This window comes from Gasterosteus aculeatus, chromosome 6, assembly GCF_964276395.1.
Source record: "Gasterosteus aculeatus chromosome 6, fGasAcu3.hap1.1, whole genome shotgun sequence".
Lineage (NCBI taxonomy): Eukaryota > Metazoa > Chordata > Actinopteri > Perciformes > Gasterosteidae > Gasterosteus > Gasterosteus aculeatus.
In genome coordinates, this window is record NC_135693.1 from 4,297,296 (window position 1) to 4,369,384 (window position 72,089).

The 72,089-nt window shown below is 45.7% G+C and overlaps 1 protein-coding gene across 1 annotated transcript; it reads left to right on the plus strand.

Annotated features, from left to right (window-relative positions):
• Nucleotides 1-20,046: 20,046 nt before the first annotated feature.
• wdr11 (WD repeat domain 11) lies at nt 20,047-55,671 on the plus strand. The gene is made up of 29 exons (XM_040178763.2): nt 20,047-20,296; nt 21,253-21,364; nt 22,781-22,934; nt 23,111-23,284; nt 23,416-23,617; nt 25,610-25,775; nt 27,323-27,425; nt 29,623-29,818; nt 30,777-30,877; nt 32,514-32,690; nt 36,798-36,882; nt 39,457-39,563; nt 40,910-40,985; nt 41,735-41,843; nt 42,494-42,615; nt 43,197-43,344; nt 45,161-45,267; nt 45,381-45,495; nt 46,882-47,053; nt 47,173-47,281; nt 48,093-48,155; nt 48,463-48,528; nt 49,168-49,357; nt 51,046-51,141; nt 51,720-51,885; nt 52,153-52,250; nt 52,554-52,699; nt 53,083-53,162; nt 54,036-55,671. Exons 1-29 carry the CDS (start codon nt 20,211-20,213, stop codon nt 54,236-54,238), a joined length of 3,729 nt encoding a protein of 1,242 aa, XP_040034697.1. The 5' UTR covers nt 20,047-20,210; the 3' UTR covers nt 54,239-55,671.
• The last annotated feature ends 16,418 nt before the right edge of the window (nt 55,672-72,089 follow it).

A 72,089-nucleotide genomic window follows, 5' to 3' on the forward strand; every position in this document is an offset into this window, starting at 1 on the left:
AGAAGCTGATTGGAAGACACCGGCTTCAGTGTGTTGTAATCTGGCAAGGACACAGCCCTTCAACCACATCCCCATTTGAGTATTCATCAGAAAAGGGCAAAACATCAAAATGTACATTGCTACAAAATACCCCTCAAATAAATGCATCATTTTAAAATACTAAATACTGGTGCCAGATGCAATAAATGTATTTCTCATTTAAAATGTGGAAATTCTCAGGTTTTGCTATTCCCATTGAAGCCAGGTGGCTTATGGTCTTGATTGAGAATCTTATCCAGGCCAGCTGTCGTCCTTCTCCTCATGAGAGCGCCTCATGGGTTTGCCGGGATAGCGGTGCAAATGCCCAGTTCCTGGATTTTCTGTTTTCTTACTTATTTGACATCAGAGTATTCAGGTGGGTTATACAGCTTGACTTTTTCCATATTTTGTTATGTTACAGCCTTATTCCAAAATGGATTGAATTCATTATTTTCCTCAACATTCTACACACAACAACCCATAATGACAAAGTGAAAACTGTTTTTTGCAAATCTGTTAAAAATAAAGAACGAAAACATAACATGTACATAAGTATTCACAGCCTTTGCTCAATACTTTGTTGAAGCACGTTTGGCAGCAATTACAGCCTCAAGTCTTCTTGGGTATGATTCCACAGCGTGGCACACCTATTTCTGGGCATTTTCTCCCATTCTTCTTTGCAGAACCTCTCAAGTTCCATCAGTTTGGATGGGGAGCGACGGTGCACAGCCATTTTCAGATCTCTCCAGAGATGTTCAATCGGGTTCAAGTCAGGGCTCTGGCTGGGCCACTCAAGGACATTCACAGAGTTGTCCCGAAGCCACTCCTTTGTTATCTTGGCTGTGTGCTTCGGGTTGTTGTCCTGTTGGAAGATGAACCGTCGCCCCAGTCTGAGGTCCAGAGCGCTTTGGAGCATTTTTCCATCGAGGACGTCTCTGTACATTGCTGCATTCATCTTTCCCTCAATCCTGACTAGTCTCCCAGTTCCTCCCGCTGAAAAACACTCCCACAGCATGATGCTGCCACCACCATGCTTCACTGTAGGGATGGTATTGGCCAGGTGATGAGCAGCGCCTGCTTTCCTCCAGACATGACGCTTGGCATTCAGGCCAAAGAGTTCAATCTTTGTTTCATCAGACGAGAGAATTTTGTTTCTCATGGTCTGAGAGTCCTTCAGGCGGGCTGTCATGTGCTTTTTACTGAGGAGGGGCTTCCGTCTGGCCACTCTACCAAACAGGCCTGATTTGTGGAGTGCTGCAGAGATGGTTGTCCTTCTGGAAGGTTCTCCGCTCTTCATAGAACAACGCTGGAGCTCTGTCAGAGTGACCATGGGGTTCCTGGTCACCTCCCTGACTAAGGCCCTTCTCCCCCGATCGCTCAGTCTGGCTGGGCAGCCAACTCTAGGAAGAGTCCTGGTGGTTCCAAACTTCTTTCATTTCCGGATGATGGAGGCCACTGTGCTCATTGGGACTTTCAATGCTGCAGAAATCTTTCTGTACCCTTCGCCAGATCTGTGCCTCGATACAATTCTGTCTCAGAGGTCTACAGACAATTCCTTGGACTTCATGGCTTGGTTTATGCTCTGATATGCACTGGCAACTGTGATACCTTATATAGACAGGTGCGTGCCTTTCTCAATCATGTCCAATCAACTGAATTTAGCACAGGTGGACTCCAATCAAGTTGTAGAAACATGTCAAGGATGATCAGTGGAAACAGGATGCGCTAAATTATGAGTGTCATGGCAAAGGCTGTGAATACTTATGTACATGTTATGTTTTCGCTCTTTATTTTTAACATATTTGCAAAAAAACATTTTCACTTTGTCATTATGGGTTGTTGTGTGTAGAATGTTAAGGAAAATAATGAATTTAATCCATTTTGGAATAAGGCCGTAAAATAAAAAAAATTGGAAAAAGTGAAGCACTGTGAATACTTTCCGGATGCACTGTATAATATACACAAAGCTCTGGTGAACTGCACAAAAAAAAACAGTCACAGAATGTCAAAGCTATTAAAAGACAACAACTTCACATCACAGATTAGTCCCATGTATACTAAAAAAGCAAATTAAACTAATGCTTTCATAATATGCCTTTCATAAATTGGAAATATGTTTTTTTTTTTTTTAAGATTTACTGTCATGGCCTGGCTAACTGCTAGCCTCATTAGCATGTTAGCATTGATTGTTAGCTTGATATTATAATCATATTCATATATATACGTTATATAACACAATAGATTATGTAGCTAATTGACATCTGTCACATTCAAACTAAATATTTACTGAGTATTTTAAACAGAAAATTACTCCACTCTTAAATATTTTGTTACAAATTAAGGTACTTTAGTTAGTCAGTTACTATTTTTTCTAATACAAATGACAAAATACACAAAAGTAATTGAAATATGTATTTCAAACAAGTAATAGAAATACTGCCCATCTCTGGCATCCGCTTACGCACAACACAACAAACACGCTGGAATGGTTCTTTCCTCTCCTTCTGGGTCCAGCATCAGGCCTGAAAATACATTCAAACGGCAATGACATGTTTTGTTGTTCATTTTATTAGTTCTGCTCTAGTTTGTCGCCTTGGTTAAATTGCTGCTCATTAGAAGATATGCTTCCAAGTCCATCCTGTTCCCTCCATATATACGGGCAACGACTCCTCTATTAAGAGGAGAAGCTTTAGCAGTGGTCATTGGGGAGTGTACAGTGAACACATAAAAAGCTAAATAGCACCACGCTTTTTAGCAGAAAGCATTTCAGAATTGCATTATTTTCTCAAGCATCTGGAAGGCAAAATGAACTTTTTTTTCCTATGAGGGAGTCAAGCTTTATCGGACTCAAGGTAATGGAACCAGTACTCAAACATAAGGACTTTCTGTTTAGCTGCACTTGCTCAAAACAGACATATTATTCTATATGGAATTACTGATATGAAATTACTGATTGCTGATGATGACAAAAGGCCATATTTGGTCAGACACTAAAAAGTACAGCAGAGGTTGCAGGTAATGTTATTAAATAAATAAATCAGAGCATCACCAAGTAATAACAATTCTCTTTGAGGTGAGCTATATCGCTAATGACGTTAGCATTGAAGTATGAGTATTTTACGGTGGCCCTGAAGTGCAAAACACAACGGCAAATAGGAAAACACAACGGCAAATAGGAACGCACAACGGCAAATTGGAACGCACAACGGCAAATAGGAACGCACAACGGCAAATAGGAAAACACAACGACATTAACTTCTTACAGAAAGGGTAGGGCCTTATAGCAGATAGCAGAGGACGGACCCTTCTGATTGGACAGACGGACTGTCTGTCTTTTAACCCTCTTAATCTGAAGCCTTACGGCCGGTGGACGTCGCGGACGCTGTGGCCGACACGGCTCGGGGACCAGAGTCCAATTCCTTGGCGCGAGGAATTGGATGTGTGGCGGGAGTGCGTCAAGTGCACTTGACGCACTTGACGCAAAGACAGACAGTCCGTCCGTCCAATCAGAAGGGTCCATCCTCTGCTATAAGGCCCTACCCTTTCCGTAAGAAGTTAATTTCGTTGTGTTTTCCTATTTGCCGTTGTGTTTTGCACAGGGCCACCGTAGTACTCATCCTTTCAACACAAGCAAAGAACAGCAGAGAAATGTTGTTTTCAATGGCTTCTTAGATGGTTAATCATGGCGCCAGGTTATGCTGATGGAGCATCTGTAAAAGAATCCTTTTCTGCCTGTTTCCCTACTGCCTTTCCTGTCTCTGAAAAATAATGAGGACTACAGGAAAATCTTTGATGATTATGGTCGTCCATGGAAAATGTAACAACATTTCCGAAGTACCAGTTATTGCTGCTGTGAAACCTTTTTCCTACTGCAACATGGCTCTGCTCTGCTGAGTTCCAAAATCAACACTTTTTGATTTATGTATTTGCTGGTGTACACAGTACAGGCAGAAAGATGAAACATTTTTTATGCTCTGGACGCGCTACTTTACATTTGTCCATCTGAATGTTTAATTTACATACATCACCACAACAGCTTTTTCAAATTGCAATCCTTACTTGAATTACACTGTCAGTCAGCATCCTGTCTTTATGTGCTCTCACACAGTCAACGTCTAAGTTATTCACCCCTGCTTGTTAATCCATTCCCTTCAGAATAATATGGAAAGACATTAAGGCTGATACATATTCTAAATGTATTAGAGTGTACGCAGCACACAAAATCTTTCACTGTATTGACTCATTATTTCCTCCAGTTATATTTAGTCAACAGTCTGGTTCTGAAAGTAGTGGTGAATTCTTGGTCGTCCTCCAATCAGAGGATTCGCGTTTCGATCGCAGGTCCTGCTAACCCACTTGTCGATGTGTCCTTGAGCAAGACACTTGACCCCAACATTGCTCTTGTAGTTGGGACTACTGTGTGACAATGCGTGAATGCTAGTTACTGATGGGCAGGTGGCACTGTGAATGGTAGCTCGGGTCTTCAGTGTGCGAATGGGTGAAAGATGACATGAGGTGTTAAAGTGCTTTTAGTGGTCAGAAGACTAGAAAAGTTCTATACGAGTACAGTCCATTCACCATTTGAGGTGCACACTACAGACAAAAATACAGGAAGTACATCAGCAACACATTTGAGTTGGGGGGGTCATCTTTTATTCAACACTCCTGAAAAGAAAAGACCTTGAAGGGAAAGCAGGGGGGAAAGGGGGAAGGGAGTCAATACGAATCTGCTTATTTCTGAAAGCAGTCGAATAGTAAAATGCAGACACTGTACTCCTTTGTTGTTAAATATCCTTCTTAGTTTGGGTTGAATTGAAAAATCCATTAAATGTATTAAGATCAGTTGGGAATGCTAGAACCAAACCAGTACTAACAATGTGTCATTTAACCATGTTGTGAATGTCACAGACAGACACATGGATGTATGCATGCAATCTGCCTTGCTAACAATGTTGTGAGCTTAAATAAATACATGTATCCATTAAGCTTTTACAGTATTTATTGCATATCTCTCTTCTTCCAGTGGAACAACTCCTCTTGATATATGGTTTTGTGTCACAGTATGTCCCTAGGGCAGGCGAGGCGGCACTGTAAAAAGAAATCCTATTTTACGGAAAATAACAGTATTTTTTCTGTGTGGTGCTGTCAAAAGCCTGACGGGAAGGCATCAAAAACGTTATTTATCCCCAAGAAGTAGTTTAGCTGTTGAAAAAACACTTTTTTAACAAAGGCAAACAAACAAAGTTTGATATTGCCCTATACATCTAGGCTTGTATTGTCGATTGAATTAAATTGTGTCATGGCATTACATATGGATGTTATTCTGAGTTCGGTACACAATATACCTTGGTTTTGGTGTCAACGTACTGACTGCTTGTCTAATTGTCTAATGGTCTGAATTGTATCAGTAAAAAAGGCAAATGTATTGCATGGCCAGGTAGATTGGAGCTCAGGAGCCACTGACAGTGCAAGAGACATGAAAAACCGGCACAATCAGAAGGTTTTTTAAAAAAAAGGAGAAAATGTATTATTCTATCCCACAGGCAACGCAGGTAGTCCCTTTTCTATCCAAAATCAAAAGTCCAGCAATAAACATAAAGTGTCCTGAAGGTTCCTTTCAACAAACAAAACTCAACGTCCGAGTTACAAGGTCTTCCTCTTCATTTTACATTTCTTTCCGTTCCTCCATGGGAAGCTGTCCGTTCCCAAATTGTTTGCCGAGTTCCTTCGTGTCATGTGCGCTCCCCCATCTGCCCTTTTTAAAGCTTCCCAGCTTTGCTTCAATTCGGTGCCTTAGTCACCTGCAGCTGGTGAGTGATGAGGCAGTCTGGGAGATATAGTGTCGGCCACGGTGGCGGTCTGGCCGCCGATCATGACTGGATGTAGCGCCCCTCTCCTACCTTTCCCCTTGAGATGCCACAATACAGCTAAAGGCATTTCATATTTATGCCCCAGAATTATTTAACTATTTTGTATGTAATTTTAACCAAAGTCATAAAACGCTTGAAACGATGACTGCAGGTGATAAATAGCTGCAGGCAAAAAAATGGCTTCCTGAATGGTGAAAATACACATGTGCTCTGATAAACCAAAATAAATTCATCACTCGGTAATACAGAATAACACACATAGTTTCTTTCAAATTTGAGGAAAAGCAGCTTGGTTTAGCATATCTTACAAAGCGGTCCAGGGTTTTAATAACCAAGTGTCTCCTGCAACATATTTTGGGATCCACACAACTCTTAAACTTTGCACGTTTTTTATACAAACAATTGAGACTGTGTTGAGGATTTGGGTTTAAGGTTGAAGTGCGAACTAGTTGTTGCCCGCTCAGGTCTCGGTTCCCTGCCTGTGAGGAAAGTGATCGCTCTGGTGCACTTTATCTCACTAACCTCCTCTCTCTTGAAGCCCCGGTGTCTCCCTGCCTCTTCTCCCTCTTCACCCTCTGCTCCCTGCTCGTCACTGCCTCAGGATCACTGCTGTGGAACCTGCTCTCATCTCAGCAGCTAGGATGATTGATTACCCATCAGCACCCAGACTTCTCTAATCTCACCATCAACTGCATTTTGTTCAGCGCTAACATTTGATGGTTGCCAGAACCAAAAACAAAATTATGAAAGGCTTCAAAAGTGTTCTAATTTTGGCCGTTACTTGAAGTCTCTGAAAGAGTTGAGTGACGTTCCCACTCAAGTAAGGAAGAATCACTTCTCAGCCTACAGAACAAGCAGTTAAAACATTTGGTCACGACTGCACTGGTGTTGTCTATTGGGATTTCAACCTGGTTCTGACTCTTTTGACTTGCTGTAAAAACAACTATCAAGTATTGTTCTTCTTTTTTACACTAAATTGTGATTAATTTAAATGCAGGTGCAATAATGACGTGATTTTGTTGTGATTATTGTGCTACTGGTGAGTGCTTGACAAAGGCATCCATTTTGTTCAATAATGAAGATGCTGTTTTGGAGCTTAATACAAAGTTTGATGAATGATTTATTCAACAGTACTCACTCTGTGGGTCCCAGTTGAGTTGGAGGAGAAAGAGAGACTGGTTGGCCATCCTGAAATCTTGACTCCTGTTTGTTCAGCATCCCTCTACTGTCATTCAGAGAATGGAAGTTAAACCCGAGGTCACATACTGTATGAATAATCTTGGGGATCATTTAAGTCGGACCAAGAATTTCAAATGTCCTCCATGCCTTCATAACCTCCAGTCTTCAAAATCCTCAACAAACTCCAATATGTTCAGAACTCTGCCGCTCGACTGCTCACGTCACCCCGGTCCTATGCAACCTCCGCTGGCTCCCGGTAAAATACAGGATAGACTTCAAAATGTTACTCATCACCTACAAAGCCCTAAACAACTGGCTCCTACCTACATCTCACATCTCCTCCCCCTCCACGCCCGACCTGTTGCCTCAGTCCGGTGCCTGAGGCACCGGACTGAGGCAACAGGGGCTTCTCAGCTGCTGCATCCCCCTTCTGGAACGCCCCCCCCCCCCCATCCAAATCCTCCCACCGAAGCATCATTCAAACAAGCCATCAAAACCCACCTCTCCAAACTCGCTTTCAAGTGCTAACCCCTACGTGACTCATTCTCCAGTTTCTCCAGTTGTATTTTTTTATTTTATTTTAGTTTCTGTCTAATTATCTCATCTGTACGTTTCCCTTACTTAGATTTACATTGTAAAGCATCTTCGGTTACCCGGAACTAATGAAAGTATTATTATTAAATGTGAATCCAGACCAGAATCCTTAGAAAACATCCTGTGGACTCGCTCGAAACTAAAGGTCTGCTTTTTAACACGAGAGGCCATGACAGTGGAGACACTGACAATCACAGGGGAAGATTTACTTTCACTTTAGGGGCCGTAAACAAACCTTTTGCCGTCTATTTCTGGTGGCCTTTGGCCGTCCTTGACACACATTTTGTTATTTCTTCTCATTCACTTGCAGAGGCTTGCAGGGACACACACACAATCACGCTTAGGTATTGATTGGTCCATTAATATTGAGCTGCCATGCACCCTTGATTGTGGAAATGATCTGGCTTAATTGAAACTGGGATAATTAGTCAATGACGACGTGCCTCTAATTCAAACCCATACCAGTGAACACGTGCACGTAATGTGTGTATGTTGTATGCTCACACAGATTTACACTCAGTAAAGACGTGCACAGGTGAGTCATTTTTCCGGGCTGGGTACATTTCCTTTGGAGGTGTGGAGTGGAGGGCAGCACAGTCTCACTGTGCAGCTAGAATATGCTAACAAGCGTCCCAGTTTACTGCAGATTCTTACAATTTCTTTGCAGGCTTCGCCCTTGAGCTGACTTCGTTCTCTGTCTGCCTTCCATCTCACTCCAATGTATTCAGTTGTGATTCAATATAGCACCAAAATCGATACTGTTTGTCATTATAAAGCCTGCACAATCAACGCTTCCACAGCGTCGGAATGCAATGTCACTGAGAAAGGTCTCTCTCACATCCCTTCCATGTCTTTGTTGTGCCGCCATATCTGACTATGATTTAAGTGTATCCTTGGCAACTGGGTTAGTTGCCATTACCAACAAGGCTGCCAGAGATGTGCTTATTCACTTTCTCTTCTCCGTAAAAGGGAAAGCTCGCTGTAGAAAGTTTTCATCAGAGAGCCGAATAGCAATGTGGACGGTCAGATAAAGTCCCATTAGTGGGAGTACAATGATAGTACGAGAATGTGTGTGAGCCCAAACCTTTACTCTCTACCTTTAGGAACAACGTATGGATGATTTGAACTGTATAGGCAAATGTAAAAAAAAAAAGATTAGATGTGGTGGTATAAAGTTTATCATGTTGTTGGAGATTTATAAGCTTCATTAATAGACTTCATTAAGCTGGTGAAATACTTTCAAAACTGGTCCCAAAGAAAGCCCTAATGTATTCATGCTGGACTCTACCTTGGTGCAACAAACAGGCCGTGAGGCCTTGTCAATCATGCATATTGAATGTGTTCTACTGTTTTATTGACACATCACACCCCTAAAGTTTAATTCATTTTGTTTATACTCCTCTTGGGAAGGCTTGTCTTCTTTAACAGCATCCTGTGCCTGACTATTTCGTCACCTTGTCATTTATTAGACCCCGAGAACACATTCAGAGAGCGGCCACAGCAAGAACGGTTCCTTTATGCTGACGGTCACATCAGCATAATGTGGTTTGTTTTCCACCCGGCCCGAAGGCGCCACTTATGGTTGTCTTCAACAAGCACTGGAAATCGTTTAAGTGCATTAAATGGTCATTTATGTCTCCGTTTTACTTGGTGAGTAATTCAGATGAAAGGATGGCTGGACAGATAGAAAGAATATATTAGAATAATATATAAATATACATTTACATACATATATAAGTCACTACAACTAGAACATAAGCTATAGACAAAGGATAACATCCTGTATTCATTAGAAAAGTGCAAATCGGTTGCAGTCGTTTTTTCAATTGCAGTGAGGTAGAGAGAAGATTTGCATATTTACACTGGACGAATGGGTCACAAGGTTAAAGTGAATCATTAACTCCCTCCTACTAATATTCAAGTGGTTTCAATCTTTATGTTCGAGAAAGGGTTTAATGATCAGTGTAATGCATAGTTTAACTTATAGGAAAGAATGTGTATGCCCAAGGAGAAACAGATATCTGATGATCCCAAGTTGCTTCATGCGTGTTCACAAACACGTATGTAGGAGTAATAGATACAGCTGGGTGAAAAGATAAAGCAATAAAACAAGCAATTGCCCATAAAGTGTGTTTCCTGCACATAGGAAAATTGGCAGGGATGAAAATATATTCTTCCAAAAGACAATCGCTCGTTTGTTGTTTTCAACAGCACTACAAGAGACAATCCCTCAAATTGGGTTGAGATCTGGTGATTGACCCCCTCCACAGCATATTATAATATAACATTTTCATACTGGCAGAGCCATGCAAGAATCTTCATGTTTAGAGTTTCTCCTCCTGGTGATTCAGCTTTTTTGTCTGTATGCCAACATGAGTTTTCACATGCAAAGGGTTATTTTGTCATCTTCCACAGGCCCAAGGTGATGTGTGTTATAATCCTCATACTTATATCATGTAAACTCAGTTTCACTCCAGATTCTAGTGCATTCATAATTCATAGAATATATTCCTCATGCATCATTTTCCCAATCTGAAGAAATCATGCAGCCTGATGATATAATTACTCATTTTGGTCACAATTTAGAATTTACCAATTACACACAATGCTTTCACTACTCTACTCATTCACTCTTAATTATTCATGTGGCAGATGTTCAATTGGCTGGACGATAAAAATAAATCAGGGACATCTTGTGGGGATCTCTGGTCTCAAAGTGGGACATCGTAACTCATTTTGACACTGTAACCGTCAAATGAGACTGTTTGAAATATGGAGGCGCAGTGTTAAGTCATTCTCTCCGCTTGGATCTGATATGCTTCATGGGCACCAGAAAGCCTAATCTGTTGACGACAACATCGGAATAAAACAATTTAGGCTGTTTTTGGCTGCCTTGACCGTGATGTGACATAGCGAAACGATAACTTTAATCTCCCTTATGGATTGATACGGTGGTGGAGAGATCAATGAGACTTTATGGCCCTGTTGATTCCGTTTTATCTTCCCCGTGGCCCCTGTGCTCGCAGGAGGAAGTCTGCTGATGGGAAGTCATGGAAGATGGCAGGCAGGCTGGCAGGAATGGGAGCATGCAGACTCTGGGGGGGAAGAGCTTCAGCGTCTCATTAAATCCAACATGAAAACAAACTGTCTGTGTTGAATTTGTTGTGTTAAAAGTTTGGAGAGTTGATGATGATGATGATGAGAGGCACTGACAGCACATCAGTATGAAACTGTTGTGCTTTGGGTTATTGCTATTTTGTTGTTGCTTTAAGGTTTTGGTTTTCTCTTTTTTCAATATAGTGCCAAATATATTACATACTTACAGTCTAAAAATCCCAATTCACAGTATTCCTTTCGCCGTGAAAATGAGTAATAAAAGAAATGAGCATAAAGTCTGTTACTTTCCAGTAAAATAACATTTTCTCCTTGGGTAGAAAATTACTGTGTTTTCAACAATGTTTGTCCGCTACATCTCATAGTTGACCAATACATTCTAATATGTCTATGTTCAACATTACACATGGTGCCTTACTAATGACCAGGCATTTCATGTAATGACTTGATATCAGATCAAGTAAGCCTACCGCAGCACAGCCACTGGATGCTTTGAAGTGCAGACTGGCAATGTTTTCTTACTTATAAATGCTGCACAATTTCCCTTTAAAGTTTATTCTCTATCACAGTGCAGACTGTGATAGAGAATAAACTGATGTTAAGGGCACTTGACATGGTATTCCATCTTGTTTTATCCAGGGGCATCCAAGAGGACGTGCCTCAAGCATTTCTTTCTAACAAAGGCCACTATTAGTGTTTTTACTCAAACTTCTGTGTATCCCCAGAATTTGCAGCATTATTTTTATCATCCACACATTATTTGCAGGAAACCAAGTATGCAATAAATGTTGTATATCAATAAAATATCACAGCACGGTGGGTGTGGGTGGGACCGATGGGGAGTAGAAATAAAGTGGATTTCACACAGCTGACGATCTGGGGTCAAATGCGGTCAGAGCACTCAGGCACTAATTGGGTTTTTAAGTGACCCAAAGTGGGATTATTACTGCTCTCCATTTTCATTACAGAACCTTCATTACACACTGCTGCTACACAGCCACAGAAAGGTATAGGCTTTAGGAAGAAAAACAAGCAAGAGAAATAGAGCAGTGATTTATTGCCTTTCACTATTTCAAATAAGACCCGTCCTGTGAGGCTAGAATGACTAGAACTTTTCTTTCCAATCACAACACAGGGGAGAGCTGAGGTCGAGTGACTGATTGAGGAAGCAGTGAGGCGCTGATGGCTATAAATCAGACCTGAAAACAGGCATTCATTATTTTATTTTTAAAATGCCCCAGACGTTAAAAAAACACCTCAGTCGTGTTGCCCCAAACTGTTTTATCCTTTTTATGTCTTTTTCAGATTAAATAAAAATGAATCTGATGTATTACTTAATAAGCTTTAGAGGCAGTTATTTGCAGCTAATGGGCTGCCTGAGGTAGCTTCATGTTAAGCATATATTCCCAAAATTTCAAACTACTGCTTTAGCCAAAGAGTTACACTTTATTAACTCACAACTGATCTGCACTTTATTTGTTAGGATTTCACTTACTGTTACTGTACTGTTAATTTATATTGCACACATTTCATTTAATTTAAGTTTTTCTTTTACAACCTGCTCAGTTTTGCACTTTTCCCCTTACCTCATTTCTGCCTTATCCTTACCTCATTTTTATTTTTATTTCATGTACATTTATGTAAATATTGTATATTTTATTTTAATTTCAAAATTGGTCGGCTTTCCAGAAAAGGTAAGCACAAGAATTTCAATACACAGGGTGTGTTATGGATTGTCTCTGACCCCAAGTGCACGACACCAGACACAGCTTAGGTTTAGCCGGAAAACGGCGTAGTTTATTTCACAAAATAACCAAAAAAAGGCAACTCCAAAAACTTCTCCAGTCCGTGGGCGCTCTTAGTCCAATCAAAAAATGAAAACTCACACGATACTCACAGGGAAAACAAAAACTCTGCGTAGGGAATTCCGGAAGGGTTTCCAAGAGGAGCACAGGGGAAGAACAATCAACCCTCTCTGGGGAAAACACAGAGCACGAACTCACAGCGAGCCACTGGCAGATCTGCTTCTTAACCTCCCTGTGGGATGAGCTGACGAGCTGCAGCTGTGGCGATGAGCAGAGCGGCGTCAGGTGTGCGACTCTCTGGCTGGTCGAGCCCTAACACTACCCCCCCCTCCAAGGGAGCCACCCGGCGACTTGCCAGGCTTCTCGGGATGGGCTCGATAAAAGGCGGTCAGAAGCCCCGGGTCCATGATGAGCCGGCGAGATACCCAGCTACGGTCCTCCGGGCCATAGCCCTTCCAGTCCACCAGGAACTGGTACCCTCGCCCCCGACGCCGAACGTCCAACAGTCGGCGAACCCTCCACTGAGGGTGCCCATCCACGATTGTGGGTGGAGGTGGGTCCGGGGCAGGAGGCATCAGAGGACTGCAGGCGACGGGCTTAATCCTTGATACGTGGAACACAGGATGGATCCGCATAGAAGCCGGTAGTCTCAGCTTCACTGCGGCAGGACTGAGCACCTTCGTGACCTCAAAGGGGCCCACGAAACGGGGGTCCAGCTTCCTGGCGGTTGACTGCAGGGGAAGATCCTTGGCGGACAGCCAAACTCTCTGCCCGGGGTGGTATGTTGGCGCTGGGTTCCGGCGACGGTTGGCCCCCCGGCTACTACGTTCAGCCGCTTGGAGTAGAGCGGCTCTGGCGACTCCCCAGATGCGACGACATCTGTCCAGATGAGTCTGTACCGACGGAACTGCCACCTCAGGTTGTTGTGCCGAAAACAGCGGTGGCTGGTACCCCAGCGACACCTCGAAAGGGGAGAGACCTGTGGCAGAGCTAACAAGGGAGTTAATCGAGTACTCAACCCATGGGAGGAACCGACTCCAGGAGGACGGGTTCCTGGCAGCCACACAGCGGAGTGCCGTCTCCACACACTGGTTCATCCTCTCCGTCTGCCCGTTAGTCTGTGGGTGATAACCAGAAGAGAGACTGACAGAGGCGCCCAACCCCTTGAAGAATGCCCGCCATACCTGGGATATGAACTGAGGTCCTCTGTCCGAGAGCACATCCTGGGGGAGGCCATGGAGCCGGAACACATGGCTCATCAGGAGGTCCGCCGTCTCTGACGCCGAAGGGAGTTTGGGGAGGGCCACCAGGTGCACCCCCTTACTGAACCGATCTACTATTGTTAATATCACCGTCCTACCCTGGGAGGCCGGTAATCCAGACACAAAGTCCAAGGCCACGTGGGACCAGGGACGGCTAGGAACAGGGAGGGGTTGCAGCAGCCCGGCAGGTGCCTGGTGAGAGGCCTTGCTGCGGGCACAAACGGGGCAGGCCAACACAAAGTCCCTCACCTCGTTCCTCATTGTGGGCCACCAGAAACGTCGAGCTAGGAAGGTGAAGGTGCGGTGGACCCCGGGATGACAGGCAAACTGGCTGGCGTGGCCCCACTGAAGTACCCGGGGCCTGACAGATTCCGGGACGAAAAGCCTACGTGGGGGTACGCCACTCGGTGCAGGGTGGGAGCGCAGCGCCCCCCTCACGACAGTCTCGATGCCCCAGGCCACCATGCCGATCACCCGGGTCTCGGGAACGATGGGTGCCGACTCCTCGGTGGCCAGTCCCCCCCCCTGATGTAGTCGGGACAGGGCATCCGCTTTGATGTTGCGGGAACCGGGACGATAGGTCAGGGAGAAATTGAACCGACTGAGGAAACCGGCCCAACGAGCCTGTCGCCCATTGAGACGCCTGGCCGCCCGGATGAATGTCAGGTTCTTGTGGTCTGTCCAAATGGTAAATGGCTGCTCTGCCCCCTCCAGCCAATGGCGCCACTCCCCCAGAGCAGCTACTACTGCCAGCAACTCCCGATTACCGATGTCGTAGTTCATCTCCGCGGGAAGAAAACGCCGGGAGAAGAACGCGCAGGGGTGCACCTTCTGATCTCCCACCGCCCGTTGGGAAAGGACTGCCATTGGAGGTGTCAGGGGTGGCAGTGGGTCACCTCTGGTGCGTGCTGAAATGACAACTGACAGCAAAAGAGAGGTGTACAGTTTGTAACGTTTGCCCGCCCCAATGCAATTGGTAGGTAAAGCTGGCCGCGCGCCCCCAGGGAGACGAGGCCACCAGGCAACGGCACAGTTTCTTTGGTGATGGTATCCTCCAGATGTTGATAGGAGTTTTTTTTTTTTTTTTAGAAGGAGGGAAGGAACCCACAGATGACCGGGGGGGGCAGATGTTCAAGCGGGTGGAAGGGGAGCGGGGGTAGATGGAGGAGGTAGGATGGAGTGGGAGATGAAGGAAGGTGTTCTTACAGGTGTCCAGTCTCAGGCACGTTGATGTTGACGTCCTGGATGGTCTCCTTTTTCTTCTCTTCTGTCTCCTATTTCTTTGTCTCCTTGTCCTGCATCTTGCGCCTCATTTTGTCCATCTCCGTCTGCCGGTCTTGCATCCGTCTCCCAAAAAGGCCTCTTTTCTTTTTTTTTAAGTCGAGGCAGATGTTCTCAAGGATTGTTTTGTCATCCTCTAAATCCTGGATCCTGGTGATTAGGATCTGATTTTCCTGTCGGATCTTAGAGATCAAGAAACCACTGCTTGTGACCATCTCGTGGTGGGTCTCCGCTTGGCTCTTTTTAAAAGCAGCCAGAGAATCCCTCTGGTTCTTCAGCAGTTTATGTTCTGCTTCCAACTGCTGCCAGGTCTGGTTGTTGACAGAAAGTTGTTCTGTGGTCTCGGTGAGCTTCAGAGATAAACCCTCGTTCTCCCTGATAGTCTCATCCAGAGCCTCTGTCTTGATGTTTAGCAGTTTGTGTTCTGCTTCCAACTGGTGGTTGTTGGCCTGCTGCTTGTGCAGCTCCTCTTGAAGAGAAATGTTGGTGGAGAGTAACCCTGTTACTTTAGACTCCAATGACTGTTGTTGGTTATTCAGTTCCTTGAATGTCTTTTCCTCCAGATGTTTATGTTTCTGCTGCCAGGTCTCATTGTTGACCGTGAGTTCAGCACTTTTGACAGAAAGTTGTTCTGTGGTCTCGGTGAGCTTCAAAGATAAACCCTCAATCTCCCTGATGGTCTCAGCCAGAGCCTCTGTCTTGATCTTCAGCAGTTTGTGTTCTGCTTCCAACTGTTGGTGTTTGGCCTGCTGCTTGTGCAGCTGCTCTTGAAGAGAAACGTTGGTGGAAAGTAACCCTGTTACTTTAGACTCCATGGACTGTTGTTGTTGATCCATTTCCTTGAATGTCTTTTCCTCCAGTTCTTCATATTTCTGCTGCCAGGTCTGGTTGTTGACCGTGAGATCAGCAGTTTTGACAGTGAGTTGTTCTTCTGTCTCTCTGAGCTTCAGAACTGAATGGTTGTTCTGCCCAATAAGATTCTGGACCTGGATCTGGTGGTCTGAAAGCATTGTTTTGTGCTTGCAAACCATCTGATCAAAGGCCAGATCTTTGCCTTCTAACTGGCGGCACAAATTGGCCTTCTCAGTTTCAATGTAGGCATTGAGGTCGCTCACTTGCCTTTTCAGGCAGTGCACTTCATTGTTGGCTCGAGAAAGTGCAATACTCACATTGTATACAGTCGGAGGACGTCCAGGGAATGAAGCGCCAGCTCCAGCTCTCTGGGTGTTTCCGCGGTACATGGTGAATACTTGTGTAGTCTTGAAAAAGACTGTTGGACAGCCCTGAAAAGGGGTGTAGTCTTGAAAAAGACTGGTGTTTTATTTGTCGCTAAATGACTCGATGTAACCTTTGAAAAATGGGTGAATCTTCCAAAAAACTACTTAAGTCTGTAAAGGACAAATATCGCAGATACTTTCGAGTGAAAATATCCAACTGCACTCTTCTGGAACCAGAAACGCAATGATCTAGTGTTACATCCAAACCTAATTTGTGTAATTGTATATATATATATATATTTATGAAAGACCTCCACCAGAATACATTCAACAAGGTTTAAATCACATCAACAGAAATAGAAGTATTACAAATTACGATCATGGTTATAGCAAAGCAGACTGGAGATGAAGTATATATAAAAAATGTTAAGCAACCATGTCTGTATCAGACATTTTTCACAAGTGTTTCTAACAACATGGAGGCTGACTCTTATTCTCAGTCTGTCTATTGGGATGGCCTCACAGTCTTCTGTTTTTAATGATAAAAGAATACAATTTACCACTAAAGTCAATAGCAGGCCAAAATAGTTACAGATAACACGAGGAGGTAAGGAAGTTCCAATGATGCAAACCAAGGTTTTGTGTTAGTTTCTTATGTGTGTGAAGTGTGTCTCACTATGGAGAAACACAGATGTTATGGATCATCTTCTCTAAATACAGTTTCTGATTCAGATCCATGAACGCAGCTCCCATAATCTAACTTTGATCTTAATGCAGCTACATAACACATCTGACCCTACGAGGATCATTTTACACACTTTTAAAGGGTTCTCTTCATGAATATAAATATTGTATATTGCATTCAATTAGAATATTAATATATTACTTTGGTAATGACAAAACAGTTTTTCATTGCACCTTTAATGTGTTGCTGTCCTCAACCTGCGTTTCCTCTTGGCAGGAACAGACAGCTAGCTTATACTTTCCTTTACGAATAAAGATGAACTACCAGCCTTGATTTTCATATGTGTAATGTTTTCATCCTCTGCAGTTATCGGATTGATCATTGTCAAACTGGAACAGACAAAACAAAGGGTACATCAATACCATGTAAACTAACGTGGCATCAGGATAACATGACGCATATACACGTATACAGTATATTATATATACACATACACACATATAAATTGAAGAATTTACATTTGCCTGAGCACCTCTTTCCCCCATTTAAAAACAACTAATATTATAAATATATTAGAAAAATGATCGGTGGTTTATGTTTCCCCTTAGAATTTTCTGGAAAACAGCTATTATGGAAGAGGCTGTTTTGGGCCCAACTACCAAAGTAGTCAGAGCAAGGACCTGTTGTTTTTCTAACATATACAATAAATATTAGCCAGTTTTAAATGGGAAAGAGAAGTGCTCAGGCAAATGTAAATTCTTCAAAATGTATAATTATATATATATAGTCCTATATTAGTTCTACTATATTATGCCATATCAGTGTTTCCCGCAGGTTCACAACTATGGGGGGGCGGACATACCGGAGGGTGCTGATGACACCGCAGTGATAGGACGCATCACTGGGGGGAATGAAGAGGCATACAGGAGGGAGGTGGCCAGTTTGGTGTCATGGTGCGAGGATAACAACCTCACCCTCAACATTGACAAGAGCAAGGAGCTGATAGTGGACATGAGGAAGGAGAGGAGACCTCATCAACCACTTTTCATCCAGGAGCTTGAAGTTAAGCGGGTGAAGTCGGGGTCCAAGTCGGGGTCCACTTCAGCGAGGACCTCACCTGGACACTCAATACAACGCAGCTGGTCAAGAAGGCTCAACAGCGGCTGTACTTCCTGAGGAGGCTGAGGAAGTTTGGGATGTCTCCCAAGATCCTCAGCAACTTCTACAGCTGCATCATCGAGAGCATATTGACCAGCTGCATCACCGTGTGGTACGGCGGCACATCCACAATGGACCGCAAACGCCTGCAGAGAGTGGTGAGGACAGCGGGAAAAGATCATCAAGACCCCACTGCCCTCCCTGCAGAGCATCTACCACCGCAGGGTTCACAGGAGAGCTGCCTCCATTCTCAAAGATCCCACCCACCCCAAACATGGTCTGTTCACGCTTCTACCCTCAGGCGGGAGGTAAAGAAGTGCCAAATGCAGGACCACCAGACTGAAAAACTCAACAGCTGAGAGGACTCTAAACTTTTTTCTCTGGGGGCCACATTATCGTTCCTGACTGTGATGGGGGGCCGGGGCCGGGTCAGCTATATAACAAAGAATTGTATGACCCAGATCAAAATGACCACTAGCAGGCATAATTGTGTAGTAGAGATTACTAGCCTGGCACAGCCATCCCCACTACTATATCCACACTACTATATCAACACTTGATTCCTGGCACATATTTTTATCTTTACTAGTGGTTTGCAAAAGTAGTATTCGAGTCTTCACACAGATATTCCATTTATTTATTTTCAAATAAAAATAACATCAAAGCTGTCAAGGTGAGAAACATCTGCCTAGTTGAGGTGATTGACACTGGCAAAGGTGAGTGAAAAATTCTAAATTATAGGTAGGCCTGTTGATATTAATAATAATTGTGTGCAGCACTTAATAAAGGTCAAATAAATAGGCCTATCAAATAAATAAAACATTGAAATTATAATAACATGAATAATAGAACAACTAGCCAGCTCTTATGCCTATCCAGGTGAGCATGTTCAGTAAACATTTTTTAGGTCAGGGTGAAAATGAAATGAGCAGTAGGCTCAAAACTAAAGCACAACCATAATACAGAATATTCAGGGTTCATACACATGTTAACCAATACTTTTCCATGACTTTTTGGCACATTTCCATGACTATTTTGATTAATATGTGCGAGGGAAACAGAGCAAGACAGCGCTTAGTTTGGAGACGGTGAAGGCTCCGAAGAGAGAGAGTGACCGCCTGCTAGAGGAGCAGATCACTTTAACGTTACATGCCGGTCACATCGTCTCTAAACAGTCACAGTGAAGTCCTGCGCGGAAGTTTTTTTTTTTTTAAAGAATCCACCAACACCGCAAAACATTTTGGCACAGAGGGAAAAAAAGTCTGCGAGTGACAGTACAATTACAATTTGGAAGTAACTTGCCAACACTGTCAGCATCGACTTCGCCTCAGGCAACATCGCAACAAGTGAGTGAATCGGAAGTGAACTGAACGTTATGCCATGACGACTTTTGGGGATTGCCTCATTGGGCCGGTTCAAGTAGTGGGGGGCAGAGGGGTTGGGGGGCCAGTCAAAGGGGGGTGGCGGGCCTGAGTTGGCCCGCGGGCCTTAGTTTGGTGACCAATGCTCTAGTATTTAAGACTAATACACTCAGTGTGCATGCAATCATCTGTGTCTGATAAATCATGCCAAGGGCAGATTGTAATGGTTGATGCTAAAATTGTTGGGACAATTGGTCATAATTAGACATTGTTAACACTTATCAAGCTATTATACATTGTGAAATAGTGGGATGAACCACACTATTGACAGTGATGGAAAAACGTGCTTTTTAAGTTTATATTTCTTAAGGGATCAAACTGTACTGATAAAGAGAGTGAGAAGAGAATCACGTAAAAATGACATTTGATAGTCAATTTTACTTGTTTTCTTAATAGCACCATCAGTCATTTTACGTTTTCAATTCGATAATATTTTGTTTCCGGTCAGACAAATTGGTTCCGCTATGGTTTGTTTCCTCACGGTGATCCTTTAGCAAACACCGTTCTACTTCCTGTTAGAATTCACACACAAACCACAGAAGCTAAACAGTTGTTTCAGCTTTCGGACCACAACTATTAATGTAGCAAAAACGCTATTGGAGAACAATGATTCCGTACACGGTCAACATCAAACTCGCGGCTCGGACGTTGACTGGCACTCTCAATTTGCAGAACAAAGCGGCTGTAGACTGGTGAGTAGTGCCCGTCTTCCGTTAGCATCACGTAGCAGCTTCACGTCCCCGGGACGCGCTGAGTGATGACAGACGCGCCGTCAGCGGACTGTTGGTTCCGTGGCATGCGTTTCATCGCGCTGTCCCCCTGCGTGCTGCCTGCGATGACCGCAGTGCTAACCGACGGCCACAGCGTAGCTTCCTCTCAGCGTCGGGGAGGCTGCTGTCACGTGATGTGCGGTGACAGTCCGTGGGGCCTGGTGGGTTTCCTTCAACCCTCACCTCTCCAAAGGAATCCAGTGGGGTGTTCCTTTAGGTCGTGGCATTGTTTGTAAAACAAAAACTAGGTTTAGCCAGACCTTAATTATTACTAATTCATCAAGTGTTACTCCTGATGCACCTCACTGCATTCCTCTTCTTTATTAGAAACGTTCAGTGTAGCTCTTCTGATCCATATTCTGTGTCTGCAACAGCCGCTGTAGAATAAGGTCCAGCCACATTGCAGATATAAAGATATCCTATGTGCACAGATTGGATTGAGGATCATTGATGTCGGCTTGTAGAATATAATGTTTGATTTCACGTCGGAATTTAGCTTCGTGGGGTGTTGAGCTCCTTCTAGAGCATTAGTATTTCAGTCCGGTCTGAATGATCAAAGGACGGGTCTAACAGGCTGAACATTTCATCAAAGCTCACCAAACAGGGAAATGCTCACGATGATTAGTTTTCCATTACTGGCCACTGATGATGATGGTTTAAGGGACGGCCTACTTTAGATTTCCTTTGATCACTTAATGTGTCCTTGTATTTTATTATGTGTATTTGTGTACCTGAGGCTGTGCGTGTGTGTGAGACTGGTTTTATGCCTCGGTTGGCAAATTTCCCCTCAGCAACAATGAACTTCTCTTGGAGACTCACAGCGGCCGAGTGACTCACCTGCTCTTCCTGTCATTCTGTCTGACTTTCAACTACTAAAGGGGTTGGCAGGGGCTGATTGCTCAGGGATGTCACTCCAGCATTCTCATCATCGATCCAAAGACGTCTCAGACCATCCAGGTGTTGGAGAAGCACAAGGCTAATGTGGTCAAGGTGAGTGTCCTCAGTGGGTCTTTCATCGTCACAAGATTTACATTCTTTGAATATGCTCTTGGTTTTTTTCTATTTTCAAATATAAAACATTGTCTATAAAGTATCAGAAACCTGCCCAAAACCGCACAATCCAAAGGTCAAAGGGAGAAAAAAGAAAGAGCAAACCTTCCTATTTGAGAAGCTGTAAATAGCAAATTCTGAACACTTGGATGTTAGTTATTAATTGATAAGTAGTTATAATCATAATAATAAAGTTGATTTATATATTACTTTTCAAAGCTTACAAAGTGCTATTAGAGATATAAATGACAGAGAAAAAACAACAATGTTTAAAATAGTTTAGAAATGTGAAAAATATGTAAAAAAGTAAAAGTAATTTAAATAAAAGTCAAGAAAATTCTTCAGTAATCATTTTACTTAATTATTCTGCTTAACGTATTATACATCTTTTTTAAGTTTTTCATTCTCTTCTGTCATCCTAAATAGAATTTTGTAAAGATTCACGCTACAATTCTCAAGCTAGTAAAGCTGCAGCTTAAACCGGTTCCACCCGAGGGGGGGGGGGGCCTAAAGGCCGCCAGACTGATGAAATCCAGATATCAACGGGGATATCATGTTCTCATCACGAGTATATGAATGCTTCACACCGTTCCAAACATTAGAGTCTCTAGAGGCTACAATATGCACTTACCAGTTTAAAAATAATCCAGAAACACAACTCCCAACAGGTTTCTGGGCCGTGAGGCCTTCACAAAAGCCTCCTCTAACAACGTGGAACTTCATATGTGTACTGCACACACACTGGGCTATCACGCAGATGTGCTTTTAGCCTGGTATCGCCACGTTTTCTGGGACTTGGAGGGCTGTTAGTGGTTTTATTTCAGGGGATTGACAAAATCTGAAGGGTTTTTGTTTGTGTGTTGTATTGATTTATTTATTCTCCGGTATGTTACTGGAGAAGAAATTAAACAGATTTTTGCACGTCAGAACACGCACAGGGTTCCTCTTTATCCCCACTGAAGAAAAAATGTCCCGATAGAAAATTAAGGTAGAGTTATTCAAGTTGTTTCATGGGTATGACATTTCCAGAGCGCCCTGCGTGTACTGAGGCAGGGAGAGGTTGAGAAGGCCACAAACAAATAGGTTGACAAACATTGCAAACACACACCTGCTGAGGGTGTCGTATTTCATCACCCTGTCAACACTTGTGTAACCTTGAGCTAAGTTGTCGCCCCCCCACGTTCAGCTCTTCTTCCCATTGTGAAGGTTGCTCCTGTGTTGGGTGTGTGTGTATGTTTAATTCCTCTCGGTTTGGTAGAAAGTAATGGGCAATAAATTCCATGGTGGTTATCGGTGGAGGGCCAATCCTCTGCTGCAGATGGCAAGACGTGGATGTAACGTTTCTGCGTCTGATAGGTGAGATGGTCGAGGGAAAACTACTACCACAACTTGAGCTCTCCCTACTGTCTGCGGCTGGCTTCGGGCGACGCCTCGGGGAAGATCATCGTGTGGGATGTGGTCAGCGGCACCCCCCATTGTGAGATCCAAGAGCACTCCAAACCCATCCAAGGTAAGAGACCATTGTGGGCCTGGATTGAGTCCTTATCCATGAGTACTGTGGATGTAACCCTGTCGTTGGTGGATTTGTTTTCATGATGGGACTCTATCCATCGTCCCTCATTACGCCCGTGTGGTCTTCATTCGCTCACCCTCTTCCTCTTCTCCGTCTTGCCCTTCCGCCACCAGACCTGGAGTGGCTGTGGAATCAGGATGCGTCTCGTGATCTGCTGTTAGCCATTCACCCCCCCAACTACATCGTCCTGTGGAACGGAGACACGGGCACCAAGCTGTGGAAGAAGAGCTACGCGGAGAACATCCTCTCCTTTTCCTTTGACCCCTTTGACTCCTCCAACATGGCGTGTAGGTGAACCACACTGACCGTGTGTCCTTTTTCCCCTCCCACATAGATGCATCGTGCCTCTACATAGTACAGTACTGACAGCTGTTACAAGCATAGGCTTCTTCATCATTTTGTTAACTCTCCTTGGCAGTGCTGACCAGCGAAGGAATAGTCTTCATCACCGATTTTTCCCACTCCAAACCACCGAGCAGCGCCGGCAAAAAGGTCTACATCGCCAGCCCCCACGCTAGCCCCGCCCACAACAAGCCCGCCCCCACCGCCGCGCCGGTCCCCACCGGCGCCAAAAAGGCCCTCAACAAGGTCAAAGTGCTCATCACCAACGAGAAACCCACGTAAGTCCTGACGTGCGATCACATTGACTGCACTTTGAAAAGTCGTCCATAGATCCGTCAGCCCACCTGCGCGTTGGTTTGTCGGGTTGCCAAATATACACTTCTTTTATTCTCTCTGCAACTCGTGCTGCTCCTCCTCTGTTCTCCGTTAACTGACGTGCTGAAAGTGAACCCTGACACCTTGTCTGTTTGGGGGGGATGATGTGTATGTCTGTCACGCCTGAGGCACCTGACAGGGGGATCCATCAGACGCTTCCTGAAGAGAATGATGACATGACAGCCTTGTGGAAATAACAATGGGCCTTGGTTGAGCCGGAGAATGTTTCCTTTCGCTAAAGGAGGGTTGAAGCTATTATTGTGATTGAGCCTATTTATTCGGTGATAACTCAAAGCGATGTGACGGATGTTTTACGGCTCTGCATCTTTTTCACTACCGCGACTCATAAGAAGCAGTGACTAACCTCATTTTTAAGCCATTAAGTCTCAAACTTGCGAAATCGCATAAGTCGTGCTTTTCAAAAAGTTTCAGTGGGAACCTCAGCCAGCTCTGTGTGTCTGAGACACCTTCTGCCTGCTGCTTTTTCGCAATGTGTGTATTTGACCCCAGAGAATGCTGTATTCCATCAGTCTGCCTTTGTGTGTGTCTGCGGTGTTCATCATGTTGCAGCATCTCTCTTTAGCCCTTTGTTCTTGCGCTTGATGGTTTGACACAAGATAAAAGAATATGGAAAATAATTAATATTTAAAATGTGACGCTAATAAGAGAACCTTTTCAAACTCTGAAATGTACCCAGCTATTATATGGGTTTGTTTGTGCTTTTTTTGTGCGTTATGAGAGTTTGAAGTTTTGTTTTATCTTTTTTGTGCCGACTGGCACCTTTCTTAGCCGGGGCAGGGAGGAGGGGGGGCATGAGCCGCTCAAGCTGAAGTGACTAAATAATGTACAGTATCTGGGCTGAGGGAATAACTGAGTCGGGGTCTGAGCTGAGGTCATTTAGGTTCATTGAACATTGTCAATGAACACGCTGCTCCGGTCTGTGGTGGCGTGCACTCACGTGTGTCTCCGTGTAGCGGTCGGCACATCTCCACGGCTTGTTCAGAGCAGCGACAGAGTGATACGTGAGTGATTTTTTTTTTTTTGGTAATTGCACAGCTTAATAGCTTGAGTTTGGGGTCAAGCGACTTTCTCCTTTCTTTCGTCGTTTCTGACCCTTTTGCCGCTTTGCCTGACTTCAGTGAGCTGGTGTGATGAACAGTGTGATTTACCTCAGCGGGTCCTGAAGCCCCTCCCCCCTCTCTAAGCGGATAATGTTCTCGGTCATGTTGTAAAGTTCGTCTCTCCTCGTTTCCTCTCGCCGTGACTCCGGAGGAATGAAGCTGTTATTTCCCGGGCCACTGCTCATGAACCCCTGTTCCGTCCCTCCTGAATGGAGGGTTGACACCTGGCTGCTGGCATGCATGGCAGGCTCTGCAATTAGTTCTCAATCGCAACAGACGGAGCTTAACGTGTTTACAAAATAACAGAAGGGATTTCTGATGTCTGACGCTTAAATCATCTATTCGTCAAGAGACCGGACTCACTTCTCAGTTCCTCCTCATTTCCCTGAGACTCCCAGTAATAACACACTCAGTCTGCACGAGACGCCGTGATTAAAGATCATTTCATCCTCTAAACAAGACACTTCTTTCATCATTCATCCCATTGGTGTATTTGTATATCTCATATGCGCGTGTTTGTACGCCAGAGTCCCATTAAATCCTTGTGTTTGCTAAATGAGACTTATTTGTTTCTAGTCATTACAGTGTACTTTGTTTTGCCTCTTCAAACAGGCACTGTGTGCAGTATATTTAGTCCAAAACATTGCATTGCATTGCATTGTAACAAAACTAAAAACAGGCAAATTCAGGAATACATACGTTTATTGGTACACGGATAAATGTGCTCCGGGCTTTTGTCTGCGCTGACTGAAATGACCGTGACCCTGTGTGCAGAGCGGAGGCGGTGACGCTCAACGACTGCCTGCAGCTGTCCTACCTGCCGTCCAAGAGGAACCACATGCTGCTGCTCTACCCCAGAGAGATCCTCATCCTGGACCTGGAGCTCAGCCAGACGGTGGGGGTGGTGGCCATCGAGCGCTCCGGGGTGCCCTTCCTTCAGGTGAGACACCTGCACGCATGTAGAGGCCGAATCCGTGTATGCGGGACCTCAGCGAAGCTTCAATTTTGTGGAAATCACTCACAGAGAAAGGACCGACCCTAAACCCCAAAGGAGGGGCCTCAGTCATCATCCTTTTCTTGCTGCAGGGAAGGCGGTCCAATGCGCTTCCTACACGACCAACTTTCCCTCCCCTCAAATGAACCCAGGGCACAGTTTTGACTTTTATTACATTGCTCGAGGACTTTACCTTAACCTGTTTTTTTAGTTTTTTTTAGTATGGATGAATCTTCCGCGATGCAATCCCGCCTGCCATGATTGATAAAGTTCTCCACTTTTCATCCACCCTCAGTGCTTCTCATCAAGGTCTGACGACCGCACAGTGCAGTCCACAGCCTCCAGATTGTCTGAATTAGTTTCTATTGTCACATTCAGCAGCCCCTGGTGACCTTTAGGTGCCCGCCCCCTTCTTTTGGAGCCTGGGTTTCTAATGTGAAATTGATGAATGCTGTGGGGGTATTAGATGGAGGATTTGTTACGGCTGCAGAGGCAGTAATGGAACACAGACTATCTCTTAATGTCACCCTGTTAAGTCCCAATAAAGACCATTGCGGTGGCTTGTCGGGGCGCCGGGAGGTGTCACGGTGTTCACGGTGGGGGTCCTACTCTATTTGAGCAATAATATGCACTTGGAAATGTATACACCTCCAAGTTATGCCTGCATGCAAATGCATGGAAGAGGTTACTGCTCCTCAAGTTCATCACATCCGACAGTTTGTGTTTTGTTCTGTATTTTTATTGGCATAAATCTTACTTATTGGGGGTTGTCAGTGATCTTGTTTTGATAAATGTATCTGCGGTACGACGGTACAGAGGTGGAGAGCAAACCTTTTTGTAGTTGAGTAAGTCCTAAAGTCACAGAGCCGCAGTAGAGGGGCATTACTCAGCCGGCCCCCCTCCACTAAGTGTTACAAAGGACTTGTCACACAGCAATTTGCATAACTGATGACCCGGCTGCGGGGAAAGTCCAGGCCGGAGTGTTGAAGATCCAGGGAAGGACGGGGAAGCAGAGACACATCCATTCGCCACGCTGTCCCCTTTGGCCCGTACACAATGTTCACAGAGCTGTTGATGCTAAAAGAAAATGGAAAATGGCACGTAATTGCCACAACCCAAACTATGTCCTTCCATCTGAAATGTAATTATACACTGAGAATGATGCTTTTAAGTTAATGGCGTTGCTTCGTGCTGTTGGTCTTATGCACACAAACATCTCAAAGATGGATGACTCCTGCTTGCTTGATCCTTTTAGAGTGCAATGAGCTGGAATACTTTCATTATCACGTGTGATCTCAAGGTGAAGTGTTTAATCAACTCGTCGATAAACTATTTTCACAAGTGATTCAATAATGTCACAAAAATAGTAACATGAAGACGTTTTCTTGAGCTTAACATTTTTCACCATTGTCTAATGTTTGTTTTTTACCCGTATGTGATGCAGTGCTGAGAACCAAACCTTCAATCCTGCCTCCCCGCCTCTCTGTGTTCAGGTGATCCCGTGCGCCCAGCGGGACGCCCTCTACTGTCTCCATGAGAACGGGTGCATCACCCTGCGAGTGTGTCGCTCCACCATCACTCCAGACGAGGCAGCGGGTATGAGACGTGCGCGCACACACACACACACACACACACACACACACACACACACACACACACACACACACACACACACACACACACACACACACACACACACACACACCACTCACTCTCCTGGGATTTTACCCCAGTTTTCCTCTATCTTTCCAAGCTGCACTGCAGTCATCATCCTTCTTTCACGTTGCTGTTTATCTTTGGCTGAGTGGGATCGGCCAATGGGAGTCCATTGTTACCAAACCGCTCTTTTTCCATCCCTACTCTTTTCTCTCTACCCCTCATTTTCTTTCTTCCTATCGTTTCATTTTTAAGAATCATCGTTCCGTTTATGGGTACACCTGTTCTATTGCTTGTTAACACAAATTGATAATCAGCCAATGGCAGCAATTCAATGCATTGAGGCATGTAGACGTTGTCAAGACGACTTGCTGAAGTTCCAACCGAGCATCGGAATGGGGAAGAAAGGGGATCTAGTGACTTTGAACGTGGTTGTTGGTGCCAGACGGGCTGGTCTTACTGGGTCACAAACTGCTGATCTACTGGGAAACCATCTCTATGGTTTACAAAAAAGGAAAAGAAGGACTATTCAGACAGGCTCAGAAAAACTGAACAATAGAAGATTGGAAAAACGTTGCCTGCTCTGATGAGTCTTGATTTCAGCTGAACAATCAGATGGTTCAGAATGTCGGGTCAGAATGTGGCGTAAATGACATGAAAGCATGGATCCATCCTGCCTTGTATTGACGGTTCAGGCTGCTGGTGTGATGGTGTAACGAAAATGTGAAGAGGTCCAGTTAGAGAAAATTTCAAGAAGCAAAGGTCCGGAAGGTCATAATGTACTTAGTGTGATTAAATAGAGAAATAGAGTTGTAACAAAATTTGCATTTAATCAATACACGACTAACAAATCAAATGAATTCAGTAGGATTTAGAAAAATTAAAATAACTGGAAGAAAAGCTTGAATTTCCCCTTTTCTGCTTCACATTTGACCTCGACAATCTTAGCAAATTATAAATAATAAATCTTTTTTTACAATGTTTTTACCAATTGAACAACTTAATAGTGTGTTTATAACAGTGGTTTATTCCACTTAAGTGGAAAGTGGGAGAATTGAGCTCTACTTTTTTTTACTTTTTCCTGCCAGGATGTTAAACCTGGTCTTAATGCATCAGGGCCGTTCTCCTCATTGCGCCTCACAATGGCGTTTCATTGGGTTCTGGGCACATGACACACTGGTTTAGTGCTTCAGTGGTAAATATGAACAGAAACGAGTCTGTCCATTGAGGATTAAATGCTCTACTTTCGCTGTTCACTTTTCTCTTTTTGGAGAGCGCCATTTGTTCCTCATTTTTCTCAGCCGTCCCTTTCTCCCACTTTCTCCGTCTCACTTGTCTTTTTCTCAAATTTCGCTATCTTTCTTTTCTTTTTTATAGCGTCTTTTTATTTGTCATTTGTAGTGATGTGTCGTTCGTGAACGATTCGTTCATTTTGAACGAATCCTTACAAGGACTTACGAGGAGTAACGAGTCCTCTCAAAGAGATATTTGTTAATTTTCTCGTGGCCGGGCATCGGGACTGTTGTATAGGCTCTGTCAAGGAAACCGAAATTATTCGTTCATTTCCCAACTGGGTCTTTGGGTACGAGTCTTTGGATCCTTTTCCACATGACCTGCATTGGTTTAGTAGAGGAAGCAGTTACCTCATTACCTTTCGCGTAGCCGCCGTTTTATATATCATTTTCAACTACGTGATGCTATCAAGTCAATATGGATTAACACCTTGTTGAAAGTATGTCACATATATTAAGGCAGTTCTGAAGGTGAAATGGGGTCCAAACGTTCACTAGGTGCACCTAATAAAGTGGCCGTTAAGTGTAAATATGCACTCTGTTCCTCTCATTTTCTCAACATGATGTTCGCCGCTCTTTCAATCCCACTCTTTGCTACTTGCCCTCTTCCTCCTGCTTATATTCCCTTTATTATAATCATGTACTCGATGGCTTCCTCCGTATTTCTCTTTCTGTCCCCTTCCATTTACCAATTTACTGATTCCTTTTTTCACTGCTGCGTCGCCTCCCTTAGCATATGTATGTGGAATTCGCTCCGGCAAGGTTGCAAACCCAGGGGAAACATTGTATATATTTGAATGTCTCGGTTTTCTCTCTCTGCCCCTCCCCCTCCCCCTCTCCTCCAGACCCCGAGCAGAGCGTGTACGAGCTGATGTACGACCTGCGTTCCCAGTGCGACGCCATCCGAGTCACAAAGACAGTCCGGCCGTACCGCATGGTGATCTGTCCCGTCAACGAGAACAACGCTGCACTGATGGTCAGCGACGGCAGAGCCATGCTGTGGGAGCTCAAAGCCCACACCGGCAAAGCTGTCAATCCTAGGTACACACACACACACACACACACAGATATCATTACATTTTTGTGGCATAACTAGCAGTGAGAGGTGACTCAAAGTTTGAATACTTTGAAAACTGACTTTAAACATAATCCCCTGACCTAAATTACATCTTTTAGGGAGGGGGGGGGGGGTGCAGAGATTTTCAGCTATCGTTGATGAGCCCTGCTTCCCTTTGATGGAGCGCTCCCTGGCAGTCGAGGGAGACAGTTGTGTGTCTTGTCTGTGTAGCTGGCTTCCTGTGCGAGGCAGGGAGAGGTGTGTCTGCCGGCGCGCACCCACAGTGTATTTTGGGCAAACGAGCGAGCTCTCAGGATGAGGGACGGCACGCTTTGGCCGTTTGCCACTTTATGATGAATTATCTTGTTAAAGCCTTGTTTGAATGCATTGGCTCTGCAGGCTTTCTATTTCAGGACCACTGGAAAGATGTCCGTTGTCTTTCGTCCTTGCACTAAATCAATAAGCTGCTGCTTACGTGTGGTGGTTTTAACATTTTTGTCCCCTGACAAATCCTATGAAGGTGGCTGGGCCCAGGTTTGATACACTGACATGAATTTTAATTTCTCCGTCACATTCTGTCTTTGATGTTTGCGTAGTCGCGGTGTCGAGATAAATGTAATTGAAGTCTTGTACAGTGGAAAATGTTGCGCTGTTCTACCTGCTCAGTCTTAAGCTGTATAAGCTCCAACACAGCAGGCATGGAAATAAAAAAACATTCAAGCAATCATTGCTGTTTGAAAAACAAATCTGCCTTTTTAATCAATAACAAGAATCAGCAGACATGTCGTCCCTCGTGAATGCTGCTGCCTCCCTCTAGTTTAGTAATTATTAAAAGGTAGAACACATTCGTCATTGGCACAAGCAATATTAATTTGTTACTCTCCGGGCACAGAGCTCTCAAAATGTTTGTGATTAATAATCTCTCTCCCCCTCTTGTGTCAGCTCCGGTCTGTCGCCGCTCTTCACCCCGGTGTCATTTTGTGGGGCGCCGTTGGGTCTGAACCAGAAGACGATTCAGGATCTCTCCCTCAACAGCATGATCGGTGAGTTCCCTCATCACTGTCTGCCTTTTGGGATGCTCCCACTTTGGAGTCTCCGAGGCAAAATGGCCCACACCGGGGTTATTTTTGGGGGGATTCCTGGATCTATAAGGAGATATAGAGGAGTGTGAGTGTACGTGGCCCTCTCGTATCATCTAGATACTTCCTCTGCGCGCTACACAGGGCGGTCTCATTCCCCCGTCCGGGTCCGAGGGCCTCCTCCCTCTCCCTTGTTTTTCACCCATCTCGCTCTTTTGGTTATGATGTGTTTCCATCTCTCTCGCTCCTCCCTGTTGGTTTGGAACAGAGCTGCATGTCTAAAGAGGAAATTAGTTATAAATTAGTAATGAAATGCAGGAATCCGTTATTTTATAGGCCTTGGGGAGGTGCAGCACCAGTGGTTATGCTGGCCTGAGGGGAGAGCTGTCACACACACACACACACACACACACACACACACACACACACACACACACACACACACACACAGATTGCAGCTACTGCCCAGAGGCCGGGCTTTGTCTGACAGTTGGTGACTTAGGCTCCTGGTATGAGCAAACGTCATCGGCCTGCGGTTTCCAACATTTTTCTAAATGTGAGCTGAATGTTAAAATCTGATGCTGACCGGTTCACACGAGAAGGGAAGCCAGACGGATAACGGCGAGCTGATCATCGCCACGGGCAAGAGTTGCCTACGAGAAAACCGTGTTTTCCTTCGCTGCACATATTAATTGGTGGCAATTCATTGGAGTTATGATCTCATCTCATTATGTCCTAAAGCTGCAATGGACGCTCATGTAGAGGGACATTAAATGCCCAACGTAAAGAGGTCTATAATGGCCCAAGAAGCAAAAACTAAATGGATTTCTTCACCCAGTACCAATTCTAACTCTGAGGCATTTGTTTCACTAATAAAGGTGCAAATCCTTTTTCTCTGCAGAAAACAAACAACGCTCATTTAGTCTTTGCTATAAAATCCAACCCTCAGTAAAAATAGGCTGTGTTCATGTTTTGGGGAATATTAGGTTTGTATTTATGGTTCAAACAGATGTTACATTTTATGACTCTCCGATATTAGAATTCATGTTATATTATATTATATATAATATTATACGATATTGTGATGAAGTCTGCAAAGTGGATTTAATTAGCGAACTCCTCTGAAATACTGCCTTTGTGGCTTAATTGTCTCAGTTAACCATGCGTTCCTTTAGATCATTAAAGCAGCCTTCAATGAAATAAACAGGGTAGACTGTTTTCTGCTCGCTTCAGCCAGTCAAATAACGTGAGCTTCAGCAGGGTTCAGGTGACACTGTGTCACGCGATGACTCACCCCTGCACTAAATCAGGGCTCAGCGCCTGTCCCTCGTGTCCCACGTGTCTCCCTCCCTCTGGAGCTGTAGCACGGAGCGACATGTCAGGAGTTAATGCTGTCGGTACGTCGGATAGGACGTTTTGCTTCATGTGCTGCTGTTAGATTATCCTGACATGTTTTTGTAAGCCAGCTCTAAAAGAAGAAAAAGAGCTCTGCTGAAATGGTGCAGTCTCTTCCCAATGCACATTTTTGCAAATGTGTGACCCACTTCCCGCCACAGACAAATAGGGTTGCCACATCCTGTCGCCCTCTCTTGACTTCCAGGTCAGACGCTGATCGCCGGCGAGGCTCTCACTCCCACGTCCAACCAGCAGGAGGTCCAGCTGAAGTTCCTGCTGACGGGGCTGCTGTCCGGTCTGCCACTGCCGCCCTTTGCCCTTCGCATGTGTCCACCTCTTACCACCAAAAACATCAACCACTATCAACCCCTGCTGGCTATAGGTGGGTACCATCGCACACGCTACAAGACTCACTGAACAGAGGGGCACCTCCGCAAACGGATGGGGGTTCTCAGGGTCTAAGCCTCCAAAATCTGGATCTCAGATTTCAGACGAGCCATCGAATAGTTATACAGAACAATATTAAATGTTTCCTGATTGCCACGTAATGCCCATTCATATTAAAAGCTGTTGCATCTAAAACACTAAACAGATTTTTACAACTATCGAAGAATATGAAACTGTTTCCACATACACTGCATGAGGGGGGCGTGCCACTGCATTGCATTTACTGGGGACATTGATAAAAGTCTTTGGTCGACAGAAAGCCTCTGCAATCCGTAGGCTCAAGTATGTTGCTAACATTACCATGTCAGCCCATGAAGGCAGCCCCATCTAAAGTGTCACATACCTGCAAACTTGCTTTTTCGGAAAAATTCATCCCTGGGATTCGTGTAGATCCAAAGAGTTGCAATTATTTGATCAAATCAAACATGTATATTACATTACATTACATTACATGTCATTTAGCTGACGCTTTTATCCAAAGCGACGTACAATAAGTGCATTCAACCATAGGGTACAAACTCAGGAGAACAAGAAAGTGCAATTTCCTCAAATAAGCCAATTTACAATTTGCTATAGATGAGTGACGTTACAAGTACAATTTAAGTGCTACAATTTGTTAGTCTTTAGTCGAGGTAGAGTCTGAAGAGGTGTGTCTTTAGTTTGCGGCGGAAGATGTGAAGGCTCTCTGCGGTCCTGATGTCTTCAGAGAGCTCGTTCCACCATTTTGGCGCAAGGACAGCAAAGAGTCGAGACCTAGTCGAGTGTTTTGCTCTCAGTGAGGGAGGGACGAGTAGTTTTGCAGATGCAGAGCGGAGAGTGCGGGTTGGGATGTAGGGTTTGACCATGTCCTGGATGTAAGCTGGACCCGATCCATTCACAGCATGGTAGGTGAGCACCAATGTTTTGAACTGGATGCGGGCGGCCACCGGTAGCCAGTGAAGAGAGCGGAGGAGTGGAGTAGTGCGGGAGAATTTCGGAAGGTTGAAGACCAGTCGAGCTGCTGCATTCTGAATGAGCTGCAGAGGTCGAATGGCGGTGGCAGGGAGACCTGCCAGGAGGGAGTTGCAGTAGTCCAGGCGGGAGATGACAAGAGCCTGAATCAGTACCTGCGCTGCCTTCTATATGTATATGTTTGCCCTAACCTGCAGCGCTATTCGTTCATGCAGATGTTGTTGTTGTGGGATATTCTCTGTGGCGATGAAGATGCCTTCTCTCCATTTATTTAGCTTCTGGGTCTCAAACCTCCCAAAGGCACACATGTGACACACTCAACAGCAAAGCGTGTTTTAAGAAATCATGACACGCATACTCAGTCCTGCTCGTTTGGGTTTCTTCTGTCACGTGTCTCAGTGGTTGTCATTCATCGTGCCGTCTCTGCACAGATGGTTTGATTACTGACATGTTGCTGCACAGAGCATCCAGAGTGAAGAGTGCTTTTAATGGCACAGTGTGGGATGATTGTGCTGCTGCACTGGAAAGAGTAAACAGAGCAGAGCGAGCCCCGAATTTTTGGTTCATCACAGGAGACAAAATACTGCTACATACATAAGCTACTGATGTGAAGGCAAGCATCGAGGCGAGCAGGCCATTACCTCGGAGCAACGCCGGCATTATTAAATATATCATTCACGCACTCTGTCACGGTGAACAAACGATGTGCCCATATGAACCCAATGTAGGTTTTAATTAAAATGTCTTTTTAAAGTTTTATTATTCTCTTCGACGTCCCATTCATGTAAGCTGTTGAGGTCGCGGAAAAACATTTTTGCAGTTGCAAATAATTGTTAAACTTACCCACTCCTCCGTTGATTCGTTGCAAATTCTCAACTTTGAGTTTGAAAAACGTTTTGATAAAAGTATGCCAACATAAGAATGTGACAATTTTCTTTTAGTTTGGCTCTTTAGGGCCGAGTCTGTAAGTAACCGTCCATCCAATCTGACTTTTAGATTAACAAAGCCATTCCCTTCAGAAGCTCTCCTGTCCTCTCCACAGTAGTCATGCATGGAATTATGAAATTTTCAATTTGAATGACAAACTAATAGCTAGATTCAGTCGTGTGTGTGTGTGTGTGTGTGTGTGTCTCTCTATATCTCTCTATCTGTGTGTGCATTCTTGTGACGGCTGCGGCGTGCTGCTGTTCTGTTCCCAGCAAACCTTCAGGTTAGTTGTCAAGCTGAAGAATGGGCCACGTTCCATCTCCCTGACAGCCCCACAGATATAAATCGAATAAAGATCCGCCGCCACCCGCAGATGAGCAGATGAATAATAACACCTTGTCCCGTTTGTACTGGTTCTGCTTCTCACTTTGATACAACAGTGGGACGCGGAGACCGCTTAAGTTAAGTTCACAAAAATGATTACTAAATGACTGTAAGAGACCTCCAAGGCCATCTGTTATTTAAATGATCCGTCTCAGACATGTTTTGTTTTAAGTAAAACCTACAAGTGGCGCTACTTAAAAAATGAAATAACTCAACAAATACAAAAAACAACAACCGCCCTTCTCTCGAAGCAGCCATTTCAAAAACACTTTTCAGTGGCAGAGCTTTTTTTCCCCCTCAATCCCTTTGTGGATTGTGGATGCGGAGGGCAGTAGGAGCCCACTCTGCTACAGATGGTGTGTCCCAGCTGGCTCCCAATGATGTCCCGAAACTAGAACGAGGCAATTTACTTTGCACATCATTTTCAGGTCCCCGTAGTCAGTTTGCAAAGTCAAACCCTCTCCTTCGGAATTATCCAATTGTGCTTTTTGTTCCACTTTATGTGAGCCATGCTGTGAATAGTAAAATTGGGGGAATGGAAAAATTATATTTGTGTATTAAGAGGATGGCAGATACCTGCTGCAAGGTATGCTTAAAATGGCATCTTCGACTACTAGATTTAATTTCCAGCTCACGTCTCCTCTCTTGTTTACCAGAGAAGACACCTGATCATTGACTGCTGAGCTGGCAGCCGGGCCTCTTGGTGGCTTTTGTTTAGGTCTGCGTTGGGTTTGAGATGAACTCTACCTGCTGATGGTGTGAACGCGTCCTGTATGCCTGACATTTACCAGCTGCACGCAGTGACACGCACGCACAGACGTCCATGTGTCCCTGCCCGTCCCCACCTCCAGATGTTGTCAGCAGGTGGTTCAGAATGAGCTTGTCCTTTTCACATCAACCGGGCGCCCTCCCACCCTTAGAAGCTTTGGCTACCCGTTGAAGGCAATGAGCTCCTGTACCTGCGCGTGTCGAGCGTGAACGTGAAAAACAAGAATGCCGACCCTTGTTAAACACGATCAAAGCATCATGGCGATGGGCTTTTTATTCGCTTTTCTGGCTGCTGCAGAGTTGTTGTTTTATTTTGCAAAGCTTCTAGAATTGAGTAATTATTTTAATTACTGCACCTTTCAGCTTCCCTGCATAGGCTATAACCTCAATTTTGTTGTGCTTTTTTACAACTGCTTGTTTTCTCCAGTAAAATAAGCAAATGGAATCCAGAATCATGAAAACGCTGTTATAAACAGGACGTCAGCTTGTTAAGGTTTGAAAGTGCAGATAAGGGCTCTTTATTACTTGCTTGATGGAAACATAAGTGTCCATATTTCAAATAATCACCGCTATATAGAAGTGCACCCACAGTTCCCTTTACCCTGCAGGAGTAAAGAGGGGTTTTCTAAAAGGAATCTAATCAACATTTTCATACAAGTCGTTGTTGAATCTTGTCATACTTTTACGCTTTACCCCAGTTGGCAAACCTCAACAATAACTCGTTGATATCGGATTTTATTTAGTCATAGTCATCAATCACTGTCACTGGCGGTATTTTGTTTGTGGAAGCACGGAGCTGCTGTGCTACGATGAGGAAACGGCTCAGTGACACGCGGTGCGAATGCGGCACCTTAACCCACACCCACCGCAGTGACGGGGCCCACCTAAGCGTTCTCCTGTCAGGCCGTCTCTGCTGAAGGGAGCGAGGAGGCGCTGCTGGGTTAAGGGGCTGTGCACCATGCGACCTTCTGTGATGCTCACACACTGCTCTTCCCTTGTGTCTTCTTCTCAGGCACCAGCAATGGGTCTGTACTGGTCTACAACCTGACCAGTGGTCTTCTCCACAAAGAGCTCAGTGTGCACTCTTGTGAAGTGAGGTAAGGTTTTGGTTCCTGTGTAGTTAAGTGTACAACCAGGCAGATTGCGATCGTCGATTGGCAGTCACATACTTAGTGTACCTTCTGTGCTCCCGTGTGCCTCAGCTTACTTTATGGCTTTAGCCTCTTTCACATCCAAATGTGCCAAAATAGCAGTTGCGGTGCTATTATAAGCTAATTAAATCGTGTCAAAAATGCTTAATCTTTTCTCTGTGACAATGTGGCGACCTGTGATGTATAGTGGTGAAGGTAACAGAAGAACTCTGCCACCACAAACTATGTAATCAAGCCTCGCAGAGCTGAAACACTGCACAGTGGCTGCATGTAACTGAAGAAGCTTGATGCAATTTTAAAAAGGGACCAGCTTTTGCCAAACATACAAGTCAATTCATCATGACGACTCTGTGTGTTAAATTTGGCTTGTCCAATGTTGCATATCTGATGATATCGAGGATAATCATTTAAATATTGCCTAATTCAGGTGATCATCTCAAAAAGAATTATCCGCTGAGATGCAGACGTCTCTTTCCCAATGTAAGGCATAAGCACTTCCACATGAATCTGGTCTTGGTGGATCAGACTCATCTGTGGAAATCTGAGTGGAATCACATTTGAAACCGCTTGTAAATTAAGTCTTATGACGTCTTTTTTTTACTGTCCAGACGAAAATCAATCTCACTGGGCCAAAATGTCTGCAGTGAAAAGGGCCACTTGATTTCTGGGTGAAATTCATGCTGCGTGCAGATATGCTAGTAGATTGTTGATGAATTTTCCTTTAACGCCTGTTCACAAAATCATTCCCTCATTCCGTTCCAGTCTAAGCCTCTAATTAATGAGGCTGTCAATAAAACATCAAAGGGCCGTTATGGGAAAGCAGAAGTCCTAATTAGGAAGCTGTATTTTTCTGTTCATAACCAGGCTTTTTAAAAAGTAAAACCGAAGTAGTAATGAGCGGTTGTCGAGCTGAGGACATAACGACACATTTACAAGCGGTTGAGTTGTGAAACTCTCCTATACATTTGTATCAGATACATATTGAAGCTGTTAAAAAGAAACCTTGCAGGTATTCTGTTACAAAGGTTTTAAATTGAAACAGTCGATTGCTATTTAAGTTTCTGTTTCCCTGTTGTCCTGACAGCAGCTTTGATTGTGAAAAGAACATCTTCGTACTCACAAAAGGTACTTCAGAAGTGTTATTAAAGGGATAAATGAGGGGCCCTAAAGTTGCCCAAATGAAACATTATTACATAAAAATAGAGATACATAAAAAGTTATTTTAGGCTGTTCTTCGTCTTTTTCATTTGTTCAAGTACTGGAACGAAACGTCTTCTGCAGATTTAATCAGATCGACAAATACGTCAGTACTATTTAAGGACTTTCTAAAAATACATCTAAAAAGCTATAGAATGAACATAAAAAGGCGCCTTTTGCCATGAAACAGGAAGTTGTTATAACCAACATCTCTCTGGTCCCCTTGACTGCTGGACGGTGCAGGATTATTAGCTCAATTAGTCCAGTCCACGTGCATTGCAGAGGTGTGCAGCGTGATTTGAGCTCTGCTTAAATGTGGTTGTGTTGGACATTTAATCGCCTGGTCCTGCTCTGCTTCTGCACAATTTATCTGTTAGTTATGGACCACACTGGATAGAGTGTCGCACCACCTCATGAACTCCCCACAATGCAATAGGCCAACATCAACAAAGAGCACTCTGGGCTTCATTAGTTAGTCGTCTCTAATGGGCAGCAAAACTATTTCACCAGGAGTAATTAAGCACGAGATGTGAATCAATCATTGCAGTTAAAAGATTGATTGGGAGCAAACATCCGCTGAAGCAGAGCCCGGCTCTCTGTAAGGTGTCCACACAAGTCTCCTGAAGGCTGTGCAGCGTGTGTGCGGATTGAAGGGAGTGACTAGCGATGGTTTGGTCTGCCTGGTATCCCGTTGTCAGTTTGTCTCTGCGAGTCCACACTTGACTCATCTGTCCCCCAACAGGACGCCTCCTCCTCGTGCCGACACACTGCGCATCAAATGTGTCCCATGTGTCCATCAAAGATAAAGCAAACAAATCAAACGAATATCCCAACCGTACATCAAATTCGTGCCATCGGGTCCGGGTAGGAAACCCCTGCATCGGATGAGCCCTGCTGGTTGCTCTCACGATGCGCAGTGACTCACAGAATCAAGATCAAAGCTGTGAACTGTTGGTGGAGATAGCAGAGGCGCTTTATGGAGATGAGGCGGCCATCCGTCGCCCGAGCGCCGCCACGCCAAAAGAGGCCTGCCTACTTAGCATCTTATTTACATATAGTGGGGAAGTAGACTAATTAATCATGTGGCTATTTACCATCTCATTAGTAGGGGTTTTGCTCCCTCAGCTGGGCCCACTTTGCAAAAATATTCAAATCTCACACTTGCTGGCATGATTTTTTTCCTTCCCAATGGATTTTGTAGTTTTAGGTGTCTCATCGCATGATGATGTGGAGGAATATTTGACAGCTATACTAAGTGTAATAGATAGCAGCATTATTATTTGAACTGAAACCTGTGTGTATGTTTGTGTGTTCATTCCACAGGGGGATTGAATGGGTCAGTCTGACCAGTTTCTTATCTTTTGCGACTTCTGCTCCCAACAACATGGGCCTGGTGCGAAATGAACTGCAGCATGTTGACCTTCCTACTGGTAAAAGGCTACACACACACACAAACACAGACACACACACACATATTAACCCCTGTACATATTATTACTGGAACTGTCTACTAGTTAATCACACATTTTGAAATTCAATAATCGCGATTAATGAATATTGTTACAATGTTGTTTTCAATGAATGTTTGTTTTTCTTCTAAAGACTAAATCTTACAAGTAATGAGTAATCACTAGAAAACTATTTAGTTTTTAGACACTGTTTAATTGTAATTTTATTTTAAACCCCAAACTACACACATTTGATCATCTCCAATGCAGAATTCCACCAGGTGGAACACAATTCCTCTCTACAGTTCTGCGTTGTATATCCGTGTGTGTTTGGTACACACAATAGGCATGTGGCATGGTTAGCTTAGCATAGCACCAAGGTAACAAGGGAAACAAGGTGAAGTGGCTCACTGAGTTCCATCCAAACAAGAGAGAGATGCAGTGTGAGACTGGTCGTCCTGTGACGGGAGCCGCTCTCTGCAGCTGCTGTGGGTGGGTCTTCAGTGGGCTGCAGTAGATGGGGGAAGTTAACTAGCATACGTTGCATTTGTCACCAAAATGTTGTTATGTGTACAGATGATAAATAAGTGTTATTATAGGAATACTTCTTGTACATGCATGCATCAGCTTGAATCCGGCTACGACACGTCTTCCAAAAGGAATGAGTGGGACTTGCTGTGTTAGCTAGAATGGCATTCCCGCCTCCTTTTGGACGCAGCAGATTAAACTAAATATCACCACATTTCTTTGTGTTCAGAACCTTGAGACATGTGTGTGTTTCTTGAGGATTCACATTTGACACATGAGATTTGAGTCAGAAGGGGCCTGATCTGAGGAGTCAGATAATTGCCTCAAAGAGGAAATGATGAAGAGAGGGGGGCTGATGTGCCCAGCTGTCCCGTCCTCTCTGGGACACGCCCACCCTGCCCGAACCGCCACAGGCTGCCATGTCACTTGTACATATGAAACATTTCCTAAGGGGTCCTCTGCAAAATCCGATCAGCGCTTCCTGAGACAAACAGTGAAGGGGAACCTTGATGCTCTGCATAATGGACCGCTACCGAAGCTGGAACACGCTGTGTGTGGATGGAAAGCGGAGTTTGCAGCAGGTTGCTGCAATTTTGCTTTGTTCTCGCTCAGCGAAAGGAGATGGAACCAGGACACCCTGGCATTAAAGGGAAATGAGTCCCATCAGTGAGAAGAACACTGAAAGAGACAGCCTTCCAGCTGGTCACCTATCCCTCACACGCTAACTTTTATCCCTCTCTCTCTCTCTCTCTCTCTCTCGCTCTTTCTCTCTCTCTCTGTGTCTCTGTTGTGTTTTCCAGGGAGATGCTTTGCATTCAGAGGCGAGCGAGGAAACGACGAGCCCCCCATCGAGATGATTAAAGTGTCTCATCTCAAGTGAGTTGCCTGCTCTCCACCACCACCTCTGGCAAGAACCAAATGCCAGCACCACCTCGCACTCTAGTGCTTTTACCTGAGAGAGAGAGAGAGACACACACACACACTTAGACACAATCTCTACATTTACATACAAACATCCAGACACTTTCCTTCTCATAAGGAAGCCCTTTTCTCTCTCTCTCTCTCTCTCTCTCTCTCTCTCTCTCTCTCTCTCTCTCTCTCTCTCTCTCTCTCTCTCTCTCTCTCTCTGTGTCGCTGAAATTAGCAATTCCAATATGCATCAGGTGTTATAATAGACAGATTTAAATCTCCTGAGCTCTTTAGAAAGTCCAGAATAGCACAGATCTAGCATTAGTTGCTTGCTTATTTCCTTTATAAATTCATGCTGTGCAGTGGGTTGGAATCGTCATTTTTTTAATTCCTGCATTCATCACTGCTGAATCTTTAAATCTTTTAATAGAGAAAGAAATGAGCATGCATTAACAGTCCCCTCACATTTTCTGAGAAAGCGGCCCCTCGTATATCCAGTAGATAGTTCTTTCTTTTCAGTGCACCACATTACCTTTTTAGAGTCCTTAGCTTGTGGGTACATCACCATCTGACAAAACTCCTTCACTCATATATGTGTGTAAGAATAGTTTGTTTATACTGCTGATGTTGTTTCTCGATGTAAATCAGATTTTGAGACTGCTTTTGTGCAGTAGTGTGTGTTTTGAGCTGTGTTTTTGTGTGATGCCCGTCCTCAGACAGTACCTGGTGGTGGTGTTCAGAGACAAACCCCTGGAGCTGTGGGACACCAGGACTGGTACACTCCTCCGAGAGATGGCGAAGAACTTCCCCACTGTCACTGCATTGGTACTGACAAGTCTACACCGCCTTTGATTCTGAGCTGCTACCGACACACAAGGAAAACTGTACTGAAGATAACAAAATACATGTGCACGGTTGCTCAGTGAAAATGGCAGCCGCATCAATACAAATATTTACTTTAGGTTCACTGCTGCGATACTAGCCATCTTTTGTGGATAGTCTCTAATGCTGGGGAATGGCCATTCGAAAGATTGGTCTTCGAAATTTCCCCTAAGCTCAGCACAGAATGATGGTTTCATTAGGCAAGAGAAATAATTGGTCATAAAAGGAGAGCAGAGCGGACAAAACTTCACAGTGAGGCAGTAAAATCCCCCACATCAAGATTAAAAACCGCCAGTAACCTACATACTACATGCTGCCCTCCCCTTGCCCCATATTGCTGTATCATTTCCATGCTGATTTCCACCTCCAGTCCGACAGACTGCAGCGCTTACACAGGAAGGCCGAGGAGAAGGGCTCTCCTGTGGGCCTTAGTTTAATTCATGTGAGCATCCACAGTCTGCACAGATCACTTCCTGTTCCTTGTGTCTGCATCGATTGCTCTCTGATAGTTTGCCCCAATACCAGAAAATGTGTCTGGTTTGGTTTCCCCTAGCTCCAACCGTGTGTGTGTGTTTCCCTGTGTGTGTTTACAGGAGTGGTCACCGTCCCACAACCTGAAGAGTCTGAAGAAGAAGCAGATGGCAGCGAGGGAGGCCATCGCTCGGCAGACAGTGTCCGACGCAGAGCAGAGTAGTGTCGAGTCCTCGGTCATCAGGTCAGCGCTAAAATTCTCAATTTAGTTCCATGAAGCGTCAGGATGGAGGGCGCTGAGGGGGGATAAGGAATTAAAAGAAAAGTGTAAAAATAATGTCTATTTATTTATTGGAATATTGGATTCCTAACTGGATGCCCTTTAGCACGTTTGTTTATATTAAGGTGTAGTTATCATATTATATTGTTGCAATACTGTTTTGAACTGTCAATGTTTAGCTTGGTTACATCACGTTAATCTGTCACATTTAGCAAACTATTTCAACATAGTGTTTCTTTGCATCTTTATCCTTTTATTGTTTTGGGATTACTTCTATTTGTGGCCATGAGCTTATATTTTGATAACTTATCCAGAGGGTTTCGTTTAGCCAACAAGGTAATAGTGCGTAGTTTTCACACAACCAATCACGACACATAATAAGTGAAGCTGGTGGATGTCATTGTTTCATGACAGAAACCCTTGTTATTTGGGTTTCTGTCATGACGTCTGTCTCTACAATGCCTGCACTGCTCCTGGTTGGGAGGGATTGTAGTCATTTCACACGGGAGCGAGTGCGGAAAGCCTGACACGTTTCTCCGCCACAGCCTCCTGCAGGATGCGGAGAGCAAGTCGGAGACCAGCCAGGCCATCTCGGCCAGGGAGCATTTCGTATTCACCGACACCGACGGGCAGGTCTACCACATCACCGTAGAGGGCAACACAGTCAAAGACGGTGCACGTATCCCCCCCGATGTGAGTCTCTTCTTACTTCAAACGCTCCTGAAGTACTTCTAGGTCATCCTTACACAGCCAGTCCTACTCGCTTCATATCTCTTACCCACCAGGGAATTTAGCAGGTTTGTTTCTCCCTCCTTTCTGAACACAAAGATCTGAATGTGAAATTATGGCGAATGTGTGTGAGCTTTTGCGTTGCATCGTCCCGTTAGCAGGTTGTGTTTAGTTCTCTTGGTGGGTTTCAGCGTGATCCCGACACTGTTGCTGTATCTGCCCGTAAAGCGTCTCATGATAATTCAGTGATTCATTCGCTGTGACTGCCAGCTATTACTGAACACAGGATTTACTTTCTCCCGGATGACCACAAGATGGTGAGATGACATCTGCATCTCAGTGCGCCTGTCCCCACTAACTAAGAGCCTTATGATTGTTGACACAAAAAAAGGGGATTAGCTCCCCAAGAGTTTGAGAAGTCCTTAAGAAAGCCTCTGGGAACTTTCTTGGACTCATTATCTAGGTGTGACTTGCGGTTGAGTCACGCTACGGAGTAGATTGCGTCTTCTCTTGTTTGTTGTTGACGGCCACATCCAGTAATAGACACCGCACTCTTTCATGGCATATTGCTATCCTTTCTCCCTTTCTTTTAATTTGAAATGCCACGATTGCTGCCTCTGCTGCTGTCTCTCTTTCTGAGCAGCAGATTGGATTGTTTGACAGCCTGTGTTTTGGCCGCTCACTCCCTGCATCTATCAGCAGCTCACAGACACTGTAGTTCACCTGCTGATTTAAAAGCCTCATCCGTGCCGACGACCGCAGGTTCATTGTTCAAAGATTTGCCCCCCTCAAAGGTTTCACAGTCCCTTCAGGAGGATAGGAGATCTTCACAGCTCTCGAACGGAAAAGTTTAGTCTCATTCACTGGGTGCAACTGAAGGTGAGCCGACACCTAATGTTTTCACCTCGGCGCTCCGTCTTGTGCTGCAGCAGCCTGACTTTACCTGAGGCGTCGCGCCACTCAGCTATAGACAAGGACATTTGTAGAATAGTTCAGCTGTATTAATGGGAATCTTTTCAATGTCTTAACATCATTGCTTTTTGTCTGTACTTATGTGGAGGCTGGGTCACTGACAGCTATAGGAGGTAGTTGTGAATTTTTTATCTATGGCGGTAATAGAAAATAATTCTCACAGGCAAAAGAATAAAATCAACTGCCAAAATGATAAAAAAGAGGGTTTGTTTTTCAAAGCTGCAGTTTGTAACTTAAACTGCCGATACGAAGTCACAGTATTATTTAAGATAGATTTTCTGCAGAATCTTGATTCATTGTGATCGACGTTCACAAGCACTCTGCTGTGATTGTTTTCCTTTGGAGCGGTTGGATCTTGTAAATACAATTTTGAATATAAAACTCTACAGTAGCGGTTCCCAAACTCAAGAATGCCGCAGCCCAATTTGAAATCTGAAATCTGATTAAAACATAAACTAGGGATGATTAAATGACCTTAACAATTTAACCGATTTAAAAATGTATTAACCGACAATGTATGTTTTGTATACCATTTTCTCCGGAGCTCATATATATTTACTTTAATACTACAAGAGGGCAGAAGACATATTTTTATGTTAATTTCAAACTTTTGAAAATTAAAAACATTTTATTTATTTATTGTAAATGATCTCTCACGGCCGACACTTTGGGAATCGCTGCTCTACAGGATAGAGTTAAAGCAAAATATGATTTAAAAAAAAAAAGTTATTTGCACAACTGGGAAGCGGTCCTTAGGGTTAGGGTCCTTATTTTTCCTCCCTCTGAATATGTGCAATCCGCGTTGCAGGGCAGTATGGGTAGTATCGCATGCATCGCGTGGAAAGGCGACACCCTGGTGCTCGGGGACGTGGACGGCAATCTCAACTTCTGGGACCTCAAAGCTCGTTTGTCCAGGTAGCAGCGGATCTTTTCTTCCCACACTGCACTCACAGTATGCCACATTCCTACCTGCAAACCCCATCCAGATGTCCTCTGCTTGGTTTGATGGTCGCGGTTGATGCTTTCAGGGGGATCCCTACTCACCGTGGCTGGGTGAAGAAGATCCGCTTCGCCCCGGGTAAGGGCAACCAAAAGCTGCTGGTGATGTACACCGATGGAGCGGAGGTCTGGGACACCAAAGAGGTGAGGCGCCACACAACAGACATTGGCACTTTTTGTAGCGCACTATAAATTCCCAACCAGCATCACCTGACCACACAACGCTGATGAAATGAAGGACTGCAAGCTGATAGTAGTGCTTTACATTGATCAGAATGAGTGTTTGCAGAGCACCGTGACAACTAAACCGCTGCAGTATTGAGTCTCCCAAACCAGCAGTCTAGTAAGAGTATATTTGCTATAATTGCCATGATAACCAAAGAAATCATCACGGTGCACTGTATACATACAAAAACCCTAAAAGCTTGCCACTCACATTAAAAGCCTCAGTGATTGCAGGATGATGTATGGAAGTAAATCTGTGTCATCGGATTTTGAAAGAAAAAGGTGATTGAATTTCTAGCACTGAATTTTTATGCATTGAAATCATGTATCTGAATGTTTTTCAACGTTAAAATATTCAACCGCAAAAAATTCAACCACAAATAATTCAACCGCAACATCCGGGAACCCAAGGAAGACTAGCCGAAGATATATTGGGGCGCTCGCTCCTTTTGCTTGACGCACGCTCCCGATCTTGAATCTAGAATACACTGCTCTTCCTTGGGTTCCCCGGATGTTGCGGTTGAATTATTTGCGGTTGAATTATTTGCGGTTGAATTTTTTGCAGTTGAATATTTTAACGTTGAAAAACATTCAGATACATGATTTCAATGCATATATATTCAGTGCTAGAAAGTCAATCACCTTTTTCTTTCAAAATCCGAGGACACACATTTTCTTCCATAATGATGACATTCATCCCCTTTAACTTTGCTTACCGACGACGTCGTCTCTCTGCACAGCCTCCGCTTGAGAATCCTTTGGGCTTGTTTGTCCTTCAACATTTGCTCACGGACTGGACTTTTTTTGTTTGTTTACCCATCTTCATCTATAGCCACAGTATTTGTTAGCCTGTGCTGCAGAGATACATCTTGAAAACCAGATAGATTTGGACACGGATAGATGTTTCAAGCATTATGGGGCGGAGCCAGAAGGTTCCGCTGGAGCATTGATGTCTGGGTGGAGGTGAATGATGAGGCACACTTATCATTCCCCAAACGCAAAATCCAGACAACAGATGGATCAAGCGGCAGAGGGAATCTAAGAGGGAGTAAATGTTGGAGGAGAGGAGAAGCGGGGGACATCTTGGACGGGCTTCGGCACCCCCACAGCCCTGTAGAAAGTCGGAGATCCGGCGGTTGTGTAGCACACCCTCTGAAGGAGTCTTCTACTCTGTCCTGCTGTACTCGCCACATAAATGGTGCTCCAACCGCTATCCCCCACCTAGACTAGTTACAGATACTTAAAAAAGAAAGGCTTTTAGGGGACAGTTTGGATGAACTTCTTTGGCCCCTCCTCCTCCCGCAGGTCCAGATGGTGAGCAGCATGCGGATCGGCCGCAACGTGAACTACCGCATCATAGACATTGACTGGTGCACGTCAGACAAGGTGGTGCTGGCCTCTGACGATGGCTGTATCCGAGTGCTGGAGATGGCCATGAAGTCCGCCAGCTACCGCATGGATGAGCAAGACCTGACCGGTGAGCCGAGGAAGAACGAGTGTGACCATTGCACATAGAGGTTTACGGAAGAAACTAAATCCTTTACACAGCCCGGGTATAACCGCATGTTCTTCCTGATCGGTGGGGAACGTGTTTAGATCCAGTGTGGTGCCCTTATCTGCTGGTTCCCCGGGCTGCCCTGACTCTCAAGGCTTTCCTCCTGCTACAACCCTGGGCAGGAAGCTTCACCATGGACATCACTCAAGTGTAAGTCACCGCACACGGGTCTACTCCAAACTCAACCCGCTCTTATGATGTCAGGACTGTTACAAGGTCGGTCTCAAATATCCATAATGTCGTCTGATTGTTGAACCATGCAGCTCAGAAAAATAAATACTAAAGTAAAGCCCATGACTAAAGATGCCCTGGGCCAATCTTCAATGTCGCCGCAAGGCAAAATCTGTTAATAGAGATTAGGTGAAATCTTGATTCCGTCCCCCCAATTTAATACAGTTTCACTTTGGCATCTGAGGCCGAGTTTAGTTCGGATTGAGTTTACCAACTATAATTTGTTGTGAGCAGGAAAAGTGTAAAGTTCTAATGGTAATTTTGTTTAGTAAAACCTGAAACAACAAAAATAAGACTAGCTTCTTTTTATTGCCCTATACTACTATACCTTCGTCCTTTGCCGAGCCTCTGTACATTCTATTTATGAGTTTAATAATGACAAGAAAGCCAATTTGTGGGTGTAAGCAGCTCCTCTCGGTAAACAAGTCAACATGGGATTTAGTTTCATTCAGACGGCTGCATCTGTGTTTCGCCAAAGCCTGATGTAGGATTTGGCGCGATGAGGCTTTCTTCTTTTAAACACACGCAGCTGCCTATCATAAGTCAGCCAGCTATGAGAGCAGAGCTCGCCTCGCAGGACCTGACCTCGGGATGAATGCTGGAATAGAATTATCCGTTATTGCCGCTCACCTCGGATCCGCTCCTTTTAACGAGCGGCTTCTCAGCTTTCCGTTTGATATCCGGTAGACGTGGAAGAGCCGTTTGACTGAGTCTGATCCCTCTGTTTTAGAGACTACAATGAGAAAGGCGAGATAAAAGGGCTGATCCAGGAGCAGCTCAACTCCTTGTCTAAGTGAGTTATTCCACTTTCATTACGCACTGGAACACAATATTTATATGAATGGAGTGATGCAAAAGCCAACACTGCGATGTATGTGCACGTTATGCATGTGAGTCACCCGAGTGTCATTTCTGTTGATGTGGTTTCGGCTCGCCGCCACGCTCCGGTGTGTTTACACGGCGCACCCAGAGAGCAGGTCGTCTGTGGGTTGACAAGACGAGAGGAATGGCCCGCAACTGGCACACGGGGCCTGCTGGGTCGGAGGAGTGTAATTGTCTCTGGCGGTGTTCTGATTCCCTGTCTCTGATTGGCCCCCCAGCGACATGAAGAGTGTGCTCCAGGACCCGGAGCTCAGCCTGCTGCAGCGCTGCCTCCTGGTCTCACGGTGGGTTAACAAGCTGCACGGAGACCCCGCTGGTCTGCACAGGGATTAGTTTGGTGGTTTACTGGTCCCCCAGCAGGATAACTGTATTCTTATTCAGACAGTACACCCCGAGTTCTTCTTCACATGCACTTTATATTGCACTGGAAGTGGCATGATGCAGACATTTTTTTAAACATATTAATAATGTAACACATCCATATGTTTGCATTTTCTACCTCCTCCCACTTGTTACAAAGATTGAATGCCGCACTGTGTTACAAGCTACTGCTGGTTCACACTGAGCAAGAAAAAAGTGCATGGATATGTGAACAAGATGATGAAGTGTGGAAAGATGAATGATTTTGTTTGGCATCTCGCTGAGCAGCAGCATTCATGCTCCACAGCTCTCATGTCCATGTTTTCACACCATTGTTAATGCAGCAGGGTAACCTAGCAACAGCTGTGTGCCCGTGCAGATATGTTAAAATGAAGCGCAGCGAAGTAACCAAGGAAAGGAAAGGCAAGGCAGGGGGACGTGGAGAGGGGGTGGAGGTGAGCTGAGAGAGCCGCTGGAAGAAGCCGCCATGTTGCCAACTTCTCCCGAGAGAGCGCCGTCCAGTCGGGGCTCGGCTGACGCCTTGTTTTTGTTGTGAGTCGCAGGCTGTTCGGGGACGAGTCCGACCTTAACTTCTGGACCGTGGCGTACCACTACCTGCAGTCGTTCGCCCAGGCCCGTCAGCTGAGCGTGTCCGCCGCAGAGGGTCCGGCCCGCAGTGAAGGAGCCCAGCCGTCCCCTCAGGGCCACCTGGACATCTGCCACGACATCCTGTGTGAGAGCTCCTACTTCCAGGTCAGCGGAAACAAAAGAGGACGTTTTGGTGTTCAGTGTGTCCCTGGTGAACTCCGCGAATAGAGACAAATACATGATCCCAGCATTCCACACACCCCGAAGTCCCATAGGAGCCCCGCAGGGACGGTTACTGTCCTCCAGTCAGGACACACACAAACAAGCTGCCACCAGCATGGCTCCACTCACACAGTACATCCCATTATCAGAGACACCGTGTCTCTCCTGCTCTCGCTTTTCAAGGGACCTTCACACCTTTAGGTCTTTTAGGTCAAACCTGCCTTTTTCGTTAACGACAAAAAGTTGATCTCTAGTTTGTGCCTTTGTGTCATTGGTCGGATCAATGCGTCTCGCTGATGACTCAATAGCTTAGCAACAGCTCTAATCTCCCCCCAACTTTAATCATCAACCTAGTTTGTTCTGAAGAACATTTAAGAAGGTTTCTGCAGAAGATGGCCATTAATTGGTTTGGTTCTGTGCTGGTCAACACGGCAGCTACGCATCGCTGATGAAACCACCATTATGCCACCGTAGGGAATCAGGAGGTTTTCTGTTGAAGGCTAGTTTTTTTTGTTGGCTAGTTAACGCGTGCGGTACGAACGCTGCAAGAATACTTCTGTGGGATTCGCTTGAGAGGAATAGTTTGGAAGAAGCAAACTGTAGATAGTGATTAAAAAGTTGGCCCGCTGTGCATGAAGACTGACGTTCTGTGGTACACGGGGGCTTCTTTTTCTTAACCCACAAGGCTGCATCAATATTCCTAAAGCAGAGGAGAGGGTGGACATGTACCTTCTCGAGTGAAAGCAGAGTGACCAGCTAAGAAAAATGTCAAGCAGCTTCACGCAAGCATTGAAGCTTGAATTAGCATAAATCTAAAATCATTTCAGATGCTAATTGTCACGTTGTTTTTTGTTATGGGAGCAGCTTTCCCGTTGTTTTTTAATGGCTTGTTCACAGTTCTGTCATCGTGAAACGTCTTCTCCCTGTTAATGAGGGGCCACGCAGGGATCACAGAGCGTGGACTCATAGAGCCGCCAGACAGATACATTTGGATCCTGTTGTCACAAAACGGCATCAGTTGTAGCAGCCTGACTGCAATTACAAAAATACAAGACTCTGAAGCCGAGCATGCGGCTACGGACTCATTTGGTGCTCGTGCCCACGGCTGGGGCTCCGAAGAATTCATCATAATAAAGTGAAAAAAAGTACTTCTGTGCTGGACACAGAAACAGGAACGCACACACACACAAACACAGTAAGCCGATGTAACTAATTCCCCACTATGCTGCTATCGCTCCCCTGTTTGTACTATTCCTCCCCTCTTGTCCTCCTACGAAAATTAATGCTCAAAAATATCTTCCATGTTTTGTTCTTTGCTCGCTACAATAAAAAAGCTCCCATCAGGGACCATTTAATAAAATGATGAGGAAAAATAACCCATAAGTATGGGAAGCTGTGCTCCCAAATACTGAAGGCTCCTGAATATTTTAGAGCCTTTGATATTACACCCTCCATCTCCGCACTCTGTATTTCTATCATTTCATCACTTTTTCTCATCACTGAATAATGTACAATAATCTTTCCGTCTCCCTTACACACATGTACAATCTCTGACAGTGACTCTGTTACAGCGTTATGTAGATAAAAAGCCCCGAAAAGTAACCCGTGGCTCCACATTTTCTGCCTCCCAGAAGTTCCAGTTGGATCGGGTACACCTGCAGGAGGTGAAGCGCTCCAGTTATGAACACACCAAGAAATGTGCCGACCAGCTCCTCCTGCTGGGTCAGGTGAGTGAATGCACCACACGGTGCTGCTGCGCGCCGATGGGAGTTCCCGCGTTCAGACACACGATACGGTTGGTTGTCACGTGCTTTTGGGATGTCAACAGATACATGTGACATGCATCCTGCCATTTAACAACATTCTTTATATTCTATTATAGAATATTCTCCAGCACTCACACACACTAGCAGCTTCCCGCTCCATAGCTGTGCCTACGTGCACACTGCCATACTGGTAAATAGGACATATCAGTGCCCTGGAGCCTAATGAAGCAAGAAGGACGATAAGTGCCCCTTTCTTTTCAGCCTGTGGGCAGGGGACCACCCCCCCCCCCCCCCCCCCCGATCCCCCTCTCAATGTCAGCACTCTCTCTCTAATCACAGGCTGCAATCAGCCGGCTCTTTGCTGGAGGCGCGGCCCTTCAGTGGGCTGACCGACTCCGGGTGGAGCTCCAGCCTTCATCAGCACCAGATGAAAGGGCGGATAATAATCATGATCCCCCCCCCACCCCCCTTACCGCTGCGTCCTGTAGGGCTCACACAGCGTTCACCTGGCCGAGCCATGTCTTTTGTTGTCCCATCAGACGGACCGGGCGGTGCAGTTGCTGTTGGAGACGAGCGCAGACAACAGCAGCTACTACTGCGATTCACTCAAGGCTTGCCTCGTGACCACCATCACCTCCTCGGGCCCCTCCCAGTCCACCATCAAGCTGGTGGCCACCAACATGATTGCCAACGGCAAACTAGCAGGTAGTGCTCCTCTTTTAATTAGCTGTAGCAATCTGCAGCTTTGAATAATTCATATATTCTGTGTGTTTGTTTATAAATGTTGAAAAGGTTGCAGATATTAATCACTGAAGGGAAAAAACTGTGCAGGCAACGTGTAGATTCAAAATGAATGAGTAAGGTGGTGCAAGGACCTCCTTCCTACGGAGTGATTCACCTTTCGTAGTGCATGGCTGTCGTTTCTCCATCGCACATTCACGGACAAATTCCCCCCGTTTGTCTGTGTGTCAGAGGGAGTGCAGCTGCTGTGTTTGATTGACAAGGCGGCGGATGCTTGCCGCTACTTGCAGACCTACGGGGAGTGGAACCGCGCCGCCTGGCTGGCAAAGGTAACTCGGCGTGACGCCGTCCGTCAGCAGCACACATCAGATACTGTGTCATGTTTGGATAGCGCGTAGCCGTGTGGCCGTTGGGTGTGTACCTGCTGTGTGTGTGTGAACATTGATATTTCAGAATATATTTTATATATATATATTATTATGATTATTGATTGTTTTTTTGTCCTTTTAGTGTTATCTGGGCGAGTTCCCCAACAGCACCATGTGCTTATGTTGCACGTAGTATTTTTCAGTAACAAGGCCACTTTGAAGCAGCTGGAGTCTGACCGCCGTGCACGCTGTGTGTGTCTCCAGGTGCGTCTGAGCCCAGCTGAGAGCTCGGATGTGCTGAAGCGCTGGGCGGAGCACCTGTGCTCCTCGCAGGTCAACCAGAAGTCCAAAGCCATCCTGGTGCTGCTGTCCCTGGGCTGCTTTTACAAAGTGGGAGAGATGCTGTGCAAGTAAGATGGACGAGTTCTCGAGCATGCTGCAAGCAGCATTACAATATATTCATGGCTTTGCTATTGAATTCTAAAATGAGAAACGCAGCCCCGGCAAGACTTCTGACTGCCTTTATTCTCCCTGTGGACTAAAGTCCCATTTTATGGAATGTATTTGGGGGGAAAAAAAGAGGACTCTATTTCCTTCCCTTCATTAAGGATGCTAGTGTACACTGTGTACACTAGCATTCGTTTCTCAATTAACAGTTGATCTACTTGTCCTCCTCCTTGACCGCTTGTGTCTTCAAAGCCTCGGGCTGTAACAGCTCACTGAATTAGAATGGCAGCAGGACAACAGTGTTGATGCGTCTGCATCTCCCTCCTCTTCCTCCTTCTATCTGCAGCATGAGGCACTTTGATCGCGCCGCCCTCTTCATCGAAGCCTGTCTGCAGCACGGGGTGATGGAGGCCAACGACTCGTCCAATATCCTTTTTAGAAATCCCATTAGTGCTCTCTAAGGAGCCATTTACAGCCGGAGTTGGCTCCCCTGGTGCACCCTCCGTCTCCAACACAGACGTGCCCTCGAAAAGCAGAGAGCTTGAAGTAGCTCGTCCTGTCCCACCTTGATCACAGAGCTCAGCTGGCCCGCACTCATGAGACCACTTTTAGAACCGAGACGATTTCCATTCTCCATGTCTACGTGTCATTGCAATGGCAATGCTGACAGAGTGGACAGGTTTTTACTCAACCATGTGGTAAAATAGATCTAAAAGGAAAATATGTTCTTAACGAGGTCTTTCTAAAGTAAATCAGGAAACATTTATTGCCATAATATGTCAGACATGCAATGAATTTGACTTGGCGTTTGGTGCATAACTGCAGACTGGACGACAAGAAAACAGTGCAATTTAATGAGCAGCATTCAAATGTCAGTGTCAGAGATATATAGATATAAGACCAACATAAACTAGGTCCAAACACAAACTTTGTCCACCTCTCAGTTTTTGTGACATCAGTAGTAGCCCAACAGAGGTGGATCAGCATGTAATGTGTATGATAAGAGGCTCAATACATTCAGCTATAATGATCATTGCTGCAGTGAATCCTCCCTTCGTGGAGGTGGTAGAGACCTTGTAGATTATCATTCATGCCTTTAAAGCGATTAAATTGCACCTGTTCTTCTTGAGAATAATCGAGTGGCAGCTTCGAGTCCAACTGCTAGACTTAAAAGTTGAAATGCGTGACATTAATCGAAGAATGTTTTTGAGTGGCATCATTCATCGGCCCCCATTGTTTCATTTGATGTCCTATGGCCACGACGTGTTACCCGTTGTCCTTGACCTGCGCGTGCTGCACATAAACTCATCAAGTCGGCGTTCCTGGAGTACGCCCGCATGCTGCGCTCGCTGGGCCTGCGCGAGGGCGCCGCTCTGTGGGCGTCACGGGCCGGCAGCGCCGGGGAGCAGCTGATGGAGGAGCTGTTCCAGGGGGAGGGGGGCGTGCCAGAGGCCGCCCAAGGCGAGGAGGAGGCCGAGCAGGGCCCGCACGGCGCCGAGTGACCCCGGAGGGAACGCGCTCTTCGGTTAAGAGTCAGCGGCCGGCCATTCGTTCGTTCTAACTTCAATAGCGTGACCTTCGTGAGTTCACTCTGTGTCGCCACAATGAGGAGGTCCCTCCGTGGGAAGCTGTCAGTCCGTAACTGAGTCCGCCTGTGACTTTAACGACATCTTTTTAATGTTTGGTGTTTTTGTGTTCATGTGTATGCATGTAACAGCCCCAAAGGAAACACACTTCTGTCCTGATTCCTCACATCAAGTGTAGTAATGCACATCAAGTCATTGTTCTTGTTGTCTAATGACGCTTTATATTGGATGGTCAAGCTTTTTTTTGTGTGCCTGTATTGAATATCTTTGGTATAATTAATTCACCCCAAAAATAAGCATTCTTTTTAATTTTGAAAAGGCATTGCCCCCCCCCCCCCCCATGAGCGAATTCCAAAATGAGTCTTTAGCACCGTTGATTTAACCAAAACACCCCATTAGTTGAATGAAGACTTTGATTCCTTGTTTTAGGCAAACGCATAACAGGGGCTGTTATGTTTGCAGCAGGTGGTTCTGGGTAATTTCCTGGCAGTGAAGTCGGTTAGCCGTACCACGCTGCGCTTATTAGTAGATCCACTCCCCGAACAGACCGCCTCCACCTGTGCTACCATCGTGTGTGTGTGTGTGTGTGTGTGTGTAGTTCACATGAGTTAAATAAATGCCAGTTCATCTATTCCATTATTCCAAATGGAATGTTTAATCTCTTACTTTTATGGGATGTTTTCCTTTGCGAGGTCTTTTGATGTTTCTGTAACGAGCTCCGTCTCTGGCAGGTATATTACACAAGACGAGCCGTCAGAATGTGTTGTAACTCGTTTTACATCATGTACACACATACATCCCCCTGAGGCTCATCGCGATCACAAAGCTACACAAAGCAAATCGCACCCACTTTGCCGCTCAGTTCAGACTTGCTGCCACATCTCCTCTTTTCACGGTAAAAATCTACTGATCATCCGTAGGACAATGCCAGGACGTGATTGTGCCTTCCACTGTCTTGTAACGTGTTTAGAGACGATAGCCCCCTCCGCTGGAACTCTCTTGTTCTCGACCCCAGGCGCCATCGCTACGGCAACCCTGGGCTATTTAAGGGGACACCTTGTTGTTGCTGTAGATCCGTTTCACATCCACTAGCCAGCATGCAGGATCACACCCCCCCCCCCTTGTAGATGATCATCTGTGGGCCACCTGATGCTGTGTATCGTCCTGCAAGCTCCACGCGCGACGTTAGAGTGTGGTTCACACCCGCTGCTTCACTTTCTACTGTAGTGTGTGTGTTCATTGTCTGTACAGTGATACCAGTGCTTTAAACTATAAATATTCCAAACTGAAGAAAAAAAAAAGATATATGTATATATGGATGGCAATAAAATCAATATTATGGACTTTAATATGCATTCTCAGCGTGCTGTTTCCTGTGTGCGGATGTTGACACAGGGGGGCGCTCTCCCCCCCGCTGAGACAAGCCGGCCGTGGCTGGAACACGTGGAACGGCCTCCTGGAGAACAAGAGCCGTTAAAAGCAAGTGCTCCTTGCAACGCCCCCCTTTATTTTAAAGCCACGTAGATTGGATTTGAACGTCCCTTCATTCATCAAGTTGTCTTCAGGGCGAATTATTTCCTGCATGAGTCGCTTCCACCATTAATTACTTCTGCTGTGCTCACAAAGCGGGCCAGCAGCTGGCTTCAGCTCGCTGCCCAGGGTTCGCCTCTATACACGGCTTTGGATTCATTCATTGGGGGGTATTCTGCTGCAGAGCACAGGGAGAATAAAGGCAGTCTGAAACAGAAGGCCACACGAATTACTTGGCGGTGTTCTTTTTAATGAATGACTGCCTGAGAGCCGTTGCAGCCAGGTCATCAGTATCCCTCACCGGGATTTCTATTCTGTCCCACTGCTAATACTTAGGATACCCCCCCCACCCCCCGAATGTTTCTCATAACCGCTCCCATCCTCCCTTTCTCCAGCTATGTCGACTTCACCATTCTGTTCACCATGCCAGCTCATCTGATTCCTTTGATGCCTTGTTTCCATCTGCTGGTTGGCTTTAACCCCCCCCCAGTCCTGTACTAAAGACTCAATGTGTCCAAACCACAAGGTTAAGTGTGTTACATCCGGGCCTGTGAGGTGCATTTGTGTTCATTTAACAGATGGAAATCACTGGCCTCCACCTGTCTTCGCGCTCCACGCGGCCAGAAGTTCAACAGGCTGCTCCAAAATCAATCGTACACGGCCGCCTCGCCGCCACGCATCCTCAATCATCTGTTTCAAGCAACCAAGCAGGCCAGCCGGTGCCGAGCCGCACACTGCACAGTGCATGTGGGGAAGGCAGCAGGTCAGCCAGTTCCCACCAGTGCGTCCTTGGCGGGCGCTGAGGGCCGGGCAGGTCCACGCCTGCTTCACGCCATTTTTTGAGATTTCCACTGAGTTCGTTCCTCTGTAATTATGTTCCGTTGTTTTCTCGGCACATCTCTGAGCATTCATTAGGCACCGCAGGTAGTGGAAGAGGATCGTTTTGTGTCCTTTTAACCTGCATTGGTTGCGTTACATTTCCGTGCTCTCCTGTTTTCACTTCACTTCTCTTCTTTCACTTCTCACCTCGTCTATCTGAAATCAACAGCTCCCGCCTCCCAGTCTGCCCCGCGGGGGAACCGGTAAAACACGTGTTGAAATCTGTAAATCTCACACTATGCCTCTCACCCCCACATCACCTCACCTCGCCCGCATCTAGGGGGGGTCGCCTGGAGTGGAAGGAACCCACAGGCCTGATCTCGGCTGATATCCACATCCACGCACTCCTCTGATTGGATAGAAATGACTCCCCCCGCCCTCCCTTCAGCCTCTGCTATTGGTTTGCTTATGTCTGCAGCCTGGGGTTGGCCGGGCCATTCTGCCGGGGGGCCCCCAGTTGGGGGCTCCAGGTGATGTTTATGTTGAAGATATTCAGGCCCCCAGCTTTATCTGATCCCATTTAGATGAATGTCAGTGTTCTGCAGACCGTGGCTGAACTCGCCACAACACCACACTGCTCCTATTCAAGACCGGCGGGTTGGAGGAGCGAGTTGGGTGCAGCATTTGGGGAGGGCGGGGGGGGGCAGCAGCTATGGAACATTACCACACGGTGACAAACTGTTATCGAGCTCTGGTAACGAGGATAATCTTTTAAAGAGCTACTGCTATCTCTCAGAAGCAGCTCTCGCTGTGGCTTTTGGGCGCGTGCATGCCGTGGCCTGTGTGTTATTTACAGAAGCATAAGGGAATCAATGGGTGCATTGTGTCACGAGCGGGGGGCTGCCTGAGTCTGAAGCCCCGGCTCAGGATTTCACTTGACTGTACTCTACTAACTCTCAAACAAAAATCTGGGTATTTATACAGGATATTAATGCCTCGGCTAAAAGGAATTCCCAGCTTTTATGTCAACAGCCTTTAAAGACACAACGGAGAGATGTCTTCCCCAAGTGACATTGTCAACCCCCCTCCCCCTCCTCCGTCCAGGCTAATTGCCACTGTCCTCTGGGAGATTAGAGCAGGTCGGGGTGATTGTGAAGGAAACGAGACCTTTGGGAGCCAGTGGAGGATGTAAAGGATCCCGGCGCTCCAGCTGACCCATTTCCTGTATTGTTGCTTGTGTCGACGTGCATCGTTACCTGAAGCCTGGGACGCGCCTGCGTAGCCCGGGAACACGCGCTCGGTCGTAGACACACACGCGGTGCCCCGGCCTCTTTCCTGTGAGCGCTGAGAGACCGGCCTGCTGGGTCTTGGGTCTCTTGCCTCTTGCAGAGATGCATGTTTTTGTTTCCATTCGAGCGGAGAACTTGCGTTTCCTCTCCGGGTAGTCGGACCGGACACGCTCGGGGTGTGGAGGACGGGAGGCTGAGGCTGTTTCTGCTGCGGCCCGTACAGGCCTTCGCTCCCGGGGGGTAAGCGCGTGCTCTGCTGCATGAGAGACCAGCAGGTCCAGGATCAGTCTGTCCGATAGTGGCTTTCAAAAGGAAAACCTCTCTGTTAGGTCCAACAAGGCAGTTTGCCCCAGACAGCGGGTTGTTTACAGCTGCTTTTATTGAAACACCGTGGATGAAAGTGTCTCAAGTCAGCCAAGTTTTTAAAAAGTCTAAAAAAGAAAACAATAATTTTTATCAAGTTAAACATTTTCAATCCTATGTTTCACCGTTTCAGTTTAAAGTTGGCCAGTCCAGTATCAATACTAAGACAGAGCAATTTACTGCACTATTTATTTTATTGGTTTATTTGATACGGAACAGTGCACAATAATAAAAAAGATTTCTGTAAATGAGCCAGTTAGCTAAAAGGCAGATGTTGTAAAATAAACCTAAAAACAGGAGATACAATTAAATCTATAAAATATTGACGCTTTACAATGCAAAAGTCGACACACACAAAGCAAATCGAATGAGGGATTGTTGTTAAGAACAACAAGAAGTGACGTATACGCTAGGAGACGCAATCTTCGACAGACACACAAGTCACCACATCCAGAAGTAGAGCGGTCCAACACAGACAGAAGTAGAGCGGTCCAACACAGACAGAAGTAGAGCGGTCCAACACAGACAGAAGTGCAGTTCCATTCCAGAGCTGATGGGTACTAACTAAGCGTCTCTTTAAATGAGCTGTTTGCCTTTTCAGGTGCAGGTTTTTGACCTACAGCTCAACTGTGAGTCCAGCAGGGGGCGCCACAGGGCTGGAGAACAGCTGTGTGTGAGTCTGTAGGCATCTTCCACCAACTTCTAATCTACAGTTTGGGGGCTTTAGATCTCCTGCATCAAGTTTCCAGATGTACTGTTGTATATTCAAATAACTTGGTCAGTACATGCAGCTGATTCAAATGATGTACTACTTCATAATCCCATTCAAACTTGTTATCTACTCTGCATTTTAAACGGCATGTTATGGCAAAGAAAAACTGCATTTTTCTGTGTGTGTGTGTGTGTGTGAGAGAGACCCTGCGGCAGGTCCATTTCATAACAGCTCACTGTTTGTGCGTGGCGGCGCCATGTTCCCTCTATCACCGAGAGGATCTGACACCAGCGCTGCTGCCTGTGCCCTAATCTGTTGAATCAGTGTGCAGCAGCCGTCCCTCGTAGCGCGGGGGGGAAACCGTCCTCTCAGACACACCAAGATAAATCACGGTGGATACGTGGAGGCCACTCTGAGTGATATTTGAAGCAACGCGGCTGGGAGAAGTGCTGGCACACTGGGAGTGCATTACCTCAGACCAGACAGGAGTGTCACAGACAGGGAGAAGAAAGAGGGCTTCAAGTGATGAGGAGACCGAGTGGGGAGGGAAGCAGGATGACAGGAGAAGTGGACGGGCGGAGGAGGGAGGTGCCGGCCCGCTGACAGTGTTTTCTTGGAGTTATGTAGATGTAATCCCTTCTGATGGGCAGGTTGAGCTGCCTGCTGAACGCTGAGGCACCGGCGAGGCTGTGAGCCTGCGCGCACACACACACACACACACACACACTATGTGCTTGGTCAGCTCTGTGCACGTGTGTCCGTTGAGCCCCTTGTTGCTCACTGGCGAGGCTCGCCAAAGAGAGGAACAAAGGGGAGATTTTCCTTTTTCTTTAAGCGGCGATGGGGCCGGCCTGCAGAGGGAAGAGAGATGGATCTTCTCCAAATGCCACCGCGGGCGCTCTAACGCTCTCGCTTTGTTCCCCCCCCCGTAATTCTATTATGGAAATGGGGGATGCGTCCCCGCTTTCTTGCCTTCTCTTTGCTCCATCCTGGTTCCGAGTCTCCCGTCCCACACACGCTCACCAGAGAGTTTCTAGCACAAGAACACAGCGGTCAAATGGCCCCCTGGAGGCCTCCTACTGTGGCGTAGAAAGCGTTTTCCCTCTCCGTCACAGATATTTATCTGTGTCCCGAGTAGTTTTTAATTCATGTTGGCAGCATTTTGAGATTCTGTTCTTCACATTTATCAATCGGTCATTGTTTGCAAACCCGCAGCAGATTGAAATCATCCACGAGCCTCCGTTGCTATTGGGTTTGCCAGAGGGAGCGATGGGGTGGGGTGTTGTCTGGGCGGACCCTTAGGCCACGCAATGACTTGGTAAATATCCAGTAATGTTCACTTCGCTGGGACTGGCTTCGCTCTCCTTTGGGCAACACTTCACCCAGCGGCCCCCGGAGAGCCGCTAATCCCTCCACCCTGGGAACGACTCCAACTTACAGTCCCTTAAAATGTCTCGGTTTGTGCATTATTAGATGCTATGAATTACACATGGGGACGTACGGTTGGGGAAACATGGCAACTGGCAAACATGGCAGTGATAAATCTGAAATAATGAAACAAGGCTCTAAGTGGAACCAGGAGGGCCTCGCTGACCCAAATTCGGGGAAACTCGATAGGCCCGCAGAGCTGCTGGAGGCAGGACTGCTAGTAAAGCCCCTCTAGACCTGCTGGTACCTCACCTCTGTACTCATTGGAACCCTGGGAGAACGGAGGAGGGTCACGTTCCTGGCCTTCACAGCGACACCGGCAAAGATGGAATGGCTTGTGTCACATAAAGAGTTACTTTATTCTATAACACTCAAAGAGTCGGACGCAAGTCACAGATGTTTAGCTTTGATCAAAGACTTATTGATCCAGAAGGGACGAACCGAGGACTCCACCAAGACAAGTATCTTCATGCTCATTCCCCTGTCTGTTGGATAATACACTGGCAGACCAGATCGATGTGCACGGACGGCCGCCCGGCTGTAAGTCCCTGCGCGCGTGCCACGGCTTTGCGTGTATACTGAGCCTAGCGCGTACGAGGGGGCCTGTGCACATGAGCCATGGAGCCCTGCCACCCAAGCGGAGGCCAGGCTGCTTTTTCATTTTCGATTCCCAGCCGATAATGTAACATGTTTGGGTTGGTTGGTCAGTGTGTGTGTGAGGAGCGGAGCGAGGGCATCTGTGTGTGTGTGTGTGTGTGTGTGTGTGTGTCGGAGAGGGGAGGAAAGAAAGTATAATCCAGGGCAGATAGTGAACAGTTCTGTCACAGAAAGGTTATGCTAATAAAGTAGTTTAACGGAGGAGAGGAAAAGAATGCATCTCGCCTTTTCGCCCCCTACGCCGTGGATTGTCATCGAGGGTGAATTAGTTTCATGCCGAGGCGAATGGAAACCAATAAAGCTCCATCCACTAGTCAGGCCATTACAAACAAACCTCCCACCCCCACGACCTCCGCCTGCCAGTGGAAATTGCATTGGCCACGGTTTAGGAGACGCATGCGTCTCAAGTTTCAACTCCTTTGAAATTTTCATCGTCAATAAATTGCTAGATCAAGCAGATTACTTAAGTGTATTTTGGCTTCTTTTCACAGCTGGGTGACCTCCGTGTGTGTGTGTGTGTGTATATTTATCTCTGAGTTAATGTATACATCTGTGTGTGTGAGAGACGGCACTATTGCTTTGGCCTGACTCCTATGCCTTGAGCAATGTGAACAAAAAAATGTAATTAGACCAAAATTGGAAACACTGTTGTTGTTCTGTCTGATATAAATGCCATCATTTGAAACAAAGAAGGGATTTACATCTGTGAGCATGCTAACATTGCATAACTAGCTATTCATATTCTTTTCATGCTCTGCGCGATAAAAGTATTTTGTCTGGAAACTCTATAATCCCACAATATATCACAGCGAGTCTGAGAAATGTTAACTCTCATTGGATGGATGTGCTTGGAAGATGTTCAAACTGTTCAAGTCAGCTATTGAACATGCAGAACACATAACTTTTAAAGGGCCTGTCCATCACTCCTGACCAGCAGCTCCACTTTCTTCAGCCTCTCTCCTTTCCCAGGCTTCCATTGGAGGAGGGGAAATAAAAGGGAGGGTCCTGGGTTGATAACCCCTCTCCATCTCCCCGATGCGTGGAACACAGCAGTACAGATAGAGCCGTGGTCAGCCCCAGTTGGAGGCGCGGGGGAAGTGAGGGCAGCACTAGGGACGCCTGTGGGGATTGATAAAGAGAGTGAATGATGGCGGTCAAGCTGAGAGTTATCTATCTGTTCATATGTTCGACGGACCCTTTCTGTCTCAGCTGTGGCGCCGACTTGTTATCAGGCCCACAGAGGCCAATAGGTTTGTGCACTTTTGGTTGTTATCACGAATGTGCATTACTACATACCTGCTGTATGACTCTGCTGATAAGACCGGGGTTACATGCTGACGTATTTTTAATGTGTGGACCATCTCTCCGCTCCGCAGGCACCGGGATGGATGCCTGGCTTATAGATGCACACATGCAGCCACTCCTGCAGCCTTGAGGTGGGAGTGCTAACAGGGACAGGGCAGATTCTGGCTGAGCTGCACAAATAAACAGTCCGGTCCCTATTTGTGGGGAGAAGCGCCACACGGTGAGCTTTAATGGAACAGAGGCAATCGCATGATAGATAACACATTTCACAGTGAGGAAGGAGGGAATACCATAATGTGAAGCAGCCATGAGAGAAGGCAGGATGTGCAGCTGCACTGACCACACACACACACACACACACAGCCTTTACAGCTCTAATGCCGCCGCAGCAGGGACGATAACTGGGAAGTGCCTCATGCAACCTTTCCTCCCCTCCCCGGCGTGTTGAAGCACGGCCTGCCCTACAGCGACAGCGCTACCTGATGATTAATTTGAATGTACTTCTTGTAGCTACTTGCTCAAAGCCATAGTAACACAGAATATCTATAAAATATTTATAGAAGCAACCCAATGGTTAGATAAAAGTAGCTCATTGTTGGAGCTTCTCTCAGCACTGTGCGTGCTGGGACAGGTAAGCAGAGCCGTCATGGGGTTTGCTTTGGAGATTGAGGAAAGGCTCCTGTTGACATGGGCTGCTGGGATTCCCCACTTTGCTTCACGGTGCCAATAAAATAATCTATTGTAGGTAGCTTTCTGGTTTGCTTCAAGAAAATAAAATTACCCTGAGTAGATATAAAAATAGTTTTGTTTACATTTTTGGGGATTTGCTTAATTTTTTTATTGCAGAGAAAAAGGATTCAGTTTACATTGTGCTCAAATTAACCAGAGAGCTACAGTGAATTGTTCCAGGTTTTAAATAAATCATCTCCCATTTTGGAAACCAGCTCTCAGAAAGGCATTTTTTTTATTGTTCCTGTGTATTTTTTGACAAACAAAGGGTTTAAAATATTATTAGGATCTCTACTCCATACAGCTGGTTGGGCTTGTTTGCAGATTTAGCACGCGCATGTAGCACGCGCATGTAGCACGCGCATGTAGCACGCGCATGTAGCACGCGCATGTAGCACGCGCATGTAGCACGCGCATGTAGCACGCAGACTCTTGGGCCTTGGACCAAGCGCTTTCTCAAGTCGAACCATCTTTTTTCCACTTTTTCAATACGCGTGTGTCTCGTTGCAAACAAACGGCCCATTAATCAAAGCTAGCATATACGTATAAGTTGTGACGGGCGAAGTGCAATGAACTTGTTGGCAGAGGTGTCTGAGAGCCAGATAGGGCAAAGATAGGAAAGGAAACTGGACAGACACGTCAGTCCCAACCAACTTAATAAAGGCATTCCTGCTTGTGCTGCTGGTTAATGCTTAGCGCCACTCCAAATCACCACCCTGCCCAGGCAGCGCTGACACACAGAGATTGATGCATTCTTACACCCATACGCCCCCACCAACCACCTCTTGACATGTTTTGTTAGAGGTAAACTAGTGAGCATGTGTGTTTTTGAAACCCACACCAGTGAGAAAAGACTGAACGATGTGTTCCAAGGACTGTCTAAATATTTAATATTCCAAAGCCAGGCCACACCAAAAGCAGGGCGAACGATCACAAAACATGCAAAGTTTAAATAAAGAAGAAACGCATACATTCATTTTATTACGGCCATGATCTGTTATCACCCAGTGATATCAGTCCGCATGTGTCAGTCGTCTGCTTCAAAGACGTGGCAGCACAGTCAGCCACTTGGAGAACAAAAGAGTCTTTTGGGGGTTTATTATTTGATTTTGAAGCCTGTGCCGTGAATATTTCTCACTGGGTTGAAACTCTGCGGTTCTTTCTGGATCCTTCTTGCCTTCTGCTCTCTTCTCCTGTTTGCTTTCTCCTGGCTCGCTTCAGTTCCTCACCCCGTGGGTCGGTGGCGCTCTGACATGGAACACACACACACACACTCACACACACACACCGTCGCTCTTTCTTAACCCCACACTTGATTCTTAATAGTGAGTTTCTAATCATGAACCCAAACAGGATCACACGATCTTCTCTCAAAACCTCTGCTCACCAGCTTGTAAAATAAAAAGTTGGAGATCTCAACTGTCACTGTTTTGGGTCGGTTGTGTTACAGTAGATGTACATTTTAAAACTGTCCACTGCCACCGGGATGTAAATGTTGTCTGTGAGTCGGGGGTTAGCACATGCTTCTAATTAGGCGGCCTCTGGCTTTGCTAGACGACTGTACACCCCCCTCTCTCCCCCCCATACACGCTCTTTCCTCGGTTCTTCCCTCCCCTTTCTGTAGCACAGTGGTGGAGAGGAAACGGCTCGCTGGCTCCACGCAGTGGATGAATAGCTGCTCCTTTATGTGTTTGCTGGAATGTGACTAAAGCATGTTTTCAGGACTCGATGTTTAGGCACTTTTGACTAACGTTAATTATTTCTGTTTCATGCTTCTGTGTACTTCCGCTGCAGTTCAGAAGAAATGTTGTGTTTTACTCTGCATCATTTATTTGACATTTGATACAGATTCCGAGGTAGTTGTTAAACCGGTGGTTCCAGGACCTTTTTGGCTTGTAACCCTTCACAGAAGAAGCGGGGCCCAGTTGGGGCTCTTTGACACATTTCAGATGTCAGTTGTAAGTAGTTTCACCAGAGAGGGGTCCCTCCACACTTGCCAGATGTTTGCTGTTAAAGAACGGTTTTAGGCTCAAAAGGTCAAACACTCCAATAAGCAGAAATGATAGAATATTCGTAAAAAACAATTCACATTTTAATTTTTTCACTTAATGAAAATGACTGGCGAATCATCACACTTTAATTTAACAAGTGCGTAAAACATGTAAATAATGTTCTGGTATTTCAGTGAAGGGATTTATATTAATCCTCAATATCCTGTTAACTTGCTCTAGACCCCCCTCCCCCCCGGATGAATTCCACTTTCTTCTGCCGCTGCGTCTCTCAGGTGGGATAAAGTGACAGTTGGAGTGACAGGCTCATTAGGGCTTCATTACATGGCTGCATGGACAGGAGGAGGTGAGAGGCCCATTAGATGAGCCATAAAGCAGGACAGGCTGGCTGGACGACCGCGTCCACGTTCGCTCGTGGCCCCTGGGAGGAGGGTGGAGAGGGATGGGGGGGGGTAATACACCTGGGCCACTTCCACCAAGGTGCAAAAAAGCAAGGGCGGATTCTTAAAGTAGAGGTAACCCTGAGGTAACTGCAGCGTGCACACTCAGACACACACAAACACACACTGTCTGCCAAGGGCACTAAAACAAGTTTAGACTTTTCCTCGGGTTACACAACCAAAAGTAAACTGAACAGTGAAATTACTTTTCCAACTTTGAAATAATGAGAATTAAGACAAGACACACGTCGGGACATGAACTCTTCCCTCTAGATGTTTCAGGGCTGCTGCTCCTTGAAAGGAAGCCACAGCCAATTGTCCTGCTGTTGGGTTTGAGTGTGACGCCTGGCAACAAACGTCCATCAGAGGTTTGTTTTCTTTGGGAGCAACAGAGAAACGTATCTCGAGCTGCAGTGATTAGGGGTTTTGAGGAACCATTATGTAGTTAAATTAAGTGCTTAAATGGAGACCAGGTTGCCTTTTTTTAGAAATATTTGAGGTTAGAGATCGGGTAACAAGACCGTGGTGGAATAGTGTTTACACATATTTCACAATGTTTAGACTATTAGATTTGTGGTATTTAGCAGCTTGATTAAAAAAAGTTATGTTGGGCCACTTTAAACTGATATCTTAATATTTTCCACTGGTAATTTGGCACTTAAAGGTCTGTAAAAAGAACTTCGGCCACCGTGCAGCATACTGACAGTAGTGGTGTCTTGTGTCCACATACAGGGATAGTTCTGCAAGCAGGTTTCAGCACCAGTCTCGGGGTCCTTGCACTTCCTTAATGGAGATAAGCGAGTCTGTTGGGGTCTTATTGAAACCGGCTGCACCCGGGACTGTTTGCCAGTGAAATATGTCTTAATGAAGGGAATTTGGATTCACTGAGACTTACGGCTGCCACAATTATACGAGAGCGCGCTGTTAAATGTAGTGTGGGTGGAGGAGTTTGGAATGGGAGAGGGTACAGTGTGCATTGTGTTAGATGTGTCTATTTTACTGCACTTTTAACTTAGCAATAATTGTCTGCAATAACCTTGCAGAAAAGCATAGCATATGCATATGATTGGTTTTGTAATTGTTACAGATTTTAAATGAATTGTTGTTTTATATTCTTTAAACGCGTACTGTCTTCATAAGATAACTGTTGCTTTGCTGGGCTCTAACCGGCTGTGTTGGACACCAGTGAGTCTCTGCAGATCAAATAGTCGCTGCAGCTGTTCTACGGGTTTCCTTGGAGCTCCCTCTGGATAAAACACAAAGAAAATCATCCATGATAAGCTACCTGAGGGTTCCATGTCAATGGTCACGTCAATGGTCAAGTTAGTACATGCCACTGTATAGCAAATGAAGTATCACGCTGCAGTAGGCACACAGTGAGGGAACCGCCCTCCCCCATAGACCCTCATTGTCATTGTGTCCAACATGAGTGAGGTAGTCTGGGCCATTGATTTACTTAGAATATCTTGTTCCTAAACTGTTGTGTGTGGTTAGGGTTTTCTGGTGTATATTCATGAGCTCATGTAGAAACAGAATTCTGTAGTGAGTTTGTAACGAGGCACCACGTCATTTTTATTTTTTACCAGACGTCAATCAGTAGGTGGTCCAAGCACCAAGACCGATATTTCATTCATGTCAGCTGAGCGCCCACCGCGTAGATGCATCGCCTGTTTTCTAGAAATCCCACGAGAAGTCATTGTTTTGTTGCGTGCATATCTATCAGGAAGGCCGATCTCGCAAAAGAATATCTACAGGGTCCAACCCACAGTTCCTCATTTTATTTAGTCAGGGAATACACAAGTACCCTGCTTTGGTTTTCCCTCCCCCTTCCTTTGGCTGCAGCGGTTTTCCATCCCCATGCTCAGATGTGACCTTTCACACTTGATGGCTTGACGGCAAACAGGCTGGTGTCTGACGCTCACTACTGCAGATATATAAATCGCTTGATCCACCATCTATTCCAGCAGCCACCGAGGCTGAGAGAGAAGAGGAGATGGAGGATAGAAGATGGACGCGATCATTGTCTTTGGCCTAAACTGTTATTGACATTCAACATTCACATTTTCCCTCCCTCTGATTTGGAGACCAAATCCCTTGTATCTTCTTGCTCGCATCTCCTTCCGTTCATCACGTCCCGTTTGCGGAAACTGAACTATTTGTTTAGATACTGAGTTTTTCCAGAAACATTTTTTTTGTAAATCAAGTTAGAAAGTGGTGGGTTCATAAATTTCTCCCAATGGCCAAATCCAACGACACACAGAATGCTTTCTGTGAACGGCCGTGTCCCCACTTCCTACGACAGAATACACAAAGAGACTAAATCAAAGACAGACTGCAAGTGGAAACGTTTCAGGCGTACAGAGCCGACATTCATAACCCGCGGCAGCCGAATCCCTGGGTACCATGGCTCCGGTGGTGAAATGATAATTAAGATAATTTATCTGTGAACTAAAGCAGTGTAGGGGTTGTAATAGGCGCTCGCCCTACTACTGGGTTCTTTGCACTGACTTGCCAAAACCACAGAGCTTACACAGCCCTGAGGATGACAGGACAGGGAGAGCAAAGGGAAGGGAAGGGGTGAGTGAAGAGGAGAATGAGGCACACGAGAGGGTCCCATAAAGACTTGCATGTGTCCTGTGCCCTGCTTGTTTGATTTCCAGTGACTGCTGCATGGTTTGGCTGCCTCTCAAAGCAATCCAAAAATAATTTCCATGAGTAGAGGATATCTATGGCGCTACAGATCACAGCGCTCTGTTATTCATATGTATCTCATTTATTCAGACTTTTCTTCCCTGTCATTCGAGTGTTTCGGTGAAAGGTTCAGATTTGTGGCTGTATTGACATGGATATGCAGCCCTGTCAATCAGAACACTGTGTTCCAGCATTGTTGAAATCTCAGACATGATGACTAGTAAAAATACCCCAAGGAAAAAAGGGGGATAGTCATAGGTAATCTAAGAAAGGTCTTTCTAATCAACTTCTCTCCTTGGAAATGGCATGAAGAGCCAGTGTGTGTCTTACTACCACATTTCTTCTTTGAAAGTTCTGCACCGCTCCATAATTCTCATGTTTCAGAGCTGTTAAGGTCAACCCATTATTATTTAGTTAGTAATATGTACACTGTGTTAGTATGAGTTGTCATTCTTACATTTCTGTATGTTTATGGATTTCATGTTCATTAGACAGCCGGTCCAGCTGTTTGCTGAGCCTCCTATCAGGAAGCACCATGCCAGGTAAAAACACTGGTTGAAAATACCCTGAGGCATTTGTTCTGTCCACTCAGGGGTTAGAAAGAGTTCTCTCTCCTTTCTAAATCCCCTCTCCATATCCAGTATCCTCTCCGTATCTGGCTTGCGTCTTATCTTTCCAGATCTCGGCGTAAGCACTCTGAGCTGTCAGGCTACGATGCTGCACAGCTCTGCAGGTATGAGGAGAGGATGGAGAAGTGAGAAGAATCTACTTCATCAACACCTCTGTGATGCATGTGCTGCTGTGTATTGGCGCTGTTCTACTACCATTTGTGTTGAATGTGGCTAGGGCTTGACCTTGAACAGCTCCTTTCTAGTCCTACGACCACTCAAAGCGCCAACGGTACATGTTATTGGGCCATTCACACACACTGGAGATGCCATCTGCCTGTCAGAACAAACCGTAGGCTCAGCTACGGGAGCAAAGGGGTTTCCTTGGGCCAAGGAAAGGGCAGCATGGAAGATGTCAGTCTGTGTTTGATTGGACCAACTGACTAAAAATGGCTTATTCCATGAACTATTCCCACTTGGCTGTTTCTTGGTATTGGTCTGATTCACACATCGTCACCTGCCCACGCACACAGTGACCACGCACGTTGCTGCTGTCACACACTGGCGCAGTCACAGCGCCCTAGTTTCTGTTTTCCAAGTCTAATTTGGGATTTTTGGTGGGATATGTGAGTGGACAATAGGTACATGTTGCCAGGCTTGTGTCAAGATTTCCCGTACTCCCGCTGTGGTAATGGCTGTGTTGCAAATGGTCACCAAGACAATGGTCAAACGTGGCCAAGCTGTTCCATCCAGGGAAAATGGCCAGTGTGTGTGTGTGTTTTGAGGCGTGTTCCATGTCCTCTGTCCCGCCCTCCCTTCGTTCTGGTTCCTGAGAAGTCAGCAGCAGAGTGTATGGAGTGTCAGTGCCAGATTCTGCTTTCTTCATCCACACTGGAGGGCTTTTGGAGGTGCTGATGTGGCACATTGGAGCACCCAGAGTCCTGCTCCCTGCCTTCTCTCAACGGCACTTTCCCAACATAGTTTAGCAGGACGGATCCTGGCCATGGCAGTGGGAGAGCTTAATTTAATCATTGTGTGACTGCCGCCGTGTGGGCCCAACACAGACTTCACAGACGCTACCACGTTGGACAATTTTGTGACTGAAAGGTTGTAAGTTCCTTCCAAATTGCCGCTGGGCCTTACTGTGAATAGAAACCAACCATCCGGGGAAAAGTGCAAAACCACTCAGCAGGAACTCTATTATGGTGAAAACATTTTTACTTAATTGCTGTGACAAGGTTTGCACTTTCGCGACTACGGCTGCGCATCTTATTCGTTTCTACAAACACTTGCATGTGTGGGAACTGACGTCCCGTGATGTTTGCGTCAATCTTGATGCCCGTGCTGACCCGGCGCCGTCCAGGAACTGCAGCAGCCGTGCAGCGAGGCAGCTCTGCTCGAGGGCAGGAACTTACTGAACAGGATAGAGAGCTCCTAATTGACCTCAATGGCTGCAATCAGAGCCAATAAGAGATAAGCGCAGGATTGCACTCCGGATCGGCAGAGATAGCATTGTGCTGCGTGACCGGGCTGCGATTGCGCTGTTGACCAAACAGAGAACAGGTGTGCAACCTCTCCGCCGGTCAGGTGGCGTTCCAAGCAGCCCAACGACCAAGTTCCGCGGTGCACCCTTAGCAAACAGACTGAAGAATTGGATTGCTCCCCACTGTATTCTTTTATAAAAGTCCATCTCTGTTTGACCTGCTCCTGTGCTACAGCTGCATAATCTACACTACGCAGGAATGACTGAATAAATGCGTGAACAAAGGCTCTTTAACCTGCTTCCTTCGCGCCTAATCGAGCTGTGTTGACTTTAGTGATAACGGGCCGGTGGGACGGATGTTGTCGATTTGAACCGAGTGCAGAACAATCGGTTACTACTTCCTTTTATTATGAATGACAACTTGGTAGTTAGTAAATAGTATTTTCATCTTTCTCATCTTTTCCCATTTTAATGTATTTGGTGTTAGTCATTTTAATGTTGTACACATATGTATTATTGATTACTAGAGCGCAAAAATATATTACTGATAAATTGTGTGGAAACAGCACACAAAGGCAACTCCATAAAAGTTCCCTCAGATTGTGACGCACATCTGCCTGTTCTGTTTATATCCAAATTTGATTGAGTGAGTGTAACTTTTTCGATGCGGGAGGAAGGGGGTCTTTAAGAGGGGGATCACATCCTGTGCCGGAGCCCTGCACTCTGTTTCCAAAGCCAGCAGAAGTGATGGGTGTGCTGGGATAATGAGGGGGGTCTGTATCAGAGGGTGAAAGCATTTGGGGATAAGCCACGGCTAATGACGAGGAAGTCCAAGGTGGCTTTGATCTACACGGGTCCTTTTGGCACATCCATGGAAAGCTGTGTGCTACACCAAGGAGACCCCTAATCTTCTTAGGGATATGCTTAACATTCCTCTTTAGGGGTCCAAAAAGAGCGCTGCGTCCCACTCTCTGTCCTTTTTATGGGTGCTGCACACAACAGGCTGTAGGCCTGCATCGTGTTTCGCTGCTGGCTTGCAGGGGAAAGCAGAGCGCTGTGGGTCGGCGGCTTGGCCGCTCCATGGAAGGAAGCCACTTCTTGGTCAGTGTGGGGACGTTTCTACTAAGCTGCAACAGATTTCTCGGTGGGTTTCCGCATCAATCACTGCCAACCCACAGCTAAAATTAATGGATGGATTGGATGTCGCCAGAATATTTTTTTGGTAGTGAACATTTCTGCAGCTCATGGGATAAAATGAAAATCAATGTGTCTGAACCCACAAATATGTTATGTTATATCAGCCTCAGCTTACAAAATCCTGCAATGTCTCAAATTTAACATTTTGAAACAATTGGTTTGGCTTAGGCAAAAATGTGACTTTGTTTAAATCGGATGCTAAAATGCTAATGTGATAACGTCACAACGCCATGCTGTAAATGGATGACCATTGCCTCTGGTGAACTTTCTTTCATAATGTAACAAGCTCAACAGCCCAACAAGCGTGACGTTTACTCTTGGTGGCTCACGGGGCACTAACAGCGGTCTCCTGGGCGAAAGTCACTCACTCGATTGCAAAAAGCACGAATGAAAATAAAATTGAGTGACATTGTGAACTCGTTTTCTGAGGCGTTCTAAGAAAGGACAGAACTAGAAGATGAGAATGGCCGTGCCAGCCTGTGTGCGTGCCATTCGATGAGAAAAATC

Coding starts and splice junctions, on each gene's coding strand:
- wdr11 (XM_040178763.2), top strand. CDS start 20,211: ATGATTCCGTACACGGTCAACATCAAACTCGCGGCTCGGACGTTGACT. Junction 43,345..45,160: donor GTGCACGTATCCCCCCCGAT/GTGAGTCTCTTC, acceptor TCCGCGTTGCAG/GGCAGTATGGGTAGTATCGC. Junction 47,054..47,172: donor GGATGAGCAAGACCTGACCG/GTGAGCCGAGGA, acceptor GAACGTGTTTAG/ATCCAGTGTGGTGCCCTTAT.